The sequence below is a fragment of the Dipodomys merriami genome, unplaced genomic scaffold, assembly GCF_024711535.1.
Source record: "Dipodomys merriami isolate MVZ:Mamm:240054 unplaced genomic scaffold, mDipMer1.0.p SCAF_440, whole genome shotgun sequence".
Classification (NCBI taxonomy): Eukaryota; Metazoa; Chordata; class Mammalia; order Rodentia; family Heteromyidae; genus Dipodomys; species Dipodomys merriami.
In genome coordinates this window covers 135,295-204,969 of record NW_027206003.1, presented here as the reverse complement: position 1 = coordinate 204,969, position 69,675 = coordinate 135,295, and the positions used below count along the sequence as shown (strand labels likewise).

The window sequence follows — 69,675 nt, the reverse complement described above, 5'->3', positions numbered from 1 at the left end:
CCTCAGCTCCTCAGCTCAAGGCTAGTGCTCTACCACTTGAGCCACAGCGCCACTTCCGGCTTTTTTCTTTTTGCTTATGTGTTGCTGAGGAATCGAACCCAGGGCCTCAGGCATGCTAGGCAAGTGGGCTACCACTGAGCCACCTTCCCAGCCCAAGCCCATCAATCTTTGTGTGTGCCAGTACTGTGGCTTGAACTTAGGGCCTTGAGGGTTAGCTTGGCTTTTACACTGAAGGTTGGTACTTTACCACTGGAGCTACAGCTCCACCTCTGGCTACCTGGAGAGAAGTCTTTCCCAGACTTTGCAGCTTGGACTGGCTTCAAACTTCAATCCTCAGAGCTCAGCCTCGAGTAGCTAGGATTACCAGCCTGAGAAACTGTCACTGGCTTAAATCATTTAAAAAATTATTTGAAGAACTATCATACTGTTTTTATTTTCATGCCCATCAACATTGTTCAAGGAGTCCAGCTTCTGCACATGTTATATTCCACACTGGTTATATTCTGCTTGCTTCATTGTTTTATTTTTGGGATAGTCTCATTATGTACTCAAGCCAGCGACAGTTTCATAATCATCCTGCATCAGCCTCCTGAGATGACGAATGTAAGCTATTCTGCTCACATGCTTGTTGCTGTTTTTTTTCAATACCAGCCATCATAATGGACGCTTATAAGATGGTATCACTGGTGGTCTTGATGTGCATTGCTTGGGTAATTATGTTGAACATCTCTCATGGATTTTTGGTCATCTATATGTTCTCTTGGGAGAACTATCTATTTTCCTTCTTATTCTTGCTTGTGGGTCCCTCTCCCTCCCCCTCCCTCCATGCCCTAGCTCCTCAGCCCTCCTCTCTCCCCTGCCCAGAGCCTTGACATTACTGTTCCTTCTTCCAGGTGAGCTTCTTCCCTTCCTTCTGTAGTTCCTGCTTCTTGTTTTCATGGCTAGAACAGCCTCCCTAGCTTCTCCCAGCCCTTCACTCTGCTGGATTCCATTGTACAGGCACATTTGAAGTGTTTGTTTTATTTTTTTGGCTGCCTTTAAAGTGGACATACCACAGATGCCAGGGACTATGTGCTTCTTGAGCAAGCAGGTAGATGATTGCTCTGGGGCAGGTGAAAAATGAGCAGAACCTGACCGAACGAGGTAGCCACCTAGGCTGGAGGAGACAGCTGTCAAGCCCCAGACGGGCAGGCCGGCTGAGGCCTGGTGTCACCCTGAACAGCACTTCCAAGGAGCAGGCTTCCGCAGGAGGCGTCAGGAGGGGGCGCTCCTGCCCAGCCGCTGCGCCTCCACCGAAACCCGCCCGTCTGACCCTTCGGGGCCTTGGCATCCTGTACTTAATTGGGGCCTTCCGGAACAGCCAGCAGAGGTTAATTAAAAAGCCCAGCACCTGCCAGCCCAGCCCCACCCTCAGCGCCCGGGCCAGAGTCTGGGCCGGGTGTGGGCCCCTCCACGGCCCCTCGGGCCTGCACTGGCCACCAGGGCAGTCACCCCGGCCTGGAGCTGCCCCTGAGCCTGGATGTTCATGTGGTCCTTGACTTTAAGCTGGCTAGCCCCCTCTGGTCCCAAATGAGGCCACTGTCCTCCGACGTCCAATACTTTGTCTCCACTGGCAGGGTTGTCTCTGGGGGAACAATAGACAGGGTCTGTTGGGGTATGTCTATGGCTCTTGGGCCATCCTGGGTTGACACCTCCTCTTGCCAACTCCCTGCCTTTACTTGCGAGATCGGTAGGGGTCCACAACTGGACGGGCGTTGTTTCTTAGGAGGGGCTTTCCAGCTTCTGCTTGTGCTGGCCCCTGAATCTCTATTGCTCAGGACTGCTGGGGAGGGCGTGGCTGGACTTCCCAGGAGGTGTTGCAGGGTTAAGTGCACACAGGTGAGGCCCGTTCGGCAGGCAGTGGGGCAAAGGGATGGCTGCTCTACCTTCAGGTGCGGTGTTCTTCAGGACTGGGGCCCTTGAGATCTGGGGGCTCAGTGTCCATGGGTCACGCTTGCAATCGCAGCTACTCAAGAAGTTGAGATCTGAGGATCATGGTTTGAATTCAGCCTGGGCAGGAAAGTCCATGCGGCTCTGATCTCTAATTAACCAGCAAAACGTCAGAAGCAGAGCTGTGATTCAAGTGGCAGAACCCCAGCCTCGAGTGGAAAAGCTAAGGGACAGAGTTCAAGTCCTAACACTGACATGTGGACACACACTCAACACATCCTGTGGATTTGACTGAAATGAGGGAGACAAGGGGAAGGAGGGGCAGAGGAGAAACATGGGAGAGCCGTGAAGCGTCCTAATGGACCCTCCAGGGTGCTGCCCACCTGCGGCCAGGGCATCTATCTGGACAGCGCGTGGAGTGTCCTCCAGGCCCAGAGGCCCCCACAGCTAGGCCGTGAGCCCAGGCAGATGGGCAGGTTGTGTGGGGAGACCCCGGGCAGCCAGCACCACCGGGTGGCTTCCGTTCCTTGAGAGGGAAAAAAATGCAGAAAACCAGCCCGTGGAAAAGCGGGTCACACCGAGGCTGCTCAGAGGCGTGTTGGCATGCTTCCTGGTGAGCCCACGAGGTGAGTACCGGGCAGACCTCTGTTCCAGGGCCAAGGAGGTCCAGGTCCAGGAGCAGGGGCTGCCCGTCCAGCCCAGGATCCCGGGGGGAGGTGCAGGGCTGTTCCCCGCGGCTCCTGGACAGGGTGGACCAGAGAGCAATGAGGACGGCCCTGGCTGGTACCGATTGTGTTCTGGAGCGTGTGGGGGGCTGGAACCTGGCCTGCCCGGGGTCAGTCAGGCCCAGGGAAGGGACTGGGCCCCCGGTGAAAAACCACCTCTTTACCTCCATGCCAGGCTACGCTGGGAGACAGGGAAAGCAGGAGTGACCAAAAACCACCCCTGCGCCAACTCCACCTGCACCGGCGCTGGAGGTACTGTGTGCTAGAGGTACTGTGCGCTGGAGGTACTGTCCCACTGCATCCTCCTCCCCGGCAGCCTTCCCATCAGCCCCTGCCTCACCTGCCGCTGTCCTCACCTCAGCTCCGCTCCACCCTCAGTGTGCTCAGCTGTGTCTCCTCCACCTGCCCAGCCTCTCTCTCCTTCAGCATCTTCACCTGCCTGTGTTGGCTCTCCCTGCCATCCGCAGTGCTCTCCTCACTGGCGCCATGCTTACCCGCACCTGCACCATCCCCACGCGCTCTCTCCTCACCACCGGTCACCGACAGCGTCTAACCTGCAGTAAGGCGCAAGTCGGCCCTTCCGGAGTCCAGAAGGCACCGTGAAGCGAGGGAGCTGGACTCAGGCCTGGGTTAGTGGCTTATAGAACAGGTCGTGAAGGAAGCGAGATCAGAGGACTGGGACTCTCTCGGAAATGGTGAGATGACTACTGCAGACATCAGCGAACACCTGAGGCTGGGGCAGGTGTGAAGGTTCTAGGTGGGATGAAAGACACCAGTAGCCTTGTCTGCCTGGGGCTCCGTTTCTTCCTCTATGGACCAGAGGCTCCTCTGCAGGTCCAGAATGTGAGGCGTTAGGTTGAGAACTACAAACTGGGGAGCAGAAGAGGTACAGCCCTGTATCATAGAGAAGCCTACCAGGACCCTATCTCCTGAAGAACCTCAAATCTGGACCAAAATGCAGCCAGGAAAGAAGCATGTGCAATCTCCAGGATCCACTTCCAATATCAGGTGCTAAATGGCCTTTCTAGAGGTATTGGACTTGCATCTCTAAATCTTCATGTCAGGCTGGGAAGGTGGCTCAGTGGTAGAGCGCTTGCCTTGCATGCCTGAGGCCCTGGGTTCGATTCCTCAGCACCACATAGGCAGAAAAAGAAAGCCGGAAGTGGTGCTGTGGCTGAAGTGGTAGAGCGCTGAAGAGCTGAGGGACAGGGTTTAGGCCCATGACCGATCAAAAAGAACCCTGCATGCCTGTGTGTTAGGTGAAAGTTCCAGCTTGCTTTATCAGAATGGCAACGATGGGACAACAGAGCATCTAACCCCTCTGCCAGGGATAGCAAGGTTTCAGCGTGAGGCCGAGGCATGCCAGGTGGAGCTTCTGGGCGGGGAGACCTACTGAGCTGCCACACAGGGAGCCAGGGGTTCTGCCAGCAGCTGCCTGCCTGGCTGCCTCCTAACAGGACCTGCGTCCACCTCTTCAGACCTGGAGCTCCTCTACGCACCCTCCTGCACCAAGACCCCCTCTAGCTGTTTGCAGTGCGCCTTTCACCTGTGTGGTCGGGAGAGGGTGTGTGCCGGGGCCTGTGAACCTCAGAGTGTGTCTGTTCTGTCAGGGAACACGCAGGCTTCCTGCATGCCTAGCATAGACTTTGCCTCTGGGCCTTACCCCAGCTCTCACATTTCAAGGCTAGCACTCTACCACTTGAGCCACAGTGCCACGTCTGGCCATTTCTGTTTGTATGGTACTGAGGAATCCAACTCAGGGCGTCATGCACGCTAGGCAAGCACTTTCCACATTCCCAGCCCTTTCACAGCTTCTTGTTGGAGGAATTTCCCTTCTACACAGGCAGAAAGCCTGCTGGATCAACTGCAGGCCCCAGAGCTGTACCTCGAAGGGGCAAGGGGTGTCCGGTACTACTTACCCCCCGCCTCCCTCCCTTCCCCCTTCCCTGAAGCCAGCCTGTGTTTGGGTGGACAACTCCTGCGTCCTCCTCATCTTCACACCATAAACACCAATTTGCAGGGCCCAGAGAGCCAAATGACTATTTACCATGAGTTCTAGAAGCTCAAATAAAAAAAGGGGGGGGGACAAGAGCAAGAAGCCGGCTCAGAGCTAAACAGCAATTAACACCTTCTGACAGCTTGTAGCTCCTGTCCCAGCTGCCTCCCAGGGCAGGGCAGGGCAGGGCAACCAAGTTCCAAGGCTGCCAGGCCCCTGGCCACTGCAAGGATGGCATCTCAAAATTATAGGAGGATGTCAGGGCTACAGAAACAGCCACTTCCACCCCATTGACTACTCCCAGAAGCCCACCTGGTAACCCAGAGAAAAGCCTTGAATAGCACCTTGAAAATTCAGCATCCTAAGACTCAGATCTCCAGACTGAGGCTGAATTCTGGGTGAATATATCTCTGTCCAGGTGGCTGGGCTAGTGCAGGGGGAAGGGGGTAGACAAAGTTCCTTCTCCAGTCCTGGAGGACAGGAATTGTTCAAGATGAGGCTGTGATCTCCCTTTCCCCTAGAGAGGGTTTCTGGGAGAGGAATGGGGAATCCATGCCAGCACCCGTCCAGGTGGTAGGGGAAGCTACTGTGAGGGTCTGGGAGGCTGGGGTGTGGCTGTAAGGAAGAGCTGGAGGGAGGGAGGGAGGGAAGAAGGGAGGCTGGGCCCTAGTGTGGGACCAAATCCCCACGGCCCTAGGATGGAGCCAGGTACCAGACACTCCAAGACCGGGCTGTGTTCTGTGCCCCGCTGGGCAGGTGGAAGGAATGTCAGCTCCCTGGCAAACAGCGCAGGAGGGCAGGGCCTGTGTGTGAGAAGGCCGGAACCATGGCCGGTCCCCGGATGGAGAGGGGAGGACCCTGGGTCCCACAGACCCTCTGTGAGCCCTCCACCGGGGATTCCATCATTTGTGTTCTCAAGCTGAGTCTTGCCCAGCACTGAGCCTGACCTGATGATGAAGTCTGGCTCCAGAGCATGCTCACCACTGCAGGTGAGATGCCCTAGGGAACGGGCCAGGGGAGGCGTTGAAGGACCTCTGGACTATGTTCTGCGGAGAGAGGTCATGGGGCTACTTTCTTGGTGGATCATTGTAGCCAGGATGGCCTTGCTGGGATTCAGAATTGGCAATCCACTCCCTGGCAAACTGGGCCTGGCATCAACGCTATAACATCCTGGTCCTCAGATCAGTGGGCCTGTGAAACCAGCAAATTCCAACTCACTCCCTCCCTAGCCTTCTACACCAGGGATCAGCTCTGGGCATCACCTCTCAGGAGGGCCCCAGGGACTGCTCCAGATTCCTGGCTGCTCTAGGGATCCCTAGAGGCTAGGACGAGCTGCTGAAGCCTGAGGCCAGGGGACTGGGTCTCCTTGCTCTGCAATTGCTCTGTCTGTGCACAGGTGCCCCCCGCCCCCCGCCCTGCTCCTATGTGAAGATCCAGAGCGATTCCACACCTGCTACCCCGAGGCTCCCAAACAACTCCAAGTTTCCTGGAGATGCCAGGCATTGATGACAGCCTCTGGGCTCATCCTTAAAGAGGAAACTGAGGCCCTAGGACCCAGAAAGTGGGAGCTCAGGGGAGGGGTGTCAGAGACAGCAAAGGTGGGGGTTGGCTATACCCCCTTTGGGACTTCAAAGCCATAGAGTGTGAGATTCCCAGGGGGCTGTGCTAGGGGCATCCTGCCGGGGTGGAGCCCCAGCCTCCGGCCCTTTTATATGGTTATTCGAAGGCTGTCTCAACTACCTGCGAACAGGCCCACCAACCTCATTTCCTCCTCCTCCAGAGCAGGGGAGGGGCTGTAAACACCCCCAGAGAGGCAGCTTCTGAGGCCCCCTTGACTGCAGGCTTGTTTCTGAGTGGGAACCCAAGGTGGGGGGTAGAGGGGAGGGGGGGCGGGATGGGGTATGTGGGTATGTATGCTGAACTCATGGCCAGCAGGGCCTCAGAGCGGTCCGTGAATGGCGACGTTACAGGCCAGCAAGACCCCCAGGGAGAAGCATTCATTTCATTACCTCTGGCATAGAAGGGAAACTGAGGCTCATAGAGCCAGGGCTGGCTTCTGTGGACAGTAAGGTGATGGTTCCACCTCCCAGACCCCCACGGCCATTAGTGAGACTCTGCTTGTGGCCCCTGGGCTTGTTGATGGCCTGCTCTTGGCCTTCTACCCAGCCCAGGAATGGCAGAGACCACCTCTGGTGATGCCCACGCAGGGCTGCAGACCCCAGGTCCCCCGGCTCCCTGGGTTCAGTGTCTCCTCGGGCTGGTGTGACCCCTCTGTGGGCCCAGCAAGTGGATACAGAGCCTGGGTGCTGGCGTCTCCAAGCCTTGTCACTCAGAGGTAGGTGGGACCCCATTTTCCCCAGGCAAGTGGGCTCTGCACCCCCAAAGCTGTGCGACACCTCCTGGGCCCCTCAGGAGCTCTGGGCACCCTGCTGCTACTGGGCTGACTTCCAGTGTCCCCGGGACCTGTGACTGTCCGCCGTCCTGCCGCCTCCCAGTCGGTCTGTCCCTTTCATCTGGGGTGCCCCTGGCTCTGGAGCCTGAGCAGGTGGCAATTAGGGTGTCTCCGACTCAGAGGAGCCCTGCGCCCATTGGACAGGCTTGGCTGAGGTTCCTGCTCAGCCCCGGGACTGCCGGTTGTGGCTGTGCCCAGGATGGGCTCTGCAGGCTGCGGAGGCCGGGGCCCTCTCTCCTCCCACCTAGTGACTCATTTCTCAGGAGGGAGATGGGAGCCTGTCCTCTGTCCCAGCTGTCCCTACACCCGCAGTCACTAGCTCCCTCTTTATAGAGCGTCCATCTACAGCTGTCTAGTCCCCTCTGACCCGGGGCCCCACTGGAAATTCCTCGTAGTCTTCTCTGGTAGGAGGTCAGGGCCTAGTGTAGACCTGAGGGCCAGTGAGCAGATGGCCGGCCTGGAATGTACACCACTGGAGTGCAGCAGGCCCCAAGGCCCAAGGGAAAGAGCTAGGCCTGGGAGTAATGCTGGGGCCTGTTTTCACACTGGGTGTGGAGACGTGCAGGGATTTGGAAGGTGAACGGGGGTCCTTCCTGGGCCTGGAGACTCCTCCCCAATGAGCCATGGCAAGCAATGGCCAGCCCTCTCCCTCAGAGGCTTGAGGCTTTCTGGCAAAATACTTGTTCCCCAACCACCTAGTTGGCTATGCCTCTGACTTTTTAAGGATTTGGGGGAGGGGGCTCTGCGGTCTGAGAGTGTGCATCTCCAGGGGGACTTGGACAGGGCAGGACTCCCACTCTGCCTGATCCTGATGCCCCTCACAGGATCGACACCCTTCTCCCACTGTTCACACGCACTCTGTGCCTCCAGACCAGCCTTCCCTCAGTTCTCATGGCTCCGCTCATCCCTGTGTCCTTGTGTGCTGAGTCCCTGCGGAGACGAGGCTGTGTGTGACCGAGGAGGGCGGGTACAGTTCCCAAGGTGAACAGAGCTGACGCAGGCCATGGATCTGTATCCAGGAATTTTCTGGGAGCACCACAGGGTGCAAGGCAGAGGCAGCAGCCAGGGGGATGAGGGGTGGAGAGCCAGGGCACCCTCGGGCCCCGTGGCGCTGAGCATGTGCATCACCTTTATGCAGGGCCTCCGGTGTGTTCCTTGGAGGATGCAGGGGAGGCATATCTGCTGGGATCCAGGCCTGCTCACACCTGCCTTCCGGCAGCCCTATTGGAGGACACGAGGCGGGGTGGGCCCCGCGGGCCTGGGCTGGGGGAGTGCGGCAGGTCAGCAGCTCCCTTGAGGCCGGGTCTCCAGCATCAGCTTCCTGATCGGCAGGGCCCAGCCTCCTCCTAGGGTGTGGACGGCAGCTGCCCTCTGCCCCAGGGCAGCCCCCCCTCCCCTTTCCCAGCCCCTGGGGCCTGGGGTCCTAAACTCTCCCAGGCCAGGCAGCCCCCTGTTCCCTGGGGGGGTGGGGAGAATGCCTTTGTCCCTCAAGAAGCTGCATTCTGGCATTCTTTCTTCCCTCCCCTTCTGTTGGCCGAAAGGGCCTACCAGTTCCAGGACTCATGGGTAAATAATTATAGCCGTCAGGGCAAGGACATGGTGAAGGAACATCAAGCCAGGTGCCGGTGGCTCACACCTGTAATCTTAGCTACTCAGGAGGCCAAGACCTGAGGATGGAGGTTCAAAGCCAGCCTGGGCAGGGAAGTCATGAGACTTTTTTTTTGGGGGGGGGGTCTGGTCGTGGGGCCTGAACTCTGGGCCTGGGCGCTGTCCCTCAGCTCTTCAGCTCAAGGCTAGAGCTCTACCACTTGAACTACAGTGCCACTTCCGGCTTTTTTCTTTTTGCTTATGTGGTGCTGAGGAATCGAACCCAGGGCCTCATGTATGCAAGGCAAGCCCTCTACCACTGAGCCACCTTCCCAGCCCCAGTCATGAGACTCTTATCTCCAATAAACCACCTGAAAACCAGAAGTGGAGCTGTGGCTCAAAATGGTAGAGTGCTGGCCTTGAGTGAAAAAGCTCAGAGACAGTGCCCAGGCCCTGAGTGCAAGCCCCATGACAGAAAAAGGAAGAGGAGGGGCTGGGAAGGTGGCTCAGTGGTAGAGCACTTGCCTTGCATACATGAGGCCCTGGGTTCGATTCCTCAGCACCACATAAGCAAAATGAAAAAAGCCGGAAGTGGCGTTGTGGCTCAAGTGGTAGAGCGCTAGCCTTGAGCTGAAGAGCTGAGGGACAGCGCCCAGGCCCAGAGTTCAGGCCCCACGACCGGACCCAAAAAAAAAAAAAAGGAAGAGGAGGGGAGGAGGAGGGAGAGGAGGAAGAGGAGGAAGGAGGAGGAGAAGAAGAAGCAAGCAGGTGTCTTCTGGTGGTCCTGAGGCTGTCTGGTAGCTGGCTGCGAATGGCCATGAGGAGCGACTGTGCTAGATGTGGGCCTTGGTAGGGCTGCTCCCTGCGCACGTACTGTCCTGGGGTCCGCTGGACATCAGGCCACAGGGGCAGGATGGGGATGGGCAGGGAGAACAGAGACTTCGTGGGGCTGGACAGCAGCATCTGCCTTGGCTGCGGGTCCAGCATCAGTTTTGAAGGTGCGACCACCAGTGACCTTCTCACCGACCAGCTCGGAGCTCTCGGTGGCTTGGCATGGCGGAGGCCCTGGACCTGGGCACCCCTGAGATCAGACCATCTCTGTTCACCTCTCCTCCCTCCCTGACACTAGGGTGTCAGCTGCAGGGCTGGGTCGGGCGCTGCCTCGGTCGGCCTGGCCTTCCCGCCACGTACTCGGCCTGGCCTTCCCGCCACATACTCAGCCTGGCCTTCCCGCCATGTACTGGGGCCTGGCCTTCCCGCCACGTACTGGGGCCTGGCCTTCCGGCCAGGTACTCGGGCCTGGCCTTCCCGCCACGTACTGGGGCCTGGCCTTCCCGCCTCGTACTGGGGCCTGGCCTTCCCGCCACGTACTCGGCCTGGCCTTCCCGCCACGTACTGGGGCCTGGCCTTCCTGCCACGTACTCCGGCCCTTTCTCCTGAGGCCCAGGGCTGCGTCCGGTCCTGGCCGCCTCCCTCCGTCCCCCGTGCCTCTGCTCCAGTCCTCGGATCCGCCCGGGCTGGAGCCGGTTCAGGGCCGGCGCCTCCTTTCTTTGGCTGGTCGCCTCATCCCTTCTTTCCGGGGCTGTGGGGGCTCCGGGGCTGTGGGGCTGTGGGGCTGTGGGGGCTGTGGGGCTGTGGGGCTGTGGGGGCTGTGGGGCTGTGGGGGCTGTGGGGGCTGTGGGGGCTGTGGGGGCTGTGGGGCTGTGGGGGCTGTGGGGCTGTGGGGGCTGTGGGGGCTGTGGGGGCTGTGGGGGCTGTGGGGCTGTGGGGGCTGTGGGGGCTGTGGGGGCTGTGGGGGCTGTGGGGGCTGTGGGGGCTGTGGGGCTGTGGGGCTGTGGGGGCTGTGGGGCTGTGGGGCTGTGGGGGGCTGTGGGGGCTCCGGGGGGCTGTGGGGCTGTGGGGCTGTGGGGCTGTGGGGGGCTGTGGGGGCTCCGGGGGGCTGTGGGGCTGTGGGGCTGTGGGGCTGTGGGGGCTGTGGGGGCTGTGGGGGCTGTGGGGCTGTGGGGGCTGTGGGGGCTGTGGGGGCTGTGGGGCTCCGGGGCTGTGGGGCTGTGGGGCTGTGGGGGCTGTGGGGGCTGTGGGGGCTCCGGGGCTGTGGGGCTGTGGGGCTGTGGGGCTGTGGGGGCTGTGGGGCTGTGGGGGCTCCGGGGCTGTGGGGCTGTGGGGCTGTGGGGGCTGTGGGGCTGTGGGGGCTGTGGGGCTGTGGGGGGCTGTGGGGCTGTGGGGGGCTGTGGGGCTGTGGGGGCTGTGGGGCTGTGGGGGCTGTGGGGCTGTGGGGCTGTGGGGGCTGTGGGGCTGTGGGGCTGTGGGGCTGTGGGGGCTGTGGGGGCTGTGGGGGCTGTGGGGGCTCCGGGGCTGTGGGGCTGTGGGGGCTGTGGGGCTGTGGGGCTGTGGGGGCTCCGGGGCTGTGGGGGCTCCGGGGCTGTGGGGGCTGTGGGGCTGTGGGGGCTGTGGGGCTGTGGGGGGCTCCGGGGCTGTGGGGCTGTGGGGGGCTCCGGGGCTGTGGGGCTGTGGGGCTGTGGGGGCTGTGGGGCTGTGGGGCTGTGGGGCTCCGGGGCTGTGGGGCTGTGGGGCTGTGGGGGCTGTGGGGCTGTGGGGCTGTGGGGCTGTGGGGCTCCGGGGCTGTGGGGGCTGCGGGGCTCCGGGGCTGTGGGGGCTGTGGGGGCTCCGGGGCTGTGGGGGCTGTGGGGCTGTGGGGCTGTGGGGCTGTGGGGCTGTGGGGGGCTGTGGGGCTGTGGGGCTGTGGGGCTGTGGGGGCTGTGGGGCTGTGGGGCTGTGGGGCTGTGGGGGCTCCGGGGCTGTGGGGGCTGTGGGGCTGTGGGGCTGTGGGGCTGTGGGGGCTGTGGGGGCTGTGGGGCTGTGGGGGCTGTGGGGGCTCCGGGGCTGTGGGGCTGTGGGGCTGTGGGGCTGTGGGGGCTGTGGGGCTGTGGGGCTGTGGGGGCTGTGGGGCTGTGGGGCTGTGGGGCTGTGGGGGCTGTGGGGCTCCGGGGCTGTGGGGCTGTGGGGCTGTGGGGGCTGTGGGGCTGCGGGGCTCCGGGGCTGCGGGGCTCCGGGGCTGTGGGGGACTCTGGGCCCGGCCAGGCCCGGGGCGCCTCCTTCAGGCCTTCGCCCGGGTGCGGGGCGGCCCGCGCAGCAGCCCGCAGACCGCGAGCAGGTGACAAATGGCAACACCCGCACACCAACCACGCTGCGTCCGCGCTTTACTGTCCGCTGGCGACGCGCGGCCCCGCCTGAGCGGCCTCTTTCACAGAAAGACACGGAGCCGCCGCGGGGGCCGGGGCCGGGGCGGCCGGGGTCCGGGATCGGGGGCGGCCGGGGTCCAGGGGCGGCCGGGGCCGGGGTCCGGGATCGGGGGCGGCCGGGGTCGGGGCGTCCGGGGTCTGGGGGCGGCCGGAGTCGGGGCGGCCGGGTCCGGGATCGGGGGGCGGCCGGGGTCCGGGATCGGGGGGCGGCCGGGGTCCGGGATCGGGGGCGGCCAGAGTCCGGGGGCGGCCGGGGTCGGGGGCGGCCAGAGTCCAGGGGCGGCCGGGGTCGGGGTCCGGGATCGGGGGGCGGCCGGGGTCCAGGGCGGCCAGAGTCCGGGGGCGGCCGGGGCCGGGGTCCGGGATCGGGGGCGGCCGGGGTCGGGGCGTCCGGGGTCCGGGGGCGGCCGGAGTCGGGGCGGCCGGGGTCCGGGCGGCGTTTCTAGCAGACAGAGCGAGGAGCCCGGCGGCGGGCGGCGGGGCCCAGGGAGAAACCGCGCGTCGGGGCTGCGGCCCCGTGCGCAGCAAGGCCGTGCCCTGTTGCCCCCAACTACACAGTTCAGTGAGTGGCCTGGGGGCTGACGGGGGTCAAGGGGTGGGGGGTCACGGAGGGACCGACGGAGGTCCGGGCACGGGCGCGGGCGGGCACCGGAGGGCGCCCCGGGGTCTCGGGATCCGGCCCGGCACCGACGCTCGCGCCGGGCGTGAGCCCGCGGGAGGAGCCCTGCTCCCCGCTCCTCCCCTGCCGGACGAGGCCCGCTTCCAGGCGGAGCCCTCCGCGCGGGGCGCCCCGCCCACGTCCCTCAGCCGGGGCCCGAGCCGCGGGGAGGCAGAGGGGCCTCAACCCGGGGCAGCCCCCCACCTGCCGTCTGAGCCCCGGACCCTCTGGAGAGGAGCCCGAGCCTGGGCCGTCCAGCAAGGAGCCCCGCCCCCTGGGAGAGCCCCGCTCCCGGGCAGGAGCCCCGCCCCCAGGCAGGAGCCCCGCCCCCAGGCAGGAGCCCCGCCCCCAGGCAGGAGCCCGCTCTGATATGAGCCCCGCCCCCGGGCAGGAGCCCCGCCCCCAGGCAGGAGCCCGCTCTGATATGAGCCCCGCCTCCAGGCAGGAGCCCACTCAGCTCCCCAGGCAGGAGCCCCGCCCCCGGGCAGGAGCCCCGCCCCCAGGCAGGAGCCCGCTCTGACAGGAGCCCCGCCCCCTGGGAGAGCCCCGCCCCCGGGCAGGAGCCCCGCCCCCAGGCAGGAGCCCGCTCTGATATGAGCCCCGCCTCCAGGCAGGAGCCCACTCAGCTCCCCAGGCAGGAGCCCCGCCCCCGGGCAGGAGCCCCGCCCCCAGGCAGGAGCCCGCTCTGACAGGAGCCCCGCCCCCTGGGAGAGCCCCGCCCCCGGGCAGGAGCCCACTCAGCTCCCCAGGCAGGAGCCCCGCCCCCAGGCAGGAGCCCCGCCCCCAGGCAGGAGCCCGCTCTGATATGAGCCCCGCCCCCGGGCAGGAGCCCGCTCTGATATGAGCCCCGCCCCCGGGCAGGAGCCCCGCCCCCAGGCAGGAGCCCGCTCTGACAGGAGCCCCGCCCCCAGGCAGGAGCCCGCTCTGATATGAGCCCCGCCCCCAGGAAGGAGCCCCGCCCCCAGGCAGGAGCCCGCTCTGACAGGAGCCCCGCCCCCAGGCAGGAGCCCCGCCCCCAGGCAGGAGCCCGCTCTGACAGGAGCCCCGCCCTCCGGCAGGCGAGGTCGCCACAGGGGCGCGGCGCGGGCGCGCGCCCGCCTACTTGCAGGTGTGCACGTCGTAGACGCGCGCGCACTCCTGGCAGCTGACGTAGCAGCACCAGTGGAAGACGCAGTGGCACTTCTCGCGGCGCCGCTCGGTGCGCGCGTTGTGGCCGCGGCCGCAGCACAGGAGGTCGCAGCCGTCGATGCCGTGGGAGCTGACGTTGCACGTGCGGTCGCGCGTGCCGAAGGAGCCGGTCTCGGGGTTGGGCTCGCAGAAGTTGGGCGAGGCCTCGTAGTAGACCAGGTCGCGCTCGGTGGGCACCTTGAAGTAGGTGAAGCGCGGCCGCAGCGTCTCCACCCAGCCGCGGGACTCGCGGTGCTTCTCCACCACCATCTCCGACGCGCTGTCGTACTTGTCCTTGAGGAAGTCGCCCACCGTGCGGAAGTCCGGCTGCGACCACCAGCAGGTCTTCACCTCGCAGCTGCCCGACAGCCCGTGGCACTTGCACTTGAGGTGCATGTGGCTGGCGATGGCCTGCGGAGGGGGCACGTGAGCGGGGTGGGCGTGGCCGGCCGGGGGCGGGCGATCACTGCCCACGGGGCGTGGCCAGTGGGGGGAGTGGTCCAATCACTGCCCACGGGGCGTGGCCAGCAGGGGGCAGGCAATCACTGCCCATGGGGCGTGGCCAGTGGGGGGAGTGGTCCAATCACTGCCCACGGGGCGTGGCCAGCTGGGGCGGGGCGATCACTGCCCACGGGGCGTGGCCAGCTGGGGCGGGGCAATCACTGCCCACTGGGTGTGGCCAGCGGGGGGGGATTGGTCCAATCACTGGCCACGGGACGTGGCCAGTGAGAGGGGGGCGGGCGATCCCTGCCCACGGGGCGTGGCCAGCCGGGGCCCCCTATCATGGCCATAGCCAACCCAGGGCCCCATCTCCGCAGGCCACCGCCCCCTGGGACTCCTCTCTGGCTCCTAGGGGAGCCTGTGGGGATGGATGTAGTTCCTGGCCAGACTCAAGGCTTCCGAAGGACTGGAGGCTCCCGACATAGGCCTCAGCCTTCCCCTCCCTCATCTGTGGGGTGAAGGGAAGGAAGGAGGGAGCTGGAGGAGCATCGTGGTCTGAGGATGTGAGTTCGATTCTTTCTGATGGGAGAATTAGAGAACCCAGAGCAGGTGCTCATAGGTTGGGGCAGCGGCACTGGGAGCCGTCTCTGTCTGGGCTCTGGGATGGCCTAGGACCTGGACAGTGGCTGGGGTTTGGATGAGGGCAACAAAATCCTCCACCATCTCTTGGTGTATATGTGGTGGTGGTAGGGACTTGGAGAGGGCAGCAGGGTTGAGGAGAGCAGGTATCATGAGAACTGTCGTGGCACTGTGCCACGATACTGAGAGGCAGCCGGTCCTAATGGAGACCACATACTGGATCCTAAGACTCAGCATAAGAGGAGGATGCAGGCTATCACAATCATGATTAATATTGCTGCATTATTGCAATGATAGCATGTTGGCTACTTGGTTGTTATGGTTTGGATGTTGTTGTGCCCCAACATACTGGAAGAGGGGTCCCTAGATGTTAGGAGGTGTGGGAGCTTGGAGAAGTGGGATCTAAGAGGAGTACTTCCTCATGGTCTATAGCTACAGTGGACAACATAGATTTCAAAATGACAAGCAGAGATGATTTTGAATATTCTCAAATAACCAATGTTGGAGGTGTGAAAATGCTAATTACCCTGATATGATCATTATACATTGTATATATGTTTTGGAGTGTCACAGTGTATGTGACGATTCCTATGCGCCAATTAAAAATTTAAATTTAAAAATGAGGCAGGAAATTGTTAGCTCATTGAAAGCACTGCTTCCTGATACTTATCCCTGACGGGCCTTTATCTTTGCCTGAAGCTCCCTACTTCATGAAGTTACTCCAAGTCCCAGGCAAAGAACTTCTCCAGGAAACCAGGGCCACCATCTTCCCGATGGTGACAGTGTTCCCTAATACACAGACCTCAGTAGTGGCAGGCTCAAAGGCTCCCTTCCTACCAATCCTCCTGACTCACTCTATTTCTACAGGATCTCTGAATGGAGGGAAAGATGAAAGCAAACCAGGTTGGGTTTCTTGAGAGGGTTGTTATGGAAAGCCAGACCAATTCCTACCCACTCTCTGGCTTCCTGTTTCTGCAAGTGATTTCTCCTCTCCCCTGTGCCCCTACCACGCTGCCTTCCACCAGGTGTCATGGAAGCCAAGTCAGCCGTGGACTTTTACCCCCAAAACTCTCAGCTAAATAAACTGCTTTTCTGTATCAGTTACCCAGGATTTTGTTATAGCAAGGAAAAGCAAACAAATGCTGATATTTACTTACATTTAGCATTTAAAGTGTATTTGGCCTGTTTATTCTTTCAATATGGCTACTCAAAAATTTATAATTGCCTATGCAGCTCACATTTGTGACTCCAGTGGTTTAAAGCTTTGGCTAGGCTTTGGGTCCAGATCTACCTTTGCCTCATGCCCCTCCCTTAGCCAGTTCTTTTTATTTATTTATTTATTTGTCTGTCATAGGGCTTGAACTCTGGGCCTAGGCGCTGTCCCTCAGCTCTTCAGCTCAAGGCTGGTGCTCTACCACTTGAGCCACAGCGCCACTTCCAGTTTTATGGAGCTTTATTGGAGATCAAAATCTCACGGACTTTCCTGCCTGGGCTGGCTTTGAACTGTGATCCTCAGATCTCAGCCTCCTGAGTAGCTAGGGTTACAGGCGTGAGCCACTGATGCCTGGCTTCTTAGCCACTTCTTTATCTCTGTTATTCTTGATCACAGTCAGGGGTGGAGTGATCCCCTGGCCCTGCTCTGCTCTGCCTAGTCGTTTGTCAAATATTCATGTTCCTCTTGTTTGTAGTCACATTTTCCCAAAGAAGAAGCATACTTCCCTTCTCTACTTCAGATTCTTTTCTTCTAGTTTTATTCTGTTCAAAGTTTTATATATATATATATATATATATATATATATATATATATATATATATAACATATCATATATATAATATATATATGATATGTAGAGTGCTTGCCTTTCATGCATGAGGCCCTGGGTTCGATTCTTTAGCACCACTTCAGGTGCCATGACCGACAAAAAAAAAGGTCAGTAATGCTTGAAACCTGCTGAAAAAAAAAATCCCAGGGATTCTGTCTCAGCCAAGCAGCAAAGACCTTGCGACACTTATTTTTTTAATTAATTTATTTTTTTATTTTTTGGGTCTGGTCGTGGGTCCTGAACTCTGGGCCTGGGCACTGTCCCTCAGCTCTTCAGCTCAAGGCTAGCGCTCTACCACTTGAGTCACAGCACCACTTCTGGCTTTATTATTTTTTTCTGCTTATGTGGTGCTGAGGAATCAAACCCAGGGCCTCAGGCATGCAAGGCAAGCGCTCTACCACTGAGCCACCTTCCCAGCTCCATTGCAACACATTATTATTATTATTATATTTTCTTCTGTCAGTTGTGGGGCTTGAACTCTGGGCCTGGGTGCTGTCCCTGTGTTCTTCAGCTCTACCACTTGAGCTACAGTGTCACTTCCAGTTTTCTAGTGGTTTTTATTGGAGATAAGAGTCTCATGGACTTTCCTGCCCGGACTGGCTTTGAACCTGGATCCTCAGATCTCAGCCTCCTGAATAGCTAGGATTACAGGCGTGAGCCACCAGTGCCCGGCTATTATTATTATTATTATGATGATGATGATGATGATGATGATGCCAGTCCTGGGACTTGAACTCAGGGCCTGGGCACTGTCCGTTAGCTTCTTTTGCTCAAGGTAGCACTCTACTACTTGAGCCACAGTGCCACTTCCAGCCTTTTTCTGTGTATGTGGTACTGAGGAATGGAACCCAGGGCCTCATGCATGGTAGGCAAGCGCTCTACCACTGAGCCACCTTCCCAGCCCATACTTCCTATTCTTGTAACACTCTTGTCTTGCCACTGCTTGTGTTTTGAGTGCTAGGCAATACCTATTGGCCTCTCCCATGGAGGATGAAAACTGAATTTCTCACATCACTTTCCTACACTTCCTACATGTATTTGCTGTATTATGATGACATTTCCTTTCCTATTACTGATATTAATGTACTGCCACTGGTTTAGCCCCTAATTCTCCCCTGACTAAATTTTCTCAGTTCTGTCTTGAACTTGAGATGTTCAAGCTTGTCTCAGCTCTGTCCATCTCATCTTCTTGGAGATAGCTTTGTTGCAAGAACAGGGCCCCAGGTAAGTTTTGTGAAATGGGAACGTCTGAAAACGAGTCTTTTCTAATTCAGTATGATACCTAATTGCTAGTTTAGCTGCACATCAAATTCTTGGTTTAAATCATTTTGTCCCTCACAGTCCTGAAAATATTACTACCCAATTTTCTTCTAGCTTTCGTTTTTCTTCCTGGGAAGTCTGGTGCCATCTTGATTCCTGATCATTTGCATGAAACCCAGACATTCTTCTTGCAGCTTGAAGAGTTTCTGTTACGATTAGCTCTGAATTTCACACACTATCTTGTGATCTTCCAGTCACTTACTGGGCCTATGGCTCTAAAACTTTAGTTCTAGGAAAAAATTTTCTGTTCTCTCTCTTTCTCTCTCCCTCCTTCCTTCCCTCCCTCCCTCCTTCTCCCTTCCTCCCTCTCCCCCCTCTCTCTCATGCCATGACTTGGCATTGTCTGTGTTTGTTCATTCAAGGCTGATGCTCTAGCACTTCAGCTATGCCTCTACTTCAGCTTTTTGCTGGTTAACTGGAGATAAGTCTCTTGGATTTGCTGCCCAAGGCTTGTTCAAGCTTTGCTCTTCAGATCTCAACCTCCTGAATAGCTAGGACTCCAGGCGTGAGACACCAATGCCCAGCTTCATCTCTACTTCTTAAAGATATCTGATACTGGAAATTTCTGCATGGGTCTCAAATTTCTCATCTCTTAAGAGTTAATTCTTGGGTCTGGTATGACAACATTCATGTATCTACCTTTATTTCTGGAAAGGGTAAGCAGAGATTTTCTGGTCTGACACTTAAGCACAATCTAAGGATGAGCTGCCCAAGTACAAAGTCTGTCTACATATGGAAATTCAGCCCTTCTCTTCCGGAAGCCTCAATGCCAGGGGCAAAGCCTGATTAGACTCTAAACTGAAGGGTAGAAACACCTGAAGTTGTGTCTCCTTTATTTTATACAGGCTTATAAAACTCTATCAGTCAATCAATCTATTCATCCATCTTATCTATGTCTTATCAATCATCTGTCAATCACCTCTCTATTAAGTACTAACCATCTCTATTAATATCTCTTCTAGCTGTATATCTCTCTTAGTTTATATGTTTACCCACCCATCTATCTCTGTCGCTCTGTTTCTCTTCCTGTCTGCTCACCATTGTGTATTTCTTCGTCACTGACATTCCTGCCTTGCTCTGTGGCTGCTTCTCTTTCTCCTCCTCCATAAGGTCCAGGGGCTTCTGCACGCCAGGCCCATACCCGACCCTCCTTTGGGGGAAGTCCATGGGTGGCCTTGACCTCTTACGGGAATGTGCTGGATACTGGGGTGCATCTGGGCCGTGCTGACTTTCACAAATCCTTCGACGGAGTGAGCAGTCCCCCTCCAGCCCACCGTTCTACCCACGGGACAAAAGGGACTTGCGCTGCCCAGGGGCCCTGGGGCGCCACGGACGTACCTGGCGTCCAGCCTCGTTGTTGTGGCGGTTCATGGCCGAGCGGGCGTCTGGCCGGTTCTCCCGGGCGTCTGCAAACTCCCGGGACACCATTCCACCAAACTCGATGTCCTCGCCGCAGCCCCCCCACTTCCAGCCTTCGCCGGGGGAGCCCTGGTGGCGGTTACTGCAGCCACAGATGGCTGCGGAGCCCTCGGCACAGGACCGCGTCACCGCAAAGGCCACACCGGCTGAGGCGATGGCGTGGACGAAGGCTGACTCCCGGGTGGCTGTGGAGGAAGGAGTGGGGGTGAGCAGAGTCTGCTGAGGAGGCTGCAGGGAGAGGGGGTGTCCCCGCTGAGCCACCATGAGCCAGGACTCGAGGGTGGCGGAGAAGGTGCAGGAGAGCACACCGAGACTTTTGGAGTCACACCCATAAAATCCTTGTTCCGACCAATGTCCTGAAGCATTTCCTCTCAGCTGTCTTGCAGTAGTTTCAGTTTCTGGTCATATGTTAAGTCAATCCAGATTGAACTGAGTGTGTGTGTGTGTGTGTGTGTGTGTGTGTGTGTGTGTGTGTGTGTGTGTGTGTGCAGGTGTGCGTGTGTGTGCAGGTGTGCGTGTGCCAGTACTGGGGCTTGAACTTGAGGCCTGAGCACTATTCCTCAGCTTTTTTTTCTTTCCTTTTTTCCTGCCAATCCTGGGGCTTGAACTCTGGGCCTGGGCTCTGTCCTTGAGCTTCTTTGGCTCAAAGCTAGTGTCCTCTCATTTGAGTCACAGCGCCACTTCTGGCTTTTTCTGAGTAGTTTATTGCAGATAAAAGTCTCACAGAGGGGCTGGGAAGGTGGCTCAGAAGTAGAGTACTTGCCTTGCATTCATGAGGCCCTGGGTTCAATTCCTCAGCACCACATAAGCAGAAAAAGTTGGAAGTGGTGCTGTGGCTCAAGTGGTAGAGCGCTAGCCTTGAGCTGAAGAGCTGAGGGACAGCGCCCAGGCCCAGAGTTCAGCCCACAACCAGACCCCCTCCCCCCCAAAAAAAAATCTCACAGACTTTCTTGCCTGGGCTGGCTTTGAACCTTGACCCTCAGATCTCAGTCTCCTGAGTACCTAGGATTACAGGTGTGAGCCACCAGCATCCAGCTCCTTAGCTTTTTTTTTTTTCCTCAAGTTTGGAACTCTACCACTTGAGCCATACCTCTACTTCTGGCTTTTGGTAATTAATTGGAAATAAGAGTCTTCACATGGACTTTTCTGCTTCAGTTGTTAAATCCATGATCCTTAGATCTGATTGTAGGTGTGAACCACTGGTGCCTGGTTTGAATTGATTTTTATGTATGAAGAGAGATTTGGGAGTTGACTTTCAATCTTCTGCATGTGATGTCATTATCTCATTTTCCAAGCACTATTTATCAAAGGTATTGTCATTTCTCTACTATGTTCTTGGCATCTTTTGTTGGAAATATATATCTTATATATATATATATATATATAAAATGTAAAAATATATAAAAATATATACATATAAAAAAAGTAGCCAGGCACTGGTGGCTCATGCCTGTAATACTAGCTACTCAGAAGGCTGAGATCTGAGGACTGTGGTTCAAAGTCAGCTTAGGCAGGAAAGTCTGTGAGAATCTTATCTCTAATTAATCACCCAAAAACCGGAAGTGGAGCTGTGGCTCAAGTGGTAGAGCATTAACCTTGAGCTGAAGAGGTGAGGGACAGTGCCCAGGCCCAGAGTTCAAGCCCCATGACCTAAAACACCAAAAAAAAAAAAAAAAGTAGATGAATTTTTGAGACTTCTATTCTATGTGTCTGATTAAGCGCCATCCTGTTTTGGTTCTGATGGCTCTGTGTTATGCACAATGAAACGCTGGTAAGCCATGAAGGGAGAGACCTGGAGGCCACTAAGTGAAGCAGGCCCCGGCTATGTGGGGTGGCTGGGTTTTGCAGCGTTCAGACCCGAGGGGGCTTCTCCAGACAGGATGAAGGACCGGCTGGGCCTCTAGGGTGTGTAAACTTTCCGCCGTGGCAGTGAGTAGCCGTGGGCTCGGGGCAGGAGGGGGTGGGGGTGGGGCCATGTCAGTCTGGCTGTCACTGACACTCTTTCCATTGTCACCTGACATGGTTGTGCTAAGTGATAACCAAGGTACTGCAAGCTGAGGAAGCCCCAGGAGCAAGACCAATGAGAATCTGAACTGCTGTCTAACACAGATTTTACTGACCTAGCTGAGAACATTCTGGGCTTGAGGCCCCAGAGCGTGGGTCTCCGGGAGCGGGTGTGCTATGGATTTCTTGGGCCAGAACCCTCTTGTTCAAGGGTGCATCACTGGCTCCTAGACAGTAGAATCCTTGCGTTTATGAGAGTCCTTCCTTACACAAAGCCTCATGTGTATCACCGAGAAGCCTTCCTCCTAGAGGGATGGGCAGGGGGATTGCTCCCCAGGGTTTTTCCAGCCGAGTTCTGAGTGATCAGTCCTGGGGACTCTGTGTTCTTAATCGCAGGCAGGAAGAACAAGGAAACTGAGCAACTGTGCACATACTCTGACACACTCAGGAAGCTTGATACTCATCCACACAGAACTAGCATAAAAAAATATACATTCAGCTGGGCGCCGGTGGCTCACGCCTGTAATCCTGGCTACTCAGGAGGCTGAGATCTGAGGATGGCGGTTCAAAGCCAGCCTGGGCAGGAAAGTCTGTGAGACTCATCTCCAGTTAACCACCAGAAAAACAGAAGTAGTGATATGGCTCAAGGGATAGAGCGCTTGCCTTGAACTGAAGAACTGAGGGACAGCACCCAGAGTTCAAGCCCCATGACCGACAAAAGAGAAAAAAAAGAGCACATTCACTTCCATGCAGAGAACACAGGAGAAGTCACGCCACCCTCCGGCGGCGAGCAGAGGCTGCACATCATGCAGGTCCTCAGACCAACCCCAGCACAGACCCAGCCCCGTAGCAGCTTCCTCTACACCTTCCCAAGATGCCCCAAAACATTCATTTTCCAATATAAAATGTTCACCCCCAGACAGACCAGTCACACCCTTTGCAATCACCCCGGAACCTGGCTGAACAAATGCCTGCGTTCGCTGGATACCAACGACTACCCTCCTCTCCTCCTGCTGTTCCTAGGCTGCCTCCTCCTGCTTTCTTGAGCTGAGCTGGGCATCTGTCCTTCCTGACCCCTCCAGAGCTGCTTCCCGTGAACCCCTGAGGCTGGGTTAGGACCAGTGAGCGAAGCAGCCTGTGGGCTGTTGAACTTGGCTTTCCCTGGCGCCCTTCCCAGGGCAGCTCAGGCAGGAGGCTTGAACTGCATCCTGGACACCTGACTCACTCTTCCTTCTGCTTTCCTTTCTCCCATTCCCAGCACAGGGAATCTGCTATCTGAAGCTCTAACTACCCTACCTAGCCAGATGAGTCCAGGGAGGGTGACCCTAGGAGATGGTGCCAGTGCCCCAGACCCGGAGAGCTCTGCCTCACCCTGCCGTGCCCAGAACAAGGCTTTGGAAACTTTTGCTTATCAGGACTCAGGAAAACAGGCTAGGATTGACAGACACTTGAAGAAAGGCAGGCAGGGGAGGGAGACTGGAGCTAGGACTTAAAACTTGGAGAGACAAAAGCAGATTCTTACCTGGCTCTGTCACCAGCTAACTGGGCAGGCGTCCCTCCCCACTAAGCCTCAGTTTCTCCTGCCAAAAGAGGAGGGGAGCCGGGCGCCAGTAGCTCATGCCTATAATCCTAGTTACTCAGGAAGTTAAGATCTGATGATCCCGGTTCAAAGCCCAGGCAGACAAATCAAGAGACTCTTATCTCCAACTAACTAGCAAAGAAAGCCAGAGTGGAGGTGTGCCTCAAGTCACAGGGCACCAGCCTTGAGCAAAAGAGCGAAGGGTCAGCCGGATGCCCTGGGACTTTAGAGGAAGAGAAGGTCTCCTTCCAGATAAAGGCTCTCCAGGCTGAGGAAACCCTGGAGCTGCCCTTCAGCTGGGTCCCAAAAGATGGAGACAAGAAACCTCTGCACATGTGTTCACAAGACCTGCTTGCGAGGCCCTGTAGGAGTGTAGGCTGCAAACCACAGGCAGATAAACATGAGACGGTGGGTTCTGATTTGGAACTGAATCCATGGATTTCTCTGCAGTTTCCCAAGGTACTAGTCCCTACAAGCTATACTGGATAATCCGTAGATATCATCTTCAGCGATGGATGGAGTTTATGTCCTCAGGGTGGAGGCATCACCAGCCCCTGAGTGGGACTGCATTCACTTGAAGGCATTCTTGTTAACAACTCTTAGCCTGGCCACTGCCAGTGGCTCACAACTGCTTGGGAGGCTGAGATCCAGAGGACGAGTTCAAAGTCACCACAGGCAAAATTCTGCAAGACGCCATATCCAAAATAACCAGCACAAAGCTGTGTTTGCTGAGTGGCACACAAGGTAGAGCACTGGCAGAGCAAGCAGGAAGCCCCGAGTTCAAACCCTCACGCTACCCCACCCTCCAGCCAAAAGACAAAAGCACAGCGCATGCAGAACACCTGATGAACCCAGTTTCGGCAGTCTCGAGTCTGCCCACACTCCTCAGAAACTCCAGGGAACGGAGGGGAGGTTGGAGGAACCTCAGGGAGATGGTGAGGTAAAGGAACAAGGGGTCTGAGATGAGATTCGAGGCAGAAAAGGGGGCGTGGTGGGAAGATGGGCGGCCTTCGAGTTAGGACAAAGACTCGGGATGGGAGGGACTCAGCTTTGAGGCTTCATCCTGGGTGTGCACCATGTCTGCAGTAGGGGTGAGTGCGGCACCACTCCCGCAGGGCTTCTGCAAGTTTAAAATGATCTCAAAAGAGGAAAGGAGATGTCTCAAGAAGACATGTCTCCAGAAGGTCCAGGTGACACTCCCAGCCACAGGGGTTTGGTCCTGGGAGGACCAATTCCAGCGGGGGTTGTGGGTACACCCCCCCTCCCCCCGGGCTGTGAGCAGAAACTACAGGGTGTCTCTCTTTTTTTTTTTTTGTCAGTCATGGGGCTTGAACTCTGGGCCTGGGTGCTGTCCCTCAGCTCTTCAGCTCAAGGCGAGCGCTCTACCACTTGAGCTACAGCGCCACTTCCGGTTTTCTAGTGGTTTATTGGAGATAGGAGTCTCACGGTCTTTCCTGCCCGGGCTGGCTTTGAACCGCGATTCTCAGATCTCAGCCTCCTGAGTAGCTAGGATTACAGGCGTGAGCCGCCGGTGCCCAGCCAGGGTGTCTCTTAGAGTGCACACATTTTCCTGTAGAAGGAAAGGCTTTTTATCAAATTTCCACAAGGTTTAGGGGCAATCACTGCGATCAGTTTCCTGCCTCAATGCCTTCTCTTTTTGCAGGGAGTAGAACAGGACAGACAGACAGAACAGCCCTGAGATTGCCGAGTGAGGACACAGGTCTCACAGCCAGGTCTCTGCCACAAACCACACCTTTGTTAGGGGATTCTGCTTCTAGGGACACAACAGAGGCAGCTAGCATGGGGGACAAAGGTACCTGTAACGGGACGTGGTCCATACTTCAGAAACACAAGCGGATCATCTCAACTAGCAGAGAAAGGTCTTATTCCCAAAGGGCTGTTGGGAATTAAAAGTGGAAGAGCAGTCTGTAGGCTACCGGGCCCACGCAGATGCTGCCAATTTGGCCCAGATGCCTGGAGCAGAGCCAGGATGAACTTTGTGAGCTAGTGAAAGCCTGCTCTGTTCAGACCCAAGACTCTGCCCATACGGCCATCAAGTATAAAGAAAGAAGAAGAAGAAAGCCAATTATGTGACATGATTGCTCCACAAGAGAAACAAATTCTAAGCCAGGTACAGTAGTGAACTCCTGTAATCTCAGCATCTAGGAAGGGAGGCTGAGGCAGGAAGATCGAGTTTGAGTTCAGCACAAGGTATGATATTTAAAAAAAGCAAACCAATCAACAAACCACACCAAAGAAAAAGCAAATCTAATTGGGAAAGTCATCTTCACCAGATCCCTTGCTGTGGTCTTATTTAGAAAATAGTGATTGAGTTAATAAAAAATAACATTTATCTGCGTCCTTCCTTTTTTCCATCACAAATCCATCATCCACCATTTACCACCCAGCCATTTACTATCCATTTATTACCTACTCATCATTCGTCTGCTATCTGTGTATTTATACTCCACCTATGCTTCCTTCCAACCAGTATCCACTTGTCAATTATCCATCAGTCCACCCACCCTTCCATCCATCCACTCATCCAAGATATGCATCCCATAATGAGCCAGGCACTAGGCTCAGAACTAGGAATATGAGATGAGTAAAACGTGATGTACCTACTCTTAAGAACCAGGATTTGAAAATCAACTTTGAGAACGTGGATTGCTGCTCAATAAAGTACGATTTCCAGCAATCTAGGCTTCATGAAAGTTGAAGGAGCTACGGTTCTAGTGGGATTTAAAGAGACTGGAAGGTTCACTGTCAGCTGAGAAGACTCCCTCACCATAAGAAAAGCCTTCTCTGTCCTGGGTGGGAGCCTCTGCTGGCTTACATCAGGTCCTCTGCTGTGGGTTCTGTGCGTTTCCTGTCTTTAGGAGTTACAGGCACAGAGAGGACAGCAGGGGGGAAAACACGCAGTTTGGCTTGGCAGCATGGGATCCAGAGCAAGCCTGAAGTAGTCCGTAGACAGGCGGATAGGTGAGGCGTGGGTGATGGAAGAGTGGATGAATGCCTGGACGACAGGTGCAAAGAATGAATGGGAGAATGGCGCGTGGTTAGATGGGAGGGAGATGGGTAGGTAGATGGGTGACTGGCTAGAAGGATAAATGATCGGTGAATTGGTGGATGGGTAGATAGGTGGATGATAGACTCAAGGGTGCTCATGGATGGATAGGTACGTGGATGGAGGATCAAGGGAGTCTGGTGTCTGGGAAGAAGGGAGAGTCACTAGTGGGGCATCACAGCCAAGGGCAATCCAGCTCTCCTGTCAGGAGCCATGGGACGAGGCTCCGCACTTGGTTGCCTTTGAGACTCAGGATTTGGGCTTTAGAGGGGTCTCAGCAAATCTCCTATTTTGGGAGTTGGATTTCATGGGCTTGTCAAGAACCAGCGATGATTTGGGGAATGAAAGAGGTCAGCCAAATACTTGTATTTTCTTGTGAGAAGCTGAAAATATTTAAGAAACAACTGCCGTTATCTTCAGGAAAGGCTCTCTGGATGCCGAAAAGGAAGGATTTACTCCCAAACTCGTATTTGTTGAAGATGGATTGCACAAATGGTCTCACTTTTCACCATGAAGCGCCGACTGTGCCCTGCGGAGCACTGGAGCACCGAGTGCTCGGTGGGACCGTGCTTCCCAGGGAGATGACCCAAGAGGCCATTTCTGCAGGGAGCATCCTGCCAGAGTGCAGCCCAGAGGCAGCCCTGCTCTGGAGAGAATGGCCCAGAGGAGTCCAGACAGGAAAAAGACTCCAAGAGAGCCAGCCACGGGTCTCCAGCTGCCCAGATAAAGCAGTCCTGAGAGGTTGCTCTGCCTCTCAGGCGGGATTCCACAGCTTCACGAGGTGTTTCCATGGCTGCAGTCATGCCTGGGCGGGAAGCCCACCTGCCCGGCTCCATACCCCCGGCCCAGGGGGAGCTGCTGCCCTGTCCTCTCTCCAGAGGGGAAGGTGGTGGGCACAGGCCTGGTTAGAGACAGACAGATAGCCCGGGGCTCCTGAAAGCGTTCCTTGGGGGCTTCCAGAGGCAGGACTGTCCCAGGAGATGGCTGTTCAGATGTGACAAGGGCAGAGGCTGTAGCCAGCGGCGCTCTGGGGTGGCTCAGCCTGACCCCTTGGGGAAGGTGGACAGGGAATGGGTCCTGGGACTTCCCGGCCACTCGAGGGTAACAGATCACTGAAAGGCCACCCGGGGCCTGCATCCACTGCTCTGGGCAGGGCAAGGCCTCATCCATGAAACCCCAGACTCAGACGGGACCCTCACCTGGGTCCCTTCGTGGTTGGTGACCACAGACAATACAAGTCGGCCACGGCTCAGGGAGGGAACACGGCCCCGAGGAGAGCCCTTTCTGGGGGACTGATGACAGCGAGCATCCCCGCCGGCTTCTCACCCAGACACGGCCACGGTGGGACAGGGCTCCAGCAGGCCGATGCCGGTCAGTGGTTGGTGTTATCTCACTGGTCCGCTGGAGCGGGTCCTTCATCATGAGCACGGGACTTGGGGTGCATCATCATGAGCACGGGACTTGGGGTGCACCATCATGAGCACGGGATTTGGGGTCTATCATCATGAGCACGGGACTTGGGGTCTATCATCATGAGCACGGGACTTGGGGTCCTTCATCATGAGCACGGGACTTGGGGTCCATCATGAGCACGGGACTTGGGGTGCATCATCATGAGCACGGGACTTGGGGTCCATCATGAGCATGGGACTTGGGGTCCATCATGAGCACGGGACTTGGGGTGCATCATCATGAGCACGGGACTTGGGGTCCATCATGAGCACGGGACTTGGGGTGCATCATCATGAGCACGGGACTTGGGGTGCATCATCATGAGCACGGGACTTGGGGTCCATCATGAGCATGGGACTTGGGGTCTATCATCATGAGCACGGGACTTGGGGTGCATCATGAGCACGGGACTTGGGGTCCATCATGAGCACGGGACTTGGGGTGCATCATCATGAGCACGGGACTTGGGGTGCATCATCATGAGCACGGGACTTGGGGTCCTTCATCATGAGCACGGGTCTTGGGGTTCATCATGAGCACGGGACTTGGGGTGCATCATCATGAGCACGGGACTCGGGTTCTAGCTGCGCGCTGAGAGCGGAGGCGGGGCTGAGGCGCAGGCGCGAGGCGCAGGCCGGGGCCGGCTGGGTCTCCGCTGCCCCGGCCCCGCCCCGCCCCGGCCCCGCCCCGCCCCGGCCCCGCCCCGGCCCGCCCCGGCCCCGCCCCGCCCCGGCCCCGAGGGGGCGCCGCGCCGGCCGTCGGTAATCGCTCGCGGCACAAAGCGCGGCGGGGCCGCCGAGCGCGGGTCGCGGCCCCCGAGTCGGCGCGGCCGGGCGCCCGCCGCCCCGCCGCGCGCAGGAATCCGGCTTTGTGCGGCGCGGCCACGCCGCGTTAGCCCCACAATGGCCGGCGATTAGGCGGCGGCGGCCGGTCATGGCAACCCCGAGGTATGCGCCGCCCGCCGCGCCGTCGGGCCCCGGGGAAATCCCTATTCAGCCGCCGCATTCCGCTCCCCGGAGGGCGTGTGAACCGCCGCGGCGCCCCGGCCGCCCCGCGCTTAATCTTGTCGTCGGCGCGCGGACATTGTGCGGCGCGCCCGGCGCGGCGGGGAGGGGCCGGGCGGGGAGGGGCCGGGCGGCCGCGCGGGGTCAGGGGGCGCGCCCGCGGCCCCCCCACGGCGGCCGCGCGCACGCGAGGGCCCGGCCACCCCGAGGCCCGCCGGCGCCCCCGCGCAGCCCCGCCCCGCGCAGGGCGCGGGGGTCCCCGGCCGGGCGCAGGGCGCGGGGGTCCCCGGCCGGGCGCAGGGCGCGGGGGTCCCCGGCCGGGCGCAGGGCGCGGGGGTCCCCGGCCGGGCGCAGGGCGCGGGGGTCCCCGGCCGGGCGCAGGGCGCGGGGGTCCCCGGCCGGGCGCAGGGCGCGGGGGTCCCCGGCCGGGCGCAGCGCGCGGGGGCGCGGGGGTCCCAGGCTGGGTGCCAGCCCCCCGGACCTCCCTGGAAGGGTTAAGGGCTCCACCCCACCGGCCCCAGCGACGATGTCTCCGGAGGCGCCCTGGAAACTCCCCGCTCCCTGCCCAGTGTCCCGGGCTTCCGCTGCCCAGCTGGCCCTCCAGGCACCGCGCCCCGCGCGCCCCGCACTCCTCACCGGCAGCGTCTCCCAGAGCCCCCCGCGGCCCCGCAGACCGGGAGCAGGGGGGTGAACACACACTCCTACCCATCCTCACGGACACCCCATGGACGTGCACACACAAGCACACCCAGACATGTTCACAGCACATGTATGCACATGCAACACACGTGCACACACCACACCAAGTCCCGCACCTACACACATCTATGCAACAAGTGTGCGCAGATGCACAGCGACAGACACACGCATGGATATAGACAGGATCGCTAACCTGCCACCTGCCCACACAGACACAGCGGCCAGTGCGCACGGCTGGCCCCTTCCCGCACAGCTGGCTAGTGGATGTTAAAGTCCGCTCTAGAGGCCGGCTCAGCAGGGTGGCCAGCCACCCTGTGGTCCCTGCCACAAAGCCTGGGGTGACCTTTGACATGATTAGGGTCACCCTGATCCTAATCCAATCAGATTGATTACGGCCGGGGCTGACAGGCAAGCAGGGAGGGGCCGTGTGTCCACAATGGCCGCTTCCCAAGTCAGCTTCTTTCTAGAGCACCTGGGGGATTCTTAGTCCTCTCTGAGTCTGTGAAGCAGGTAAACAGGAAGGAGGACCCCCACAGGCTCCCTTCCTATTATACTGGGTCGGGGAGCTCTGTTAGTCGCAGAAAAGGGAGGGAGGGGGGCAGGGAGAGGGGCAGGGAGGGGGCACAGAGGGGACTGGAGAGGGGGCATGGAGGCTACAAACAGGGTGGAGCTTAGATAGGTCTGCAGATGTGCAAGTTGCTCTCGGAGGCTGGGAGAGATCAGCAGGATGGCAAGCTCCAGCAGTCCAGACTCCAGCTCAGGGCAGCTTTTAAAAAGAGGATAAGAGGAATAGGGCGTCCCCAGCCCTCAGCCCACATCCAACAGGCTTGGCCCTGGAGAGTCTGAGGGGCTGTCCAAAAGATCTTTGAAGAAAACTTTCAAGGACCTGACGCCCCCCACGGCCCCCCAGTGGCCCCCTCAGGAGCAGCATGCCTCCCCTCCCCACCCTGGCCTGTCCTCTCTGCACAGACAGACCCTCCACACGGCAGCCACGTGGTGCCCTAGGGCCTCCCCGCCGCGGTCCCCATTCTTTCTGGGAAATTTGGAGTCAGGCTGCTGTGGTCCAGGCCCCAGTGGATGGGAAGTGACCCCTGGCATGGAGCAGCACACCCACATGACCGTGCTCGCGTGTGGGGTATCTTGACAGCCATGTGTGTGCCACACCTGTCTCCGCTTCCCAAGGCTCCATGCCCACGACAGAGCCCAAGGACTCACGTGCAAAGCAACTGCTCCACATGCATATTGAGCATTCACAGGTACAGACTCTGCACACGGCACGCGCACACACACACACTCTCCAAGCCACATGTGCTGCACATCTGAAGGCACATGTACTCACATGTGTACACACGCTAAGGTGTGCAGGTACGCATGAAAGCCGCGCAGACGCAGGCACTATGAGTGCACACGCAGACACTGCAGCCACAGGCACTATGAGTGCACACGCAGACACTGCAGCCACAGGCACTATGAGTGCACACGCAGACACTGCACATGCAGGCACTATGAGTGGACACGCAGACACTGCAGACGCAGGCACTATGAGTGGACACGCAGACACTGCAGACACAGGCACTATGAGTGCACACGCAGACACTGCAGACGCAGGCACTATGAGTGCACACGCAGACACTGCAGACGCAGGCACTATGAGTGCACACGCAGACACTGCAGCTGCAGGCACTATGAGTGCACACGCAGACACTGCAGACACAGGCACTATGAGTGCACACGCAGACACTGCAGACGCAGGCACTATGAGTGCACACGCAGACACTGCAGACGCAGGCACTATGAGTGCACACGCAGACACTGCAGACGCAGGCACTATGAGTGCACACGCAGACACTGCAGCTGCAGGCACTATGAGTGCACACGCAGACACTGCAGACACAGGCACTATGAGTGCACACGCAGACACTGCAGACACAGGCACTATGAGTGCACACGCAGACACTGCAGACGCAGGCACTATGAGTGCACACGCAGACACTGCAGACGCAGGCACTATGAGTGCACACGCAGACACTGCAGCCCCACAGGCACTATGAGTGCACACGCAGACACTGCAGACACAGGCACTATGAGTGCACACGCAGACACTGCAGACACAGGCACTATGAGTGCACACGCAGACACTGCAGCCCCACAGGCACTATGAGTGCACACGCAGACACTGCAGCCCCACAGGCACTATGAGTGCACACGCAGACACTGCAGACACAGGCACTATGAGTGCACACGCAGACACTGCAGACGCAGGCACTATGAGTGCACACGCAGACACTGCAGACGCAGGCACTATGAGTGCACACGCAGACACTGCAGACACAGGCACTATGAGTGCACACGCAGACACTGCAGACGCAGGCACTATGAGTGGACACGCAGACACTGCAGACACAGGCACTATGAGTGCACACGCAGACACTGTAGACGCAGGCACTATGAGTGGATATGCAGCGACCCTGCAAGGTTCCTGCGGCCACCAGCGTTTAGGAAGCGACTCAGTTCCAAGGACTCTCACCGCACCAGCCGACCAGTCATGGGGCTTAGTTGGGGAAAGCAGGCTGCGGGGAGCTTGCTCTGGAACAAAGCATCTTGACCCTGCCCTGGGGATCGCTCTCTGCCCCCCCCCCACGATCCTACAGCGGTGATGTTCCAGATAGAGGGTTTTCCTCAAAATCACTACAACTCAAAGGGCTAAGTTTCCAGGACAAAGGGCATATGAAAGCCCACAGCCAACCTGAAATGCGTGGCAAAAGGCTACTCTCATTACTTCCGTTCTACATGGCACTGGATGTCCTAGCTGCAGGAATCAGCCAGAAAAGGAAACGAAAGGAAGAGGCAGAGATATCTGCATTCACACAGGGCACAGGGCACATCTCAAACTCAGGAAACTCTTAAGACTGTCAGCTTCAAAAGAAAAAACAAAACAAAACACTGAGGCTGACACTAAGCAAGAGGCACAAAGCATGGGCCCAAACTATGACACATCACTGAAGCAATGGAATTGGGTTCTGGACACACAGCAGAATTCCTGGATTAGAAGCCCTAATAGAGTTGTGATGGAACACTTCCCACAATAACCTACAGAGTCAATATAATTCCATTAAAAACATAAATGCAGAGCCTGAGCTTAAAAGTCTACATAGAATTTCAAAGGATCCCAAATAACCAAAACAATCTTAAAAAGAAAAAAAATTTAGAAGACTCACATGGCCTGATTTCAAAACATCCTATTAAGCTACAATAAAATGATATAGAAATTAACAAAATACTAATGTATTAACCAGTGGAATTGAAAGCCCAGAGTAACTGTATGACAAACTGATCTTCAACATGAGTGCCATGACCATCCAAAGTATGTCTGAGGGAGCTTTTTCCCTCCAGATAGTACTGGGGCTGTGGGGTATCCACATGGCAAAGCAAATTAAAAAATTAAATAGATTGACAGATGACCATAAGCGATAAACATGAAACTCACAGACAAAGCAGGGCTACAAATTGTTGAGGCCTGAGCTTAGGCAACATTTATTTTGATCTCACAACAATTTTAACCAAAGTAATTTTTGAGCGTCAAAGGCCACTATCAAAATGAAAGGAAGTATTTGCAAATCTTATATCTGATAAGTATCTGGTATCCAGAAGGTAGAAAGAACTTATTCAATAGTAAAAAGTCAACTCAATCGAGAAATAGGCAAAATGCCCCATGCTGGGCATGGTGGCACATGCTTGTAATCCCACCTACTTAGGAGGTAGGAGTGTGCTGGTCTGGTTTGGGAAAAGAATAAGGGCTAAGGTAAGGCTTAACTGGTTAGAGTACTTGCCCCAGTATTAAAAAAAAAAAAAGGGCTTGAGTAGACACCTCTTTAAAGATGACCCATGATGGCCAATAAACACATGAAAATATGCTCAGTACTGTTAACTATTGGAATGTGAAAATAAAACAATGAGATGCCATTTCACATACACTAGGATGGTTTTTTAAAAAGAGTAACGAGCGCCAGGCATGATGTTGTGCACCTGTAATTCCAGCTACTTAGGAGGCAATGATGGGAGGATGGAAAGTTGAGGCAGCTCTGACAGAAAATCAGTGGGAGCTCTGTTGTGTGTGTGTGTGGGGGGGGGTCCTGGGGCCTGAACTATGGGTCTGGGCACTGTCCCTGAGATTTTTTGCTCTAGGCTAGAGCTCTACCACTTGAGCCACAGCTCCACGCCTGACTTTCTGGTGGGTAATTGGAGATACGAGACTCGTGAATGTTCCTGCTCAGGCTGGCTTTGAACTGATCTCAGAGCTCGGCCTCCTGAGTAGATGGGATTACAGGCGTGAGCTGTGGGTGCCTGGTTTGAAAGCTCTACTTCAACCAACAGACATGCAGCAGCTCCCCCAGCTGTCTGGGAGGAATAGGTCGGAGGTTTGCAATCTGAGGCTGGCTACAGGGTAAATAAATACACGAGACCCTATCTAAAAAACAATAACATCAGAAAAAGGTCTGTAAGGTATGAATTAAGTGCCTACCAGGCAGAAAGCCCTGAATTCAAACTCCAGTACCACACACACAAGAATCAGCATTTAAGTCAGCAATTCTACTCATAATTATATGTCCCAAAAGATCTGAAAAAATACTCAAAGAAATGTTTGCCCAAGAATACTCACAGCTGCACTATTCGCAAAATCCAGAAGGCAGAAACAATTCAGATGACTGGCGAGTGAGCAAGCACACGGGCTCAATCACCCAATGGAAGAGTATCTAGCCATGAAAAGGAATGAAGGGCTGGGAAGGTGGCTCAGTGGCTGAGTGCTTGCCTCCCATGCATGAGGCCCTGGGTCCTATTCCTCAGCACCACATAAGCAGAAAAAGCCGAAGTGGTGCTGTGGCTCAAGTGGTAGAGCGCTCGCCTTGAGCTGAAGAGCTGAGGGACAGCGCCCAGGCCCAGAGTTCAGGCCCCACCACCGACAAAAAATAAATAAGTAAATATAATAATAAATAAATTAAAAATAAAAGGAATGAAGCACAAAGACAGGCTAAGTTTTAGTGAAAGAAGCCAGACACAGAAGGTCACATATTGTGTAATCACAATAACAGAAAATATCCAGAATGGGAAAATCTGCAGGGATGGATGGAAAACAGCTCTTCCAGAGAGGAAAAAGAATTGGGAAGAGTGCTTAGTGGGCATGGGTTTCTCTCTGGGATGCTGAAAATATTTTATAATGAAAAAGAAGTGTGATTCTGAGACAATGTTAAACACATTCTGCGAATATGTTAAAAGGGTTTCAGAAAGATTAAAAACTACATGATTTTTTAAAGGTATGGAAGCCTTTCACCTCCAGCCTGTTTCTGTTTCTGTCTCTGTCTCTCTGTCTCTGTCTCTCTCTGTCTCTCTCTCTCTCTGTCTCTCTCTGTCTCTCTCTGTCTCTGTGTCTCTCTCTCTCTCTCTCTCACACACATCAGTACTGGGGCTTGAACTCAGGGCACTGTGTTCTCACTTGGCTTTTTCACTTGAGGATGGCCTCTACCACATGAGCCACAGTTCCCCTTCTGGTCTTCATGGATTTGTCCACCTGGGCTGCCTTTGAATCTCGATCCTCAGATCTCAGCCTCCTAAGGAGCTAGTGTTACAGGCATGATCCACCATACCCTGCCGTCTTGTCTCTCTCCTTCTTATTAGGTCTCTACCCTGGGGTCCCAGGTACTGTGTAAGGACCCCCCCCACCCCCGTGTGGTGTCTGGCAGCCTCACAGGGACATGTTCATGAATGGCGTGTGTTGAGGAATGGAGCCAGCTCCACCCAAGGGCTGCTGTGCTCTGACCACAGTGGCAGGAGGTCAGCGCATGATAATTATTGCTTAAAACCACTACATTTTAGGATAATTTGCTCTTTGGTAGCAGCTAACCAACACCCAGTTCTTCTGCTGTCCTCTCCTCCCTCAAACCAACCCGCAGCCCCGTGCTCTGCCTGGCCACCGTTCCCCAAGGCCTCGCGGACTCCCTTCTGCTCTTACATTTTGAGGAACTCGCTGGTTGTTGGTTTGTTTCTCTCCAAGTTTACCAAGCCCCCTAGGGTGGACATCCAGTGTCTGGTGCTACCCTTGCTAGAGTGGAGGCATACCCTGACCGCCTGGTACCTTTGTCCAGCACAGGGCCGAAGATGGCCAGGCTGTTGCTGACGGTGGTGCAGTTCCAGCGGCGGCCCCGGAACTGGTGCTGGCACTCCTGAATGCCAGCCTTGACCCCCTCGGCCACGCTGGGCATGATCTCCACGTAGTTCCTGCAGAAGCGCAGCTGCTTGGGCACCAGGCCTGGGATGCTCGCGCAGAGGATGGGCTGGGTCCCCAGGGAAGAGTACTGAGGCCCGACGGCCAGCGACCTGCAGGGGGACAAGCAGGCGGTGCAGTTAGTTCGGGATAATGATCCTGGGGAGCAGGTGGACCCTTTTCTTCGGGGGTCCTGAGTGCATTTGGTAGACAGTTCCTCCACCACAAGGAAAAGCTGACTTTAAAGAGAGGCCACAGCCAGGCACCGGTGGCTCACACATGTAATCCTGGCCACTCAGGAGGCTGAGAGCTGAGGATCACGGTTCAAAGCCAGCTGGGGCCGGAAAGTCCGTGAGACTCTATCTCCAATAAACCACCAGAAAACCAGAAGTGGCGCTGTGGCTCAAGTGGTAGAGTGCTAGCCTCGAGCTGAAGAGCTGAGGGACAGCGCCCAGGCCCAGAGTTCAAGCCTCATGACCAACAAAAAAAAGAGGCCAGGCACACAGAAGCCCTGACTGTGTGTTCAGCTCAGCTAAAGACACCAGTAGACAGGATTTGCTGCATGAAATGAGGCCTCTGTTTTCGCAAAGGTCCAGAGAAGCCTCTCATCCTGGGGCATTGGCCAAGAAGCCATTGCAGAATGCCAGAGTAGAACTGAAGGCCCAGGGGTGGGTGGCAGCCACTGAAAGGCGTTGGGGTGCGAGCTGTCGGAATCCAGGGGAACACTGCAGGGCGGGCCTGCTTTTTCTCTCCTCTATCCATTTGCTGTTTGTGGGTCCCACAGCCAGGCATCGCCTGCCCAGGCTTCTCCCACATACAGTCATCCGAGAACCCCTGGCATTTCTGGGAAGGCCAGCCCGGTGCAAGCTGAGTGGGTGCATCTGCTCTCAGAGCCCTGGCCCTTCCTCTCCAGGACCTGCCCCTCTGTCTCTGGTCTTTCTCGGAGGAGGCACTTGCAGGTGGCAGCAGGTTGCTGACCTCTCCTGCGTGCCTCTGCTGGCAGGTCTGGGTGGCTCGAGTGACACTTGTCAGGAAGAAGGAAACCTTTCTGCCCAGAGTCCTGAGCGGCATGGGGGCCCAGGATTGGCACCCCTTGCCCGTGAGGATGACAGAGACGATGGGCAGGGCCAGGGGCCCCAGAGCTCAGACAGGGAGACTGGCCCAGGAAGGAAAGCGCCCAGAGCTCAGACAGGGGGCTGGACCAGGAAGGAAAGTGCCCAGAGCTCAGACAGGGGACTGGACCAGGAAGGAAAGCGCCCAGAGCTCAGACAGGGGGCTGGACCAGGAAGGAAAGCACCCAGAGCTCAGACAGGGGGCTGGACCAGGAAGGAAAGCGCCCAGAGCTCAGACAGGGAGACTGGCCCAGGAAGGAAAGCGCCCAGAGCTCAGACAGGGGGCTGGACCAGGAAGGAAAGCGCCCAGAGCTCAGACAGGGAGACTGGCCCAGGAAGGAAAGTGCCCAGAGCTCAGACAGGGGACTGGACCGGGAAGGAAAGCGCCCAGAGCTCAGACAGGGGACTGGACCAGGAAGGAAAGCGCCCAGAGCTCAGACAGGGGACTGGACCAGGAAGGAAAGCGCCCAGAGCTCAGACGGGGCTGGACCAGGAAGGGAAGCGCAGGTCGGCCTCACTGGCCGCGCTCAGCGGATGCTTTGCTCAGCGGATGCTTTGCCCGTCCCAAGTTCCCAGGTGTACCTCTGCAGGCCCACCTGCCCTTCACCTGCCTGCTTCCGTCCACCACACACATGAACCTCACCTTCTCCTCCCTTTCCATTCCTCAGCCCTCCGCCATCGTGTCCCAGGGCCTTCCCACGTGTGGAACTCTAACAGCACAAGGTTCCCCGGATCTCAGAAATACTCTTCAACAGTGAGTGTCACTCTGCTCTCTGCTGAGGGCTCCCTCCCGGTGTCTATGCCCCCCCTGCTGCTGACCTCCCTTCTCCTGCAAGCTTGGGCTCCTCCTGGGCTCAGAGATGTGACTTGGAGCACCAACCTCACAGGCAGTCATGAGTACAGCGAGCAGTTCAGAGAAGAGCCAAGCAGCTGGGCTGGGCAGCGCCCACCGGTGGGACAGGCGCTGCGTGGAGGGGTGCCGGAGCTGGGCAAGGCCTCGGGCTCTCCCACCCTCCTTGTCCCCAGCCCACCCCGCTCCTCTGCAGGAAGTACAGGACAGTGGGGAGGGGGGGGACAGTTAAGGCCAGTGTTTCTCAAACTGTGCACCTTGGAGAGCCCAGGAGTCTCAGCAGAAGTGCCTCAGGGGTCTGTGGGGAGGTGAAATGAGAGGATCAACACTTCAGCCTGGGGCTGGGAAGGTGGCTCAGTGGTAGAGCGCTTGCCTCGCATGCATGAGGCCCTGGGTTCGATTCCTCAGCACCACATAAGCAGAAAGAGCCGGATGTGGCGCTGTGGCTCAAGTGGTGGAGCGCTAGCCTTGAGCTGAAGAGCTGAGGGACAGCGCCCAGGCCCAGAGTTCAGGCCCCACAACTGACAAAAAAACAAAACAAAAAACCCAACTTGGTCTGACCGAGACAGGAATTCTGGTTGGTTGTTTGCTCCCCATATGGGCAGACAGGCTCCCTGGTCTTTTTGCTTTAGTTTGTTTTTCCATGTTTTGCCTGGAGCAGCTATGTACTGTGATCCTACCCTGCTGCCTTTCGGGTGGCTGGATTACAAGCATGTGCTACCATGTCCAGCCCGGAGGCTTACTTATGAGTTATTATTAAGATGATATACAGAGGAGTTACCATTACATAAGTCAGGTAAAGAGTACATTTCTCTCTGGACATTATTGCCCCTTCCCCTGCTCTCTCCCAGTCTTTTCCTCCCATTCCTGTCCACAAGTTGCACAGTTCATTTTCAACAGCGTATGTAGTAAATGCCACTGCTGCATTCGTTCACCCTTTGTCTCTCCATGTACCCCCTAACCCCTCCCCAAAGACAGATAAATGACAAACAAGATGGGAAAGAACCTTGTTTTCATTTCCATAACTATAATTTTATATGACCAGAGCACAGAGACCTTGTGCCTTTGGGTCCCCTCTGATCTCTCTGTGGGAATGGGGGGCTTCCATTTTCAAGCAGGGATGAACAGTGGGGCACCCTCAGTAAGACTTCTCTGCTAGGCTCTGTCCTTCACTCATGCCCTAGCATGCTGCCCTTCTACCCGCTCCACAGAGAATGCTAGAAGGGGGTGGGCACGCGCGAGCCGTCGGTCATGGAGAAGGCCAATGTGTACATGAACCATACAACGGTGGCGGTGGTGGGAAGTGTACAGGATACACTAGCCTGAGTCAATTGTGAGGTATGGATATGGAGTTGTTTGCGGTCCAAGGTCTACATCTTTCCTGAATATCGTCAATGTTTCCCATGGAACATGGGGGGAAGAGCGTTTGCAAATTACCGCTCAAAGCTCAGATTGTTTCAGAAATGGTTTGTCTCACACTCTTGAGACCTGTTCTTTTCCTCTTCAGATCCTCATAGCTGCCAGGAAAGCAGGGAAGAGGCTGTCTGTTCATCTGTCTGTCATCTATAAGAGGGAACATGTTTACTCTTGGAATGGGTTTATTGACTTGGAGACTTTGAACAAGTGGAAAACAATCATTATTGGTTCAGAGAGAGAGAGAGAGACAGACAGACAGACAGACAGACAGACACCCTGGTTTTCACTGTCCTCAAAGCAGGAACAGCCCAGGGCAGTGGCCAGTTCCAAAGGGCAGGTGGTCTCCACCATCACAGCCAAAGGCCAGGTCTCACAATGGTGGGGGCAGGGAGGTAAAATGGCAAGAGGGTGCTCTGCCCCAGCCCCAGAATCCTGCACCTCTGCAGACAGAGCCAGGCCAAGCCCGAGGAAGGTCAGGTCCTTTGCTCGGCTGGGCGGGGAAGAGTGCTTCCCAGGCGGGCAGGGCGGGAACTCCGGTCCACAGCCTCTTCCAGCGCCTTTCCTGGGTGCGCTGAGTCAGCTCCCCTGCTCCCCTTCCCAGGGCAGGCCTCTGCTCGCCATCTCCCAGGGCCACGGGCCGGGTGTGGACAACTCCAGCTGGACCCAACCAAGCCTTGCCGGATCCTTCCGGCTCAGCTCACGAAGGCCAGGGAGAGGGGCATGGCCCCTGCCTCCTTCATTCTCCCACCACCCAGGTGGTGGAAGTCCTGCGGGGGGAGAGCTGGGGGCTGGGGACAGGGCAGGGCCGATGGGGCTGACTAAGCCTTCAGATCTTAGAGGAGGCTGGACGAATCAACTGAGTTATTTTTTAAATCATATAAAAAGTCCTGACCGCCCAAAGACTGTCGCCCCCCTCGCCCTCCCCCTCAGGGCCTCCTGAGAACATCAGCACGTGGGAATGCGCGGGCAGCGACACCCGCAGCCGGAGAAATCCCCCGCGGAAAAGGGTGTGAGCCTTTCTCAGTCCACCAGTGCTCACGGCAGCAGGCGGCTCTGGGGGGCTTCCTGAAAAGGGGACCCCCGACGGTGCTTCATCCCACAGCTCCTATTTTTAGAGCAAGTTCTTAGGAAATACACGCAAAAACTGGGGGTGTCAGTGTTTGGCTGACTGCAGCACGCCAAGGAGGCTCCCCTGTTTTTTAAAAATGTGTCAGGAGCACCGAGAGAAAGTCCTGAGAGAAGAGGGACTCTGTGCACGATCCCTAACACACCAAGAGGAAGGGCAGGGAGCCACGCCGGATGAGCAGTCAGGATGATTCAGTAGATGCTGTTGCTTAATAGCAACTCAAGTGGAAACCAGACCAGCACAGGGTGAAGTCTTGCATGATCCAGAGCTCTGTCCACCAGGCCGCTTTATGTCCAGAAGGCACCAGTGACGAATAAACACGGTTAGAGGAACAGATGGAGTGACACATTTATGGTGAAAATGAAACTCCTGATTCAGTAATTTCCTGTTTTGTTTGTTGATTTCATTCTGTGGACAGGGATTGAATCCAGGGTCTTGTGCAGGCTAAGTAAGTGTTCCACAATGGAGCTATACCTGAACCCTGTTTTTTATTTTATCTTTTTCTTTTTTTGTTGGTTGTGGGGCCTGAACTCTGGGCCTGGGCACTGTCCCTCAGCTCTTCAGCTCAAGGCTAGCACTCTACCACTTGAGCCACAGTGCCACTTCCGGCTTTTTCTGCTTATGTGGTGCTGAGGAATCGACCCAGGGCCTCATGCATGCAAGGCAAGCGCTCTAACACTGAGCCACCTTCCCAGCCCTCTCTTTCTCTTTTTTCATGGTACTTGGGTTCTGAATTCAGGGTAATGTCCATGCTCCCAGACTCTTCTTGCTTTACTTTTTCAGATAGAATCTCTGGGTTTTGTGTTTGTTTTTGTTTTTGCCCAGGGCTGGTGTCACACTGCCACCTTTCTACCTAAGCCTCTGACGCAGCTAGGATTCAGCCGCACAGCACCAACAGGATTACAGCCACACCGCACCAACAGTTAGGATTACAGCTGCACAGCACCAACAGCCAGAATTACAGCTGCACAGCACCATGCTACCTTATTGGCTGGGTTGGCCTTGAACTATAATCCTCCAAATCTCTGTCTCCTAATAGTTGTTATTACAGGCGTAAGCCACTACACCCCGCCCTAGACAAGACCTCTTCCTGTACACCAAGTCTGGCCTTAACCTTGTGATCCTCCTGCCTTTGTTTCCCAAGCTGTGAGGACAGACTGCAGACATGCAGCGCACACTCAGATAACTGCTTTGTATTAACACAGCAACAAGGGAACATGAGTACCGCGTAAGCATCCAGTACACGCAGAGTTCTTTGTACTACTATTACTCGCATCGAGAGTAGAAGTGGACGGGCTGGGAAGGTGGCTCAGTGGTAAAGCGCTTGCCTTGCATGCATGAGGCCCTGGGTTCAATTCCTCAGCACCACATAAGCAAAAAGAAAAAAGCCGGAAGTGGCTCAAGTGGTAGAGCGCTAGCCTTGAGCTGAAGAGCTGAGGGACAGCGCCCAGGCCCAGAGTTCAGGCCCCACGACTGGACCAAAAAAAAAAAAAAAAGAGTAGAAGTGGAAAAATGGTTATAAAGACTAAGCCAACTGAACGGCTACAAGCATTGAGGACAAGCTTATGATTCAGAGGATCAATCCTTTACTCATCTCAGGCTCCACACCAACTGTCTGCCAGGATGAAAGGAACTACTGCCTTCTCGAGGTGATGGTTTGGAAACCACAGCTCTGGCGGTAGGGTGTCACCTCCATTTATAACTGCCACCTCCCTCAAGGTGAATGGAGTGAGAACAGCGCCTTGATCTGCTGTTCGTACTCTCCTGCACTCTTCCGCCACGGTCTGCATAGACAGTGCACACTGAGCTGCCTCTGCCCATTGCCTGTCCTGCACTGCGGGGCTCGCCAAGCCTACCACCTGTCAAGACTCCCAACTCCCCATCCTGAGCCCCAGAGCCATGCGTGGGATCCCTAAACTCCACCAGAATTTTCCAGACGGAAATTAAGGCCGACAATCTGATGGCAGAGGGGCCTGAAGACGAGGATTAGCCCCAACATGGCGAGAGGAGGAGGGGGGCAGAGTCTAGGTCCAGAGAGTGACTACAGAGCATGGGGGTGGGGGCTCCAAGCCACAGATGGTCACTAATCAGGGGCTCAGTCTTACAAATGCACAAAGTGACCTCTAACAATACAATGAATTTGAAGGCAAGCTGTTCCTAGCACTTTGATTTTAGCCTCTTGACGCCCAGAGCTGAGAATACAGATGTGCTACCTACTCCTAGTGAGCTATGAAAGGCCCTCAGTCTGTGAGTACTCACTCCACAGTGACAAGAACTAATAGGCTCACCCTCTCCCTTCCCCCCATTCATAATGGATTGTTCTCACCCTCCCCTGAGTTCTAGCACCCTCTGAGCTTCTCAGGCCCCCAGGAAAAAGAAAAGCATCTCTCAGGGGTGCCATTTCTCAGAGCTCCAGGGAGAGCACCCTCCCGTCAGCTCAGCCCTGCAGCCCTGCCTCCTGCCCTCAGAGCCTTCTTCCCACAGGGAGCCTTCCTGAGATACATCTGTGACTTCAAACTCCCCGGCTCTGGCCACTGGCTACTGCCCAGAGGCTTACCTCCCCATCTCCCACGTGAGCAGCAGGAGAAGCTCATGGATGACCCATTCACGGGCCCCATCCATAATTCCCTTCAACCATACAACCTGCACAGGCACAGTCCAGAGCCTCCTGGAATAGGAGGCCAAGGCTTGGAGAGAAGATTCCAGGATGTAGTCCCATCCAGAGTCCCTTCTGCACAGTTTTAAGATCCCACAAAGCCTTTAAAATATATTAAGGGGCTGGGAAGGTGGCTCAGTGGTAGAGCGCTTGCTGTACATGCGTGAGGCCCTGGGTTCGATTCCTCAGCACCACCTCAACAGAAAAAGCTGGAAGTGGCGCTGTGGCTCAAGTGGTAAAGAGCTCACCTTGAGCTGATGAGCTTAGAGACAGCGCCCAGGTCTACAGTTCAAGCCCATGACCGACATACATACATACATACATAATTAAGCTGCCGTTCATGCAAAATGGCATACAGGAGCGAGTTCAACACAAATGACATGTGTAAAAGAGCATCTGTGAGCCTCTAACCCACGAGGAAGCGCACATCACATCACAAGGCCGACCTGTCTCCTAGCTACAGAGCGCCGCGTCCATCAAGGCCAGTCTTCACGAGTGTGGTAGCCACGACCAGCAGACCTAGTCTTTCCTCCAGAATGGACTTGCTCTAGACACGCTGCTGAGGATCCCAGAGCCCCGTCACTGAACTGGAGCAGAGCCTTCCCAGCGACCCCAGACCCAACAGCACCACTGGATTCCGAGGGAGCTTTTAGCTCAGATGCTCCAAGATTCCAAATACATCCAGTGGACAAGAAACCTTTTATTTTTCTTTGCCTGTCCTGGGGCTTGAACTCAGGGCCTGGGCATGGTCCCTGAACTTCTTCTGCTTGAAGCTAGCGCTCTACCATTTGAGCCACAGCGCCACTTCTGGCTTTTTCTGTGTATGTGGTACTGAGGAATTGAACCCAGGGCTTCATGCACGCTAGGCAAGTGCTCTGCCACGGAGCCACATCCCCAGCCCGACAAGGACCCTTTTAAGGTAAGTCTTAACGCAAAGTGTGTCTGCCCTTCACAGTCTCTCCTGATTCCTTCCATCTGATTCTCCCAGGAGTCGGCCAGGAGACATCCCCCTAGAGGTCATGAACCCCCACACTGGCCACTGGAAGTCCTAAGGATCCTACCAAGGGCAAAGTTGATCACACAGGGAGGACAGTGCTGAGCAGGGGAAGGGACCGATGTGCCCTGGGCCCTGGCAGTGGACCCGTCGAGTAGCTGAACCCTGCACTTTGTCCTGTCCAGTGAGAACTCATTAGACCTCTGGTGCCCCCCCTGAGCTCCCACCTGAGTTCCTTGGGGCACCTGGTAGATGTTCTAACCTCTCCTTCACTCACGGCGCACACAAATTCCACACAGCTGTGCCAATCAGTGTCCAGACAGGGACAGCGGGCCCTTACTTAAGGCCACCAGGAAGGATCCAGACAGGGACAGCGGGCCCTTACTTAAGGCCACCATGAAGGACCCTGGAATCCGGGCTCAGGCTACACCGCTGCCTTTTGCCCAGGTGAATGTTGGGAATGAGAGATCCTCTCTGTGCAATGAGTCATTGCCTGGCCAGGCCCCAGAGCTCTGCCCCTCACTGGACCACAGTGAGGTCTGGAACTTGCCTAGGCAGGGAGGACAGCAGGACAGCAGGACAGGGAGGACAGCAGGACAGGAAGGACAGCAGGACAGGGGGAACAGCAGGACAGGAGGGACAGCAGGACAGGGAGGACAGCAGGACAGGAAGGACAGCAGGACAGGGAGGACAGCAGGACAGGGGGAACAGCAGGACAGGTGGGACAGCAGGACAGGGAGGACAGCAGGACAGGGGGAACAGCAGGACAGGAGGGACAGCAGGACAGGGAGGACAGCAGGACAGGGAGGACAGCAGGACAGGGAGGACAGCAGGACAGGAAGGACAGCAGGACAGGAGGGACAGCAGGACAGGAGGGACAGCAGGACAGGTAGGACAGCAGGACAGGAAGGACAGCAGGACAGGAGGGACAGCAGGACAGCAGGGACAGGTAGGACAGCAGGACAGGTAGGACAGCAGGACAGCAGGACAGGAAGGACAGGAGGGACAGCAGGACAGGTAGGACAGCAGGACAGGTAGGACAGAAGGACAGGTGGGACAGCAGGACAGGAGGAACAGCAGGACAGGAGGGACAGCGGGACAGCAGGACAGGAGGGACAGCAGGACAGGAGGGACAGCAGGACAGGAGGGACAGGGAGGACAGCAGGACAGGAGGACAGGAGGGACAGGGAGGACAGCAGGACAGGGAGGACAGCAGGACAGGGAGGACAGCAGGACAGGAAGGACAGCAGGACAGGAGGGACAGCAGGACAGGTGGGACAGCAGGACAGGAAGGACAGCAGGACAGGAGGGACAGCAGGACAGGTAGGACAGCAGGACAGGTAGGACAGCAGGACAGGAAGGACAGCAGGACAGGAAGGACAGCAGGACAGGAGGGACAGCAGGACAGGGAGGACAGCAGGACAGCAGGACAGGAAGGACAGCAGGACAGGAGGGACAGCAGGACAGGTAGGACAGCAGGACAGGTAGGACAGCAGGACAGCAGGACAGCAGGACAGCAGGACAGGAAGGACAGCAGGACAGCAGGGACAGGGAGGACAGCAGGGACAGGGAGGACAGCAGGAACAGGGAGGACAGCAGGACAGGGAGGACAGCAGGACAGGAGGGACAGCAGGACAGGTAGGACAGCAGGACAGGTAGGACAGCAGGACAGGAAGGACAGCAGGACAGGAGGGACAGCAGGACAGGAGGGACAGCAGGACAGGTAGGACAGCAGGACAGGTAGGACAGCAGGACAGCAGGACAGGAAGGACAGCAGGACAGGAAGGACAGCAGGACAGCAGGACAGGAAGGCCCTGCCCAGCCTCGGAGGAGCTGGGAGCCAGGGCCGCCCTAACTGCACCCATTTCTCTGCACCTGGCCTCTGTGATTCACCCTGTGAGGAATTTATTCCCTTCCCCTCTCCCGGCCAGCCCTGTGGGGGTCAGCGTCCCCGCAGGCTCTACCTTCCACTTTGAGCTGCCACCTGGTTGAACTGCTAGACTTTAGCTGCAGGATCCCTTGCCCTCTCCCCTAACCTCCCCCTCCCCCCCCCCCCCAAAAAAGCCGAGTATTTCAAGTGGAGTGCCACTCCTTGTTCCCGAGAGGTCCTGCTTAGTCCTGCTCCAAGGCTTTCTCTGGAAGCTCGACGTTGGAGTCACCGCCCATGCAACAGAGAGGGCCAGGTGAGGAGACGGTGGCACGGGCACCATCTGAAGGGCTCGGAGGTGCAGAGATGTTTAACAGCTGACGCAAGCCTCCACAGCAGAGCTGGATTTGTATCCGTGAGTAAATTCAAAACAACCTGCACCAATGAAAAGGCTTGTGTGATGTCACTCATACTGTCTTGCCTTCGTTTTCGTGCACGCTGCTAGTTTTCTCTTTGGATCACTGTATTCACAGGAGTCCATTGCCTTCCGTGTGGAGCATGCAGAATGCTGTTTTGGAAAGCAGCCCTGTCCTTAGACGCATGGTTTCAGGCTGTGGTCAGGGCCACGTGAGCCACGCCCATAGCCCACAGCACTAATGGTTTTCCTCCCTCCTCCTTCCCCTGCTCCTGCTGAAAGACTGGGCGACTGGCCAGGGATACAGCAGAGACGCTGGCTGTGACATGCAGGGGAAGAAAGGCTGGCCCAGGACGCTGAGCAGGCAGCCTGGGCCCGCACCGGCCTCTCTGGGCCAAGGGCTTCCAGCTCCTGTTTGGCTTCATGTGAATTTTACTGTCTTTGTATCACGAGATTGGCTCCACAATTACCAGTGCCCAGGGACCGAGGTGAAGGGCAAAGGACGGGCGCCACCCCGCTGGGCTTTTACCACACTCTGGCCGTGGGGGTCTTGGCCCTCTGGAGCCTCTCCCCGAGCCAGTCATCAGAGGACTGGCAGCTCTTGGGTTTCTTGTTGCACAAAAATCTGGCAGCGTCGACGTGCTCTGTGCAAGCACATTTCCTGGGGGAACTCCAGGAGCAAGCGGGGGACCCTGCTTGCTTGTGTGGGGCTGCGGGTGGGGCTCTTCAGGGAGAGGCCTGGGCAGCGGGGCGGCATTCTGCTGTGCTGGGGATGAGCCCAGGCTCCCGCACTACCACTCGCTGGCTGGCTGTAGCATCCTTCCTCACCACAGCCTGCCCTGGCCCTCACTTCCCTGTCTACACAGAGGTGGCCAGAATGTACTCTATGCAAGGGTCAAGGAGCGGGAGGAGGTGTGGCCAGGCTGTCGTCCACTCCATGGCCCCCAGCACTTCACCGCTCCCAGGAGCAGGTGACACACAGCTGCCAGGCCCTGGAAGCCGATCCCTCCAGGAAGCACTGTGTGCCCGTGGCCCTGCGCTTGCCTCTCTGGGACCCTTTGGCCCTTGGACACCTCCTGCTTGACTGTCTGGGGCAGAAGGTGCCTCGCTCATCTTCTCTGCCCTTTGCTGGCACGGACCCAGGCACAGTAAGCAGAGTCAGACACAGGCAGGCCACGGCGGCCCTGCCAAGGCCCCAAGGGAACAAGGAGTATCTGCGGGGCGGGAGGGGCTGGCATTGCCAGGCCTCTGCGTATCCATCTGGTCCCAAACCACTGAGCCCAGGCTCTCTCCATAGGCAAGAGGAAGCGTCTTTCCTAAGACCGGAGTGCAGAGCTATTTGGCTCTCAGCAGAAGACCCGAGCTGTCCTTTCTGGAAGGGGGCTATCTGGAGCCACTTGGATAAAGGGCTGCTTGCTTGGCTGAGACCCCAAAGTTCTGGTGTCTCTTCCCATGGGTGGCATCTCCAGAGATGGGAGCCACAGCCCTTGGAGGTGGGGACGGGTCCGCAGTCCCCGCGCTGGCTGCAAGGCCCTGTCTGAAGCCCCCCAGCCAGCGCCCGCCCCGCCCCACGGGACAGCAGGATTACTGACACATACTTTGAGCGAGTCCCGGCAGGCAGGGAGGCTCCCGTGCCCTGCTGGCGGCCATGTATCTGCCAGCTTCTCTGGGCAGCAGCTGCACGTTTCTCTGGTGAAGGAATGTGGAAGCACCAATGTATCAGACACCTCCGGGGTGCCACCTGGGAAGCCTGGGAGGGAGACCGAGGCAGAGGCAGAGGCCAGGTCCCTTCTGGCCTCAGGGCTGGGAACTTGTCTAGCAAGGAGACAAGGGAGCGGTGAAAACACTTGCTTGTGTCTTTGTGGCCCTCACTCAGGAGCAGGGTCTGGTTTTCATAGGAAAGACCCTGCCCCATGCACTTGCTTAGCATGATTAGCCGTGGAAGGCCAGGAAGGAGAGTAAATGAAGTCCTCTTACTGATGGAGGTGCAGGGATGCTGGCCCCTGTGTCTTTGGGGAGGGACAGGTGCCCTGTGACAAGCCAGGCCCCCCGTGGGGGCCAGAGGACTGCACTTCTGCTCTGAGTCAGCCCAGGAAGCTCCACAAGTGTCCTCTGTGTCTGACAGCTTACCATCAAATCAAATTTTCTTGGACTGCGCCTTGCGATATTTGGAGTAATTTTGGTGGGGCTTTGCGGAGAGTACTGCTCCTGTCGGGTGTGGGACCACGCTGCTCCACCTGCATCTGTAGCCGTCCCTTCTCTGCCTCTTCTCGGTGGCACACCATCTCTCAGGTAGCAATACTGGCATCACCTTGGCTCCTAGGAAACCTGTTTTCTATGCGGTGCTCAGTGGGCCTCCTCTCCTGTTCCATCACCGACAAGGTTCTCTTCCAGCCTCTGAAACCACACAGATGTCACATCCTCCTTCCCCAAAGGCCTTTTTAGGATTCCAAACACCTCATCTCCTGGAACTTTTTCCATTTTTTTTTTTTCAGAACAGAAACAAGTGCAAAAGTCCAGAAACAAAATTCAGAGGGCAGTAGTCTGTGGAAGGACTCTGCTTACGCACGGAGTGATCTCAGGCTGGCCAGCAGGTATCAAGGGTGTTTTAAACTAGTTAGAGAAGAATTTGGCTTGTTGGTGTTTTTTTTTTTTTTTTTTTTTTTTTTTTGCAATTTACAAACTTTTATTACAAAATACATTTTAAAAAATTGGAGCACCAAGCTGCTATGATGTCATGAGCTGCTATGATGTCACAAGCCCCCATGGCCACCTTATTCTACTTTTGATTTCTTTCTGGACACGTGATTAATCACTTACAGAGGAGCCCTGACCATGGTGCCTGTCTGGAGGCAGCAAACGTGAGTTCTACTTTTGATGTCCATGAAGTTGGTGGAACTGCAGGAGACTGGTACTGTCCACTCCCACGGTCCAGGGGGACCCAGGAGAAGCACGGTCATCAGTCCTCCCTGGACTGAATTCATTGTGATTTTGCTGACTATCCTCCAGCGTCCTGCTTAAAAGCCTGGAAGACTTAGGACCACGAGACAGAAAGTCATTTAAAACAGAGGAACAGGTATCATCAAGGCCAAAGAAGCAGAAGATCATCCAATGGGGAGGACAGAGTCCCCCTTAGCTCCTTGCGGGTATCAGCAGCAGGGGCAGGAAGAGATGGGGGAGGTATACTTTGTGTCCTGAGAGGCGTTAGCCAAGGACCAGGGTAGTAGATAAGACTGGTGGCTTTGTGACAAGGTTTTTGGTGTGGAATAATCCTGTGACTGTTTCTGATAGTGCCCTGCCTGTATAACTGATTGCTGGCAGTTCATCTCAGCGGTTCTGAAATTCTCAGCACTGCTAGTGGGGAGGTCAGCTTAGGGTTTTGATTTGCTTCCCTTTGCGAATCTTATTTGCTGGCTACTGACCTTACCAACCTGGGAAGTGGTGTAAGACAGAGAGACAGAGAAATTGAGAGAGATCAAGGAAAACAGAGCAAGAGATGGAGAGAAAAACAGACAGAAGCAGAGACCATGAGAGACAGACAGAAACCAACAAAAATCAAGAGAGACAGAGACTGAGAGTTGGTAAGAACACAGAGAAAGGGGTAGAGAAAGACAAAGACAGAAAGATGCCAGACAAAGAGGGAGGGAAAGAGGAGGAAGGAAAAGAGAGAGGGAAACTAGCTCTTGAAGTCAGGGCCCCTGGATCTGTGGTCTGGCAAGCCCCGCTATCTGCTGCACCTTTTCTGGGTCCTTGGGGCCGCCAGGCCCTGCTCAGCTCACCTTCCTTGGCCTTCTCTTCTGTTCCACTCTAAACCCACCCTCTGCTCATCATGGTCGCCTCCTGAATCTCGCATCAGGAGCCTCACAGCCACCTTTCCACAGTCTCTTGCACGCCCAGCAGTCGGGCGGAACGGACCCAAGGAGGCAGTCTGTCTGTGAGGGCGTGGAGGCCGTGGAGGCTGCGCTGGAGGGCAAGAAGCAGAACAGCGTTTGCACGGTCAGGGACCAGCTTGCTGTGATCAGCACGCAGGCTGGGGGAGCCTTGGGAGGGCGGACAGCCTTCCTGACAGGCCAGGGGAGGGGTCCTGGTCAGGAAAGAGCCACCCTGGGGTCTACTCTCTTTTAGGGGAGAGTCAAGAAATGCAAGTGGCAGTAAGCGAAAGGGGCATCGTCCAGAGGATGGCAGGGATGGAGGCCTGGAGATTGGCCTGGGGCAGAGGGTGGGGCAGTCAGGGCCGGCCTCTGGGCCCTGGCTGACACGGGGCAGGTGATAGGATGCGGTCAGCAGGACGGAGTGGCAGTGACCCGGTGGGGAGGAGGGCGGGTGTGCTGGGCCCCACACGTCTCTGTTCACGCTCTCAGAGAAAGAGCACTGGACAAGGAGCCAGGCAGTGCGGCTCACACCGGCCCTTGTAGCTGCTCGGGAGGGCGGCGGCGGAAAGGCCCATGAGGTTCTTCTAGTCACCCCAGGCCGACCTGGAGTGCCGGCCCCCAGCACAACGCCCGGGCTGTGCCAGGCCCTGAGTTCGAGGCCCCGCCCGGCCGCGGGACTGGACTGGGAGGGAGAGGCAAAGGGGGCGGGAGAGGAAAAGGGGGGAGGCGCCCGGTCCAGGCCCGCCCCGCCGCCTGCTCCGCCCGCCCGGCCGCCAGGGCCGCCAGGGCCGCCTGATCAGTTGTGACCTCACTGTGGTGGGAACGGGATCCCCGGCACCCCCCAACCCCGCGCCCCGGCACCACGTCCCCCGGCACCCCCAACCCCGCGCCCCGGCCCCCGCCCCGCGCCCCGGCCCCCGCCCCGCGCCCCGGCACCACGTCCCCCGGCACCCCCAACCCCGCGCCCCGGCACCCCCAACCCCGCGCCCCGGCCCCCGCCCCGCGCCCCGGCACCCCCAACCCCGCGCCCCGGCCCCCGCCCCGCGCCCCGGCACCCCCAACCCCGCGCCCCGGCCCCCGCCCCGCGCCCCGGCACCCCCAACCCCGCGCCCCGGCACCACGTCCCCCGGCACCACGTCCCCCGGCACCACGCCCGAGCCCCGGCACCCCCCGCGCCCCAGTACCCCCCCGCCCCGGCCCCCCCCCCGCGCCCCAGTACCCCCCCGCCCCGGCACCCCCCCCGCGCCCCAGTACCCCCCCCAGCGCCCCGGCACCACGTCCCCCGGCACCACCCCCGAGCCCCGGCCCCCCCCACCCCGGTCCCCCGCCCCGCTCCGGGCTCACCGCGCCCCGCCCCCGGTTCACCCGCACCCCGCGCCTCACTGCGGACCCCCGGGGCCCGCGCTCCCCTCCCGCCGGCCTCCGCCCCGGGCGCCCCGACTTCAAAAGCCCACGGCTCTCGAGCCGCTTCCGGAGGAGGCCGGCGGGGTTCGGGGACGAGGGACGGGGGGGGGGGGACGAGGGACGGGGGGGACGAGGAGGGGACGGGGGGGACGAGGGACGGGGGGGGGGACGAGGGACGGGGGGGACGAGGAGGGGACGGGGGGGACGAGGGACGGGGAGGGGACGAGGGACGGGGGGGACGAGGGACGGGGAGGGGACGGGGCGGGGGGGGGGACGAGGGACGGGGGGGGACGAGGAGGGGACGGGGGGACGAGGGACGGGGGGAGGGGACGAGGGACGGGGGGACGAGGCGGGGACGGGGCGGGGGGGGACGAGGCGGGGGGGGACGAGGGACGGGGGGGACGAGGAGGGGACGGGGGGACGAGGGACGGGGAGGGGACGAGGAGGGGACGGGGGGGACGAGGAGGGGACGGGGGGGACGAGGGACGGGAAGGGGACGGGGCGGGGGGGACGAGGGACGGGGAGGGGACGAGGAGGGGACGGGGGGGACGAGGAGGGGACGGGGGGGACGAGGGACGGGAAGGGGACGGGGCGGGGGGGACGAGGGACGGGGGGGACGAGGAGGGGACGGGGGGACGAGGGACGGGGGGGAGGGGACGAGGGACGGGGAGGGGACGGGGCGGGGGGGACGAGGGACGGGGAGGGGACGAGGGACGGGGAGGGGACGGAGCGGGGGGAGCCGTGGGGCGGGCGGCTTCATTTCTGGGAGGGCAGGTGAAATAGAAACAGCCAATTAAGGAGGCGGAGGGTGGGGGTGGCCGTGGGGGTGTCCGGTGGGGTGGCTGTTTGGGGGGCGGTGGGGTGTCCGGTGGGTGTCCGGTGGGGGGCGGTGGGGTGGTCAGCCGGCAGGGTGGCCGGTGCCGAGAAGTCCCGCGCGCTCTGCGTCCAGCCCCGGTGCCCAGGACGCCCTTCCCGCCCAGGGCGACGCTTCTGGGGGGAAAGGGGAGGCGGGACGGCGCGGGCCGGGTCCCGGGCGCCCCCCCTCCCGCCCTGTCCTCCCCTCCGCGCCGCGTGGCCGGTCCGCGGCCGCTGCGGGGGGCGGGCTCGTCCCGGCCGGCCGGGGCCGGGGCAGGGCGGGGACCGAGAGGAGGGCGCGGCCCCGTTCCCTTCCCCGCCCGCCCGCCCGGGGCGCACCGAGGGCGCACGCGGCGGGCAGCGCGGGGCCCGGGCGAGGGTGGCGCGCCCGTGCGGGGCCGCGCGGGACCCCCGGCCGACGGGACGGAGATGGCCGGCGGGGGAATGCGCGGCGGCGGCTCTAATTAGAAGCCTGGCGCGGGAGCGGGCCCGCGGGGCTCCGGGAGGCGCGGCCCGGCTCCGCGCGGCCCCGGGCGCTCGGCGAGGCCGCGCTCCGCGGCAGGTGCCGCGCGGGGTCTCGGGCCCGGCCCGCCGTCGGGGCCGCGCCCCACCGACCCCCCCCCCCCCGGCCCGCGGCCCCGCTCCCCTCCGGAGCCACCTCGGAGGAGAAGGTATTATCGGCTCAGACGCGCGGCTCGCCCCTTCCCTCCGCGTCCTGCGCGCGATCCCGGGCGGGCCGTCGGGGAGCGCTCCCGGGCGGGGCGCGGGCTGCGTGCGGAGGCCTCCGTCCCGCCGGGGCCCCGCGCCGCGGCCCGGGCTGCGCGTGGGGGCCGTCCCGCGTCGGGATCGCGGCCCGCCGGCTCCTGCTCCCCTCGGCCGTGCACCGGAGGCCCGAGGGCGGAGGCCTCCGTCTACCGAGCCGAGCGGGCCTCGCCGCCCGGGTCTGAGGCCGCCGCTGCCCCCCTCGGGGAGGGGGAGGCGCGGGCTTCCCGAGGGGCGCGCGGGGCTCCCAGCCCCGACGGCCGGGAGCCGCGGTCGGCTCGGAGCGGATCGGGGCGCCCCGCGCGCCCGGCCGTCTTTACGTAACCGCGCGGAGCTGTTGGGTCTTGTCTGAGGGCTGCGCGTGTGCGCGCGTGTGCGAGCGCGCGCGTGTGCGCGAGGGCCGGTGCCCCGGAGCCGCCCCCGCCGCTCGCCGCGCGGCCCCACGCCCCGCCGCTCCCCGCCGCCGCCGGGCCCGGGCGCCCGCCACGCACCCCTCCCCACTCACCACCAGATCGGGTAGCTGCCCAGCGCCTGCCTCAGGCCGCAGAGCACCACGAAGTATCCGAGCGCGGCCATCGCGGGCCGACGCGGGCGCGGGGCGCGGGGCTCGCGTGTGTGCGCGAGTGTGCGCGGCGCGCGGGCTCCGGGGCGGCGCTGCGCCAGGTGGGCCGGCGGCCGGGCGGCGGGCCGAGGCCCGGGGCGGCGGGGGCGGGGCAGCGCCGCGGGGGGCGCCCGCCGGGGCCGGGCGGGGCGGGGCCGGGCGCGGCGCGGGCCGGCGGGAGCGCCGGGCGCCCCGAACCGGCGCGGCGGCCGCACGGCCAGGTGCGGGCGGGGCGCGGCGCGCGAGCTCCCGACCGCCCCGAGCGGCGCGGCGCTGCGTCCGCGGGACGGGCACCCACGCCGGACCCGGCGTCCGCCCGCTCCCGTCCCCGGCGTCCCGGCCGCGGCTTCCCCGCGCCTCACCGCGGGAGGCGGACCCGGGCCGGCGGGGCCCCGGGCGCAGTCACCGGGCTGGGCTGTGGAGAGTTCAAAGCCGGCTCCCGGCCCTCCCCCCCCCCGCCCCCCTCCTCCCCCATCTTCCCTCCCTCCCCCACCCCGCCCCCCTCGATAGGGAAAGACGCCGAGGCCCCGACCCGGGCGCATCCTCAGAGACCCAGCTCGGGAAGCTTCCTCTGCCCCGGGCGGCTGCGGTGAGTGCTCTGCTCTTTTGTTGTTAGAAAGGGAAAGTGGCCCCCACTGTCTCTCCAGCAGCGGATCCGTTTCCCAGCTCAGAACCTATTTGCGCCTTTTTCTTTTGTGTTTGTTTGTTTTTGCTGGGCCTGGGCCTGAACTCTGGGCCTGGGCGCTGTCCCTCAGCTCTTCAGCTCAAGGCTAGCGCTCTACCACTTGAGCCACAGCGCCACTTCCGGCTTTTTTCTTTTTGCTTATGTGGTGCTGAGGAATCGAACCCAGGGCCTCAGGCATGCAAGGCAAGCGCTCTACCACTGAGCCACAGCACCACTTCCGGCTTTTTCTGTGTTTGTGGACTGAGGAATGGAACCCAGGGCCTCCTGCGTGCCAGGCAAGCCTGTGCCATGGAGCCACCCGCCCAGCCCCCTGTGCGCACGTTCACGCCCTTTCTGCCTCCACTGTAGCCCAGGGAAAGGTCTGAGGAACTTTGTGGTCTGGGGAGAAGATCCAAGTCCAAGGACGGGTCACTGGTGAAAGCAGGAGGGGCAGGAAGGGCCCTCCAATGCCGAATGGTCACTTCACAGTCATGCCGAGACTTTCCCTTAGCGGGGATTCTGGTCAGTGTCATTTGGCTCCAGCACCAGCAGCTAGACAGAACAGCTTTCCGGTTGCCAGTGGCGTGGACCCCGGGCTCCACAGCCCTGAGCCGGGTCTCAGGTGTGGTCTGAGGCCCACGGGAAGGCCACGGTCCCTGGTCAATCCGCATTTCAGGTCGGGGTGGGCCCAGCTGTTCCGCCGGTCTGTGGCAGGCTGGAGAGACAAAGGCACGCCACCCCATCCCCGTTTTGTTTTCCCATCGGCAACGGGCGCCTGTGAAGTTGGGGAGTCAAGACCCTGTGAACGCCAGCCTTGGGACAGGTGACTATCAGGAGCCCTTCCAAATGCGGACCGACGCCCTGCTGTTTCAGAAGGAATTCCCTTTCCTTTCCGCGGTGTTTGGATCTAGCTCAGTCTAAGCACGTCTGGTCCCCATCCACCCCTCCTCTGAGTCAGCACATGCCCCTCACCCTCAGAGGGAAAAATTCTCCCACTAGGGAGGGAGGGAGCTGGCTCCACAGTGCTCTGGACTTTCCCTCTCTCTCAGCGAAAATCCCACCCAATTATCGCATTACTGGGGGAAGCGGGGCTGTGCCTGGGGTGGAGGCTGGCAGGCTCCCACCAACTCCACCTCCCGTGCTGGGGCCTGGGGATTAGAGTCCCGGAGCAGAGCACCCCAGAGGCTGCTGTCGGTGGACACACACAGAACCCAGTGCCCTTGTGGGGCTTGGGCGAGTCTCCATAAGGATGCTGTCCCCTAGCCTTCTCTCCTATCCCTTGCCCCCAAGCTGGCCTCTTACCTGCCTTAATTTCCCCCATGAGCCCCCCCCAGCACTCTACCCGCGGGTGGGTGTTGAGTGGGCAGCACAGAAGGCACAGACGCTCTTGGCAAAGGCGGGCAGGTGAGGAGCCGGACCTGGGAGTGAGTGCAGGCGGAGACTCAGCTCCCAGGTCGTGAGCTGGGTGAAGGCTCGCGCCATCCCTAGAGACCGGGATCCTCAGGACGTCCTGGGGGCGGTGGAGTCAGGGCAGGTGTGTGGTGCTGGGCTGGGGCTGCCAGGGTGACTCTGTCCTTCACCCTGGAAGGGGCTTTGCCTTGACCCCCAGCACTGTTTGTGCTCTGGCCCCGGTACAGCTTGTTTGGTCTGGAGTGGGGATAGGGGAGAGAAAGGGTACAAGGCTGGTTGCGCCTCAGGTGTGTGACAGATTTGAAGGGCTGTCGGGCCCCCAGGGACGCGAAGCCGGGCTAGGAAGTTATGGGAAACCAGTGAGACCTAGGGGCCCGTTTTCTGGGTCTCCTCTGAGCCCTGATGTCCCCTGGCCGTGGTGGTTGTTCTTGCTTTCTCACAAGAGAGGAATGGGTCCATTACACCTGAGCCTCCGAGATCCCTTCCATTCTTTGTTTCCACACTGTCTGGCTACGTAGCTGCGTCTGAGTGCTGGTTTACGGACACGCACCTCACCCGTGCTCTGGAGCCAGCAGCCCGACGCTCATCTAGCCTGCAGCAGGCCTGCTTTGCTCTTGAGCACGGAACAAGGTGTCTGGAGGTGTTTCCCTGTGGGAAGATGACCTTTCAATGTCCCCAAGCCAGATCCCGCCCTTGGGAACAGGACAGACGTGCACCTGGTCACAGGGCGATTGCTTGCTGACTACATGGTAGAGACTGGAACTCTAGTGAGACCTGTCCTTGTTCCCATTTGCCGGATACAAATGTAGAACCAACTTCTGTTTGGACGGGGTGTGGCCAGCATCTGAGGGGCCTTTGAGAAGGCTTGTCAATGGGGACAGTTGTTGTTGTTGTTGTTGTTTTTCCGGTCATGAGGCCTGAACTCTGGGCCTGGGCGCTGTCCCTCAGCTCTTCAGCTCAAGGCTAGCACCCTACCACTTGAGCCTCAGCCCCACTTCCAGCTTTTTCTGCTTATGTGGTGCTGAGGAATCGAACCCAGGGCCTCATGCATGCAAACCAAGCACTCTACCACTAAGCCACCTTCCCAGCCCTGGGGACGGTTTTGTAACTGACCCAAGTGGCCAACTGTGGAAGAAGGTAATATATATATATATATATATATATATATATATATATATATATATATATATATTTCCCCCCCCCACAGAACCCCTTACTTATGTATGTGGCTAGAATGGGATCCAGAGTCAAGACATAGCCCTCTCAATCCACACCCCGGAGCCTGTCCAGTGATTGGCTCTTTGCCGGGTCTGTGTGCTGGGTTGGGAGGAGGGGTCAGACCTCCTTAGGCCCTTTCTCCACAGAAGAGGGTCCTTTGAGTTCAAAGGCAGAGGTTTACAAACCCTCCCCTTTATACAGACTAAAAGAAACACTTAATTGTTTAGTATATATTAAGTATATATTAAGTCTAAACAACTTAATAATCAGTAGCTATATAGAAAATAACTCATACAAATTAAAAGAAATACATACCTGTGCGTGTGTGCATATGGAACCCAGGGTCTCGTACATGCATGAGCCACTGAGTCACACCTCTAACCAATACATGTTACTTTTATTTCATTCTCAAAGAAGAGCAGCAGCTATATGCTCACCAGAAGCAGCTTATATCTTCTTCCACATCGATGTATGTTACTTGCTTTTGATAGTAGCACTAAAACAAGTTTCACAGAGACAAGGGTTTTGCTTTTCTTTCCCCTCCCTCCCTCCCTCCCTTTCTCCCTCCCTCCCTCCCTCCCTCCCGGTCTTCCTTCCTTGAGTGCTGTCTCTGAGCTATTTTTTGCCCAAAGCTAGCACTCTATCACCACCATGTCACTTCCGGCTTTTTCTGAGTAGTTTGTTGGTGGTAAGAGTCTCACAGCCTGAGTAGCTAGGATTACAGGTGTTGAGACACCAGTGCCTGGCAAGACATGGTTTTGTTTTTGTTTTAAATTTTTATTTTTCTGCCAGTCCTGAGGCTTGAACTCAGGACCTGGGTGCTGTCCCTGAGCTTCTTTCTGCTCAAGGCTAGCACTCTACCAATTGAGCCATGGCACCACTTCTGGCCTTTACTGAATAGTTTATTGGAAATGAGAGTCTCAAAGGAACTTTCCGGCAGGCTGGCTTTGAACCGCGATCCTCAGATCTCAGCCTCCGGAGTAGCTAGGGTGACAGGTGTGAGCAAGCCACCAAGGCCCAGCTGAGACATGGTTGGTTTTTTTTGAGAGGCGTGCTCATCGTTCATATTGAGATGAGCTTACCTGTACCCAATAGAGTCGGTACTATGAACAGCATTGGTGCACCTCCCTGAAAATACTCTACAGCACACACTTGGAAGATTCTAGCGCTGAAGTAAGAGGCATAGGGAAGTGATTCAGCCACATGCTTCTGGTCCAATGTGGTAGACCCTCTCAACCACAGCCAAGGACCTAGCTCTCGTCTGTCTGTCTGTCTGTCTGGGTTGTCATGCCTTTCTGTTCATCTCTGCATGCCTTTTCTGTCACAGCCATGAGCGTGCTGCAGACTGTGACCGCTCTACTGTCCTGGCCCGCCCCGATTTCCATCTCTTTCTCTGTCAGTTCTGGAAGCCCTGGTGTGAATGTCTGCCTCCACCACCTTATCTGGGCCGTCACTGACACGCGCCAGCGCTATGCCTTCTGCAGGCAGGTGTTGAGCCCGCAGGGCTACCGTATCACTGGAGTGAGGCTGCCTGCCCGTTTGTGCTGCTCCGGCCCCCTGCCTGCACACCGTCTGCACCCTGTGGCCTGGCTGTCCCTGCCTCCACAGTGCTTTATTCAGACAGGCGTTTTGTCATGTTGTCCAGCCCCCGTGCAGAGCAGGTACGTCTGAAGGCCTGTTCTTCTTGCACCCGAGTCATCCTAGCACTGCTGTCTCTGCCCCTCACCCCATGACTCGCCTCAGTGTCTTCCTCCCACCTCTGGCCATGTGGTCACCTACGTCTTCCGAGGTTCTGATCCTTCTGGGTGTGTGGTTACTTACCTGAGCTTTTCTTTTCTGCTGTCTCAGTTACTTTTAGTCAACAATCCAAAAACATTGAATGGACACTCTGGAAATAACGTGTGCACTTTCAAAGGCTGCGCCGTTGTGTGTAGTGTGACGCCCTGGGCGCGCCCTGCCGGCCTGGCACTCTCCCCAGCCCAGGGGTCCTAGGGGATCATGCACCCCAAGGTTGCAGAAGCAGTCCCTGCATCTCTGGGACTCAGAGCCTTTGAAGGTTACAGTCTCTGTAACCGCAAGAACATCCAAGATCCAGATTCTGACTGCAGGACTTAGAAGCTGCAGGACTTAATTCAGAAGGCTTTGAGGTGAAAAACTGCTGGACAGATTCCACATGCTTGTGATGTCCTCTGAGCAGGAGACAGTGAGTCAATGTGAGCTCAGCCTTCATGCGTGATCATCTTTGGGGACATTCATTTCCAAATGATGGAAAAGGAAGGGCACACCAGCCAGCCTCCATGTGGTCTGGCATTGCTGGGGAGGGTTTGCGGGAGCTTGGGGCATCTCGTGGAGAAGGGGGCTGATATCTCAAGATCCAGCCTCATTGCCGGCTCGCTCCCCTGGTGCTCTCCCTTTCAAACTGCAATTCCTTTGGCGGTTGTCAATTTAGAGTCTGTCTTGGTGTCACTGGTATGGCTATACCTCACAGGGGGTATGTTTTAAGGAAGCGAGGTTTGGGCTCACAGTTGTGGAGGTCCAAGTTTGAACAGGGCTTCAGATAGCCATGGATAGGTTGAGCGGTGAATATGTAATTTTTGCCCATCTCTCTCCCTCCTCCTGGGAAGTCACTGATTTTCAATCGTAAGGCTCCGCGCTGCTGGGTTTATCCAATCCCACTCACCTAGTAAAGGCTCCACTTTGGGGACTTCAGTAGTAGCTTGTTTTCACCTTCTTCCTATTCAACAATGAGGATTAAATGTCAACACAGGAAGCTTTGGCAAAGACTCAACCATATCCAAGCCATAGCAGACCCTATAGTCAAGCTCTTGACTTTTACAGAGAAATTTGGCTCAGAGTAATGTGGCAAAGAATCAGAAAAAAAAAAAATTAGGATCTGGTTTCTGGATTCTCACCTACAAGGGCCTCCATTTCTGCCTCCTGTTGGTTCCGAAGCCCATCCCAGGCCCAGTCTATACCTTCGTGTTACCCAGGAGGGCTGGGTAGGTAAACATCGCTTCCCAAGCTCTCAAGTGGATCGTTTCTCCTCTCCTCAGTGGCCGGGAATCAAATTCAGGGCGTCACACGGGTGAGGCGATTGCTCTACCACTGAACGACACCGAAAGCAACAGTTGAGCGAGCTGTCGACCCTTGGTCCCTCTGTTGTCCTAGCCTTCCCTCAGCTTCATCCCTCCATTGTGGCCACAGCCACAGAGCAGAAGGACTGAGCTCATTTCCACCGAGCATTGCATCGTGGGTGGAAGCTCTCTTCCTGGCGAAGAGCTGTGGCTCTATACAGAGGAGAATGGGCTTCAAGAGTTAAGGAAGCAGTATCAGCTTCTGACTCCCCTGTGGAACTAAGTGCTGAATCTCGGTGGATGGCACTTCTGAGCCCTTGGAAGGCAGGAAGGGCCCATCCTGGATTCATAAGACGCAGAGAAGCTGATTAAGGAGAACCCTTGAATCTTGGAATCTTGCGATGCTCCAAGCAAGGAGCTATATATGGAGCATCTTAGAATAAGGAGAAATTAGGATTTGTGGAATTAAAAAACCCACAAAAACCCCAGAGCAGCATAGAGTTCCAGAGTCCTAGACTGAGAGCATAGGCCACTAAGTTCTGTAGATTAGTTGCCTGGAATTCTGATTCTTGAATCTTAGCCATAAAACCAAGGTGTGAGATCATCCATCCTTTCTCAGAGAGGGGCTGGTCAGGGTCATATGTGTTTGTCCACCGGCCAGGGTTCTGCTTCCGAGCCAATACTGCCACCCTGTGGAGAGGCTGGTAGAAAACAGGCTTAGAAGGAGCACTTGACATGGGAGCCTTTGGAAGCAGTGTCTCTTCTCTTCACAGTTACGGAAGGATTTGGTGATGTCTCCTCCTTAGCCATCAGCTTTCCTGTAGCCAGAGTGGCGCTTTGGCATCTTGGAGATGACCCATCTCACAATTTTGCCTGTTACATCCCAGAGTCTGTGTGATCCAACTTAGTCCCTGAAGGAGATGTAGGTGTCATCATCTGTGAAGCATAAGTGAGAAATGACATTCTACTTCTGGATGTAGATGTAAAGGAAATGAAATATCACAGAGATGCCATCTTCCTATGTTGGTTGTAGAACTCGCTAGTCAGAATTGCAAGATATGAAGCCACATACGTGTTCATCCACTGATGGTTGCATGAAGACAATGTACTTTGTGTAATGTTATAAACCATCACCTATAAAAATGTAAGCCAAGGCTGGGCACCAGTGGCTCACACCTGAAATCCTAGCTACTCAGGAGGCTGAGATCTGAGGATTGTGGTTCAAAGCCAGCCTGGGCAGGAAAAGTCTGTGAAACTCTTATCTCCAATTAACCACCAGAAAGTGGCACTATGGCTCAAGTGGTAGAGCACTCACCTTGAGCTGAAGAGCTCAAGGGACAGTGCCCAGACCCAGAGTTCAAGCCCTACAACTGACAAAAAAATGTAAGCCAGTTGGGCACCTATGGCTCATGCCTGTAATCTTTGCTATTCAAGAGGCTGAGATATGAGGATCGAAGTTTGAAGCCAGCCCGTGCAGGAAAGTCCATGAGATTCTTAATTCCAATAAAGGCAGAAGTGGCACTGTGGCTCAAGTGGTAGAACACTAGCCTTGAGCCAAAGAAGCTCACAGGGACAATGCCCAAGCCTTGAGATCAAGCCCTAGGATCAGCACAGAAAGACACACAGACACACAGACACACAGACAGACAAAGAAGAAATAAAGAAAAGAAAGTTGTATCTACAGCACAATGGGATGACCTAATATATACTTTATGAAGAAGTAGAACTCAGCCTCCCAACATTAAGAAATAATAAGGAAAGAGAAATGCTAATTATCTCAGTTGATCAGTGCAAACTCTATTGTGTATTGAAAGATCACAGTTCTCCACCAATATGTGCAATTAGCGTGTGTTCCTTAAAAAGAAAAGCCAGCCGCCTGCGATCTGTAATGATCTGTGCTGATAATCGCAGCACTTGCAAGGCTGCGTGCGTTGGAGTCTCAGGCCAGCCTGGGCTACACAGTCACTCTGTGAGACTTCTGTCCAGCAAGGGTCCGACGTGGCGTCAGCTCATGAGTCTTGAACTCTTTCTGTGCTCGATTTTCTCCCCTCCACTCTTGTTCTCCTGGGCTTCAACTGTGACCAGGAGGAGATCCCCAAAGCCTGGCTCAGAAAGGGGAGACGGTGGGGGCGGGAGGGAAGGGGTAGTAGGAAGAAAGCAAAGGAGGGTAGCAGTGTTTGACGAGGAGTGTCCTCCTCACCTCCTCTGTAGCCTAGCCCTCTGCACAGTGAGATCTCAGTGCCCCACAGTTCCACGCTCAGCCCTTGGAGCAAAGGGAGGTGAGGTCAGGCTCCACGCCTCTGCCCTTCTACTCTGTCACTCTTTAGTTCCAAGAAGATAAAGTAATGTGGGCCCATGAGGCTGTCGGCTTTCTCAGCATCTCCGCTTCCATCTTTGTATGAAGGCTTTCCCTAAGGGAAACTGAGGCCACCAGCTTTCCCAGTGCAGCCTGCAGACAAGCCTGAACCTCTCAAGCCAGGAGAACACTGTCCTCGTGTAGCACACAATGGCCCACTGGACCTGGACGATCCCAAAGGGCTTTTATCTGTTTTCTCCAGGCTTTTCTGGTTCCTAGTCAGTAAGTATCCCCCCTTTTCTCCTGAATCTTCCAACTGACTCCTAGGTTAGAAACAGCCGCTTTCAACCATATTGGGTGTCTCTGTCTCTGTCATTCATTGCAAGTACACATAATCTCCAATTAAAATATTCTCAGCTTCATGGTAGGGTTATTGGGGTATTCAATGCATTTTCTTCTCTGTTTCTGGGGTTTGACGCTGGGTACTATGTCACGTGAGCACACCTCTAGCCCAAATGAGATTTTCAGTTTATGATGAGCTTTTTGAGAGGTAGTCCTATCACAGGTTGAGGATCACCCCATTTTTTGTGAGAGTCAAGTTTGGACTCGGCTTTCTTGCTCGGCTAGTGCTCCACCATTTGAGCCAGGCTCCCAGCCCTGCTTTTTGGTTGGTTATTTTGGGGATGGAGTCTTAAGGACTTTTTGGATTTGGACTATGATCCTTTGGCTCTCAGCCTCATGAGTAGCTAGGATTACAGCCTGGCTTTAAAAATATTATTTAAAAAACTAATTTAGTATCTTTTAAGTAGTTGTATAAAGAAGGTACCATATAACAGAGCAGTTTATGAGTAAAATGCATCTTGATCAGTGTCACCTCTTTCAACATTCTCACCCCCCTTGCCCACCCCTTCCCTTATTTTCTTATTTTAGCTCAGCCTGGTCTAAGCGCTAGGATTACAGATGTGAAGCATCATGCCTGGCTTGTCCTTCTGTCCTCCATTCCACTTTCTCTCTGGCCCTGGCTGTTGCATATTCCCAGGATGTTGCATTGAGGATCTGTCTCTGACCTGACAAGTAAGTTATTACTTACATCTGTCTGTCTGTCTGTCTGTCTCTTTCTTTCTTTCCTTCTTTGTCTCTGTCTTTCTTTCCTTTCTTTCTTTCTTTCTTTCTTTCTTTCTTTCTTTCTTTCTTTCTTTCTTTCTTTCTTTCTTTCTTTCTTTCTTTCTCTCTCTCTTTCTTTCATCTCTCATGGGCTTTTTCTGGTATCTTTGCCTCTAGGGGCCTTATTTCTTTCAGATTCATTTGTTGTCCTTTCAGAGAGCTCTTGGAGGAAGAAAAAAGCAGCGTGTGGATCTGTCCACCATCTTTAACCAGACATTTCCTGGTGTCTTTCAACAGTTATGTTTTCTTGGAACCATTATTTGAAAGCAGATGTCCTCTTTGGGGACATTTATAATGCTTGTAACTTTTTATTGTTGTAAATAATGCTTTGATCATAGGCCTTGATCAGAATGTTTGTGCATCTCTGTTACTTTTCTGGCTCAAATGGTTAGAGTCCGAGTCAAAACTGAAATTAAAATGTTTCAGGTGTATGGGCAGATGGCCTAAAAATTGCATCATTTTACTCTTGCCAATACCAAAACTTTCCTTTTATATATGTAATGGGCATTTTCACCAAGCAATCAACTGAAAAGCTCTCCTATATCTTATTATTTTACCATGTCTGTAATACATATGACAATTGCTTATGGTACAAGCTAAGGATATAACTTAGATTTTTTTCTTTTCTTTTTTTTTGGGGGGGGGGTCCGGTCATGGGGCCTGAACTCTGGGCCTGGGCACTGTCCCTCAGCTCTTCAGCTCAAGGCTAGCGCTCTACCACTTGAGCCACAGCGCCACTTCCAGCTTTTTTCTTTTTTGCATGTGGTGCTGAGGAATCAAACCCAGGACCTTAAGCATGCAAGGCAAGCGCTCTACCACTGAGCCAACTTCCCAGCCCCTAACTTAGATTTTTTTTTTCTGAAACCATTGATTGGTACTCTTCAAAACTGTTTTCAATTTGCACATCTCTGCTGAGCTTTTGAAAAAGCTTTAAATCACTCCAGTAATTGTACATATTTATGAGGTACACCATGTTGCTTTAACATGTATACAAAGTCAGGGGAGTCAGCAGTGTTTGTCTCTTGAAGCATGCATTGATTTTGGTGTTGGGAACATTTAAAGTCCTCCCTTCTAGCCATTTTGGAGTAGGCAATAGTTATGGCTAGCAACTCTGCAATAGAGTGTTGGAGCCTGTTCCTCCTGCCTGTAGTTCCTGTACACCTGACACAGCCTGCTCCATCCTTGTCCCACCGTTCTGCACCCTACTTCTGTGAGATCACCATGCTTCCTGTAAGCAACCCTGACTCCTTCCCTTCCCGAAACTGGGCTGAAGGCTGGACCTAAGTCCTTTAGAGGGGGACTCATGACAGCACTGTGGGTGGGGAGGGGCTCCACAGGGTGGCAGCTCCTCAAATGTATGCTGCCAGCTCTGCTCTCGGGTACTGATGTGGGTACTGTGCTCTGCTGTAGGGTACTGATGTGGGTACTGTGCTCTGCTGTAGGGTACTGGTGTGGGTACTGTGCTCTGCTCTCAGGTACTGATGTGGGTACTGTGCTCTGCTGTAGGGTACTGATGTGGGTACTGTGCTCTGCTGTAGGGTACTGGTGTGGGTACTGGGCTCTGCTCTCGGGTACTGGTGTGGGTACTGTGCTCTGCTGTAGGGTACTGATGTGGGTACTGTGCTCTGCTGTAGGGTACTGATGTGGGTACTGTGCTCTGCTGTAGGGTACTGGTGTGGGTACTGTGCTCTGCTCTCAGGTACTGATGTGGGTACTGTGCTCTGCTGTAGGGTACTGATGTGGGTACTGTACTCTGCTCTCAGGTACTGATGTGGGTACTGTGCTCTGCTGTAGGGTACTGATGTGGGTACTGTGCTCTGCTCTAGGGTACTGATGTGGGTACTGTGCTCTGCTGTAGGGTACTGGTGTGGGTACTGTGCTCTGCTGTAGGGTACTGATGTGGGTACTGTGCTCTGCTGTAGGGTACTGATGTGGGTACTGTGCTCTGCTCTAGGGTACTGATGTGGGTACTGTGCTCTGCTGTAGGGTACTGGTGTGGGTACTGTGCTCTGCTCTCGGGTACGGATGTGGGTACTGTGCTCTGTTCTAGGGTACTGGTGTTGGGAATTGTGCTCTGCTCTAGGGTACTGATGTGGGTACTGTGCTCTGCTGTAGGGTACTGATGTGGGTACTGTGCTCTGCTCTCAGGTACTGATGTGGGTACTGTGCTCTGCTCTCAGGTACTGGTGTGGGTACTGTGCTGTGCTGTAGGGTACTGGTGTTGGGTACTGTGCTCTGCTGTAGGGTACTGATGTGGGTACTGTGCTCTGCTGTAGGGTACTGATGTGGGTACTGTGCTCTGCTCTAGGGTACTGGTGTTGGGTACCATGCTCTGCTCTCGGGTACTGATGTGGGTACTGTGCTCTGCTCTAGGGTACTGATGTGGGTACTGTGCTCTGCTCTAGGGTACTGGTGTTGGGTACTGTGCTCTGCTGTAGGGTACTGATGTGGGTACTGTGCTCTGCTGTAGGGTACTGGTGTGGGTACTGTGCTCTGCTCTCTGGTACTGATGTGGGTACTGTGCTCTGCTGTAGGGTACTGATGTGGGTACTGTGCTCTGCTCTAGGGTACTTATGTGGGTACTGTGCTCTGCTGTAGGGTACTGGTGTGGGTACTGTGCTCTGCTCTCAGGTACTGGTGTGGGTACTGTGCTCTGCTCTAGGGTACTGATGTGGGTACTGTGCTCTGCTCTAGGGTACTGGTGTTGGGTACTGTGCTCTGCTGTAGGGTACTGATGTGGGTACTGTGCTCTGCTGTAGGGTACTGATGTGGGTACTGTGCTCTGCTCTAGGTACTGGTGTGGGTACTGTGCTCTGCTGTAGGGTACTGATGTGGGTACTGTGCTCTGCTCTCAGGTACTGATGTGGGTACTGTGCTCTGCTCTAGGGTACTGGTGTGGGTACTGGGCTCTGCTCTAGGGTACTGATGTGGGTACTGTGCTCTGCTCTAGGGTATGTGGGTACTGTGCTCTGTTCTCAGGTACTGATGTGGGTACTGTGCTCTGCTGTAGGGTACTGGTGTGGGTACTGTGCTCTGCTCTAGGGTACTGGTGTTGGGAATTGTGCTCTGCTGTAGGGTACTGATGTGGGTACTGTGCTCTGCTCTCGGGTACTGATGTGGGTACTGTGCTCTGCTCTCAGGTACTGATGTGGGTACTGTGCTCTGCTGTAGGGTACTGGTGTGGGTACTGTGCTCTGTTCTCGGGTACTGGTGTTGGGTACTGTGCTCTGCTCTAGGGTACTGGTGTGGGTACTGTGCTCTGCTGTAGGGTACTGATGTGGGTACTGTGCTCTGCTGTAGGGTACTGGTGTGGGTACTGTGCTCTGCTGTAGGGTACTGGTATTGGGTACTGTGCTCTGCTCTCAGGTACTGATGTGGGTACTGTGCTCTGCTGTAGGGTACTGATGTGGGTACTGTGCTCTGCTCTCAGGTACTGATGTGGGTACTGTGCTCTGCTCTAGGGTACTGGTGTGGGTACTGTGCTCTGCTGTAGGGTACTGATGTGGGTACTGGGCTCTGCTCTTGGGTACTGATGTGGGTACTGTACTCTGCTCTAGGGTACTGGTGTTGGGTACTGTGCTCTGCTGTAGGGTACTGATGTGGGTACTGGGCTCTGCTTTTGGGTACTGATGGTGTAGCAGCACCATTCATGCCTGCTGCAGCCCAGACTGACTTCTGAGGACATCTTTGTTACTTCCCAGGATATCAGTCGGGGTTTGTCTGGAGATATAAACTATTCGAAGGTGTGTATGCGTGTATTGGTGACCAATGTGACTTCATACCATTTTGGGAGTCAGCAATACCATCTGTGGGGAGCGGTTAAAGTTGGAAGCCTCTGGTTCATTTTCTGTCATATGGAGTGCTGCAGACCAGGTCGTTTGTAAAGAGGAGAGGTTTATCTGGCTCGTGTTCTGAGGTTGGCAGGTCCAAGCACGTGGCACCGGCATCTGGCTCCTGCCACATAACCACATGGTGGGGGCATCACATGGAGAGATGGGCAGCTGCCAGAGAGAGCTCCCTTTCATAACCACAGCCCATTAACCCGTCCATCATGGATTAGCATCCCGCCTCCACGTACCATTAATATAACCAGGGATTAAGTTCCTAACACACGAGTTTCCAAGGACACTCCCAATCCAGGCGCGGGCAGTGAGTGGAGGTAGACACGAGGTGTTCGTACAGTCCATGAGGGGCACTGAGCCATGCAGGTAGGCTGGGACCAGCGTTGTCTTCCTCACCCCAGCCTCTGCCATCAAGAAGGCCCTGGGGGAGGGGCAGCTGTGCTTTGTCCTGCTTTCAGCACGCCCCTGGCAAGCAAGAGGAAGAGCTGGCAGCCTTCACAGAGCCGGCCACGGCCCAGGCCCGTTACTAGGTGGGCCCTACCTGCACCGGACGGTCTGGCCCCTAGGCCCCCCACGTTCAGGTCTCGGTCCCCAGGGTGTACTGCTAGGGGATAGAACCTTTAGGAGGCAGTACCTAGTGGAGTGTGAGTTCCTGGGGCCCCAGCTCTGAAGGGGACTGTGGGATTCCAGCTTTCCTGTCTTGCTTCTGCTTCCTGGGTCGTGATGCCAGCGTTTCTGTGATCCCAGTGTGATGTGCTATCCTTGCTTGATATTCCAGTCCAGGTATCCCCCTTCTCTCCCCAACCCCCCCTTTTTAAATAGGTCACTAATAGGTCACTGACCATTACCCTATAAGAAAAACCATTCCTGTCCTTTTTATAGGTTCATTCATCATCATGGTGGAATGCTGACTAATACAGAGGGCATGGATGTGCTAGATACTCCTCTCCTCCCAGCTCAAGTAAAACCTCCCTGGAGCCCACATTTCCTGGGGTCTGTGGAAGGAAGCTGTGGCACATGTGACTGTAGCTCCACAACGCAGTGTAACTTGGCGGTGAGGCTCAGGGGGTGAAGGGGCTTTTCGTGGGCCCTCAGCTCCATCCTTTCCTCGGGCCTTGGAGATGGACTTGTCCAATGCCAGGGAACTCTGTGCCCAAGCGCCAGGCCTTCCTCGGGAACAGGCCTGCTAGTTAAGGTGAGGACAAAGCTAGCGGATGAGAGCTGGCTATTGGCATCTGTGGGTCCTGTGTCCTGGGACTGAACTAAACATGGATCACAACTTATAGGCTGGGCATTGGTGGGTGCACTTGGTAAAGTGAGATTCAAAGGGCCAAAAGCTTTGGAGCACCTCGCACAGAAAAATTTACAATGCACATTGCAACCAACCAGTGGGTGTGATGCTGTGCACCTGTCATCCTACTTATTTGGGAGGCTGAGATCAGAAAAGTCCAAGATTTCAGGACAGCTGAGACAGAAACATCTGTAAGACTCCATCTCAGTGAAGGAAGCTGGGTGTGGCAATGTGTGCCTGTTATCCTAGCTACAGCAGAAAGCCTAAAACAGGAAGGTGTGAGGCCTGTGCCTGACAGTGAGCTGAAATCCGTGTGGAAGAGAGCTGGGGCTCTCAGCACAGGTGTCACAGATGTAATCTGGTGCCTTGTTGTATGCACTCACTCAGGTAGATAGGCAGGTTTAGTTCTGTGAAGGTTTATCCCTTCATAGGGATGTGTCGTGTCCAAACACACATATTCTCCTGTAGCCTGACTACACTGTAGTCAGCAGTGTAGCACCTACCTCGCAAGAGCAAAGTCCTGAGTCCAAACCTCAGTGCCACAGACATAAAAAATGTGTAGACTTTTATTCCCACAGTAGGCTGCAATTGATATACTACATTTACATTTACATAGTATTATTTAGATGGGAGCATGTGTTGGTTATATGAGAATTGTGTGTGTGGGGGGTGGTCCTAGGGCTTGAACTCAGAGCCTGGATCTGCCCTGAGCTGTTTTGCCCTGAGCCACACCTCCACTTCTGGCTTTTTGGTGGTTAATTGGTGATGAGTATCATATACTTTCCTGCTCAGGCTGTTTTTTATTTGTTTGTTTGTTTTTTGTTGGTCTTGAACTCTGGGCCTGGGCGCTGTCTCTTCAGCTCAAGGCAAGTGCTCTACCACTTGAGCCACAGCGCCACTCCCAGTTTTCTGGTGGTTTACTGGAGAGAAGAGTCTCACAGATTTTCCTGCCCAGGCTGGTTTTGAATGGCGATCCTCAGATCTCAGCCTCCAGAATAGGTAGAAATCCAGGTGTGAGCCACTGGTGCCTGGCTCAGGCTGGTTTTGAACTGTGATCCTCAGATCTCAGCCTCCTGAGTAGCTAGGATGACAGGCGTGAGCCACCAGCAGCTGATTGTTGTGACGTTTTTTATGAGGGATGTGAGCATCTGCAGGCTTTGGTGTCCATAGGAAGTTCCTGGAACCAATCTTCCCACAGATACAGAGGACAATTATACCAAGAAGCAATGAAAAGTAAGGAACTATTGAAAAACCACCACTATTTGAGTAGATTACAAGGGAATTGTCCGAGTGAAAAAATTGACCCCCACAGCTCACTTACATA

The 69,675-nt window shown here is 56.7% G+C and overlaps 1 protein-coding gene across 1 annotated transcript; it reads right to left on the bottom strand.

The window, feature by feature from the left end:
• Positions 1–13,687: 13,687 nt before the first annotated feature.
• Positions 13,688–53,372, bottom strand: LOC138808113 (protein Wnt-3a). Its single transcript, XM_069994055.1, has 4 exons — positions 53,297–53,372; positions 35,334–35,575; positions 19,318–19,583; positions 13,688–14,167 (listed from the first exon to the last, which is right to left on the bottom strand). Exons 1-4 carry the CDS (start codon positions 53,365–53,367, stop codon positions 13,688–13,690), a joined length of 1,059 nt encoding a protein of 352 aa, XP_069850156.1. The 5' UTR covers positions 53,368–53,372.
• Between the last annotated feature and the right edge of the window lie 16,303 nt (positions 53,373–69,675).

Bases quoted from the DNA above. Each gene is read 5' to 3' on its own strand.
- LOC138808113 (XM_069994055.1), bottom strand. From the start codon at position 53,367: ATGGCCGCGCTCGGATACTTCGTGGTGCTCTGCGGCCTGAGGCAGGCG. The intron at 19,584-35,333 runs GTACCAGGCGGT...CTTCCTCCACAG, and splicing joins CGGCCCTGTGCTGGACAAAG to CCACCCGGGAGTCAGCCTTC. The intron at 14,168-19,317 runs GTACGTCCGTGG...CCCCCTCCGCAG, and splicing joins ACAACGAGGCTGGACGCCAG to GCCATCGCCAGCCACATGCA.